The 71504-nt window shown below is 37.7% G+C and overlaps 5 protein-coding genes, 1 long non-coding RNA gene and 2 pseudogenes across 8 annotated transcripts in view; 5 read left to right on the top strand and 3 right to left on the bottom strand.

Annotated features, from left to right (window-relative positions):
• Positions 1 to 21372: 21372 nt before the first annotated feature.
• On the bottom strand, positions 21373 to 22242 carry LOC133860221 (uncharacterized). Its single transcript, XM_062295866.1, has 2 exons — positions 22176 to 22242; positions 21373 to 22127 (listed from the first exon to the last, which is right to left on the bottom strand). The coding sequence occupies exons 1-2, from the start codon at positions 22240 to 22242 to the stop codon at positions 21373 to 21375; spliced, it is 822 nt and encodes a 273-aa protein (XP_062151850.1).
• A 572-nt stretch (positions 22243 to 22814) lies between these two features.
• On the top strand, positions 22815 to 23594 carry LOC133861405 (uncharacterized). Its single transcript, XR_009899009.1, has 2 exons — positions 22815 to 23092; positions 23180 to 23594. It is a non-coding gene; the product is annotated as an uncharacterized LOC133861405 (long non-coding RNA).
• Positions 23595 to 24405: 811 nt separating this feature from the next.
• On the bottom strand, positions 24406 to 27655 carry LOC133860220 (uncharacterized). Its single transcript, XM_062295865.1, has 3 exons — positions 27371 to 27655; positions 26436 to 26813; positions 24406 to 24832 (listed from the first exon to the last, which is right to left on the bottom strand). The coding sequence occupies exons 1-3, from the start codon at positions 27653 to 27655 to the stop codon at positions 24710 to 24712; spliced, it is 786 nt and encodes a 261-aa protein (XP_062151849.1). The 3' UTR covers positions 24406 to 24709.
• A 6776-nt stretch (positions 27656 to 34431) lies between these two features.
• LOC133860732 (G-type lectin S-receptor-like serine/threonine-protein kinase At4g03230) lies at positions 34432 to 39532 on the top strand (annotated as a pseudogene).
• Positions 39533 to 52236: 12704 nt separating this feature from the next.
• On the top strand, positions 52237 to 57038 carry LOC133860731 (G-type lectin S-receptor-like serine/threonine-protein kinase At4g03230). 3 transcript variants are annotated; one of them, XM_062296340.1, is made up of 9 exons: positions 52375 to 52502; positions 52592 to 53587; positions 54057 to 54563; positions 55011 to 55151; positions 55237 to 55448; positions 55520 to 55730; positions 55824 to 56061; positions 56178 to 56328; positions 56420 to 57038. In XM_062296340.1, the coding sequence occupies exons 1-9, from the start codon at positions 52490 to 52492 to the stop codon at positions 56726 to 56728; spliced, it is 2778 nt and encodes a 925-aa protein (XP_062152324.1). In that variant the 5' UTR covers positions 52375 to 52489; the 3' UTR covers positions 56729 to 57038. The 3 variants fall into 3 exon arrangements, with proteins under 3 accessions (XP_062152322.1, XP_062152323.1, XP_062152324.1); XM_062296338.1 differs by having other exon boundaries at positions 52237 to 53587; XM_062296339.1 differs by lacking the exon at positions 55011 to 55151 and having other exon boundaries at positions 52237 to 53587.
• A 5018-nt stretch (positions 57039 to 62056) lies between these two features.
• Positions 62057 to 62718, top strand: LOC133861436 (calcium-binding protein PBP1-like). The gene has a single exon (XM_062297229.1). It carries the CDS (start codon positions 62242 to 62244, stop codon positions 62587 to 62589), a length of 348 nt encoding a protein of 115 aa, XP_062153213.1. The 5' UTR covers positions 62057 to 62241; the 3' UTR covers positions 62590 to 62718.
• Positions 62719 to 66320: 3602 nt separating this feature from the next.
• On the bottom strand, positions 66321 to 68643 carry LOC133860219 (uncharacterized; annotated as a pseudogene).
• A 2643-nt stretch (positions 68644 to 71286) lies between these two features.
• The window catches only part of LOC133861177 (calcium-binding protein PBP1-like), a 685-nt gene continuing 467 nt past the window's right edge, over positions 71287 to 71504 (top strand). The window contains exon 1 of the mRNA XM_062296898.1: positions 71287 to 71504. This exon is cut by the window's right edge and continues 467 nt beyond it. Coding sequence (XP_062152882.1) covers positions 71495 to 71504 — 10 coding nt within the window. The 5' untranslated portion in view covers positions 71287 to 71494.

Genomic DNA, 71504 nt, shown 5'->3' with positions numbered 1-71504 from the left:
CCTAGCAAACATAATCAAACCAACAAAAATATCAACATCAACAACCCCAAACTGGTTGTAAAGAAGCACCCAAAGAGAAATCACCAGAATTTATCCTCAAAATCAAATACCTAAAAGCTAAAAAAATATAATTTACCTTGATGAAACCGATTGCTCCAACCTGTTCTCTCTCTTCTGTGAAACAAAACATACTTTTATATATATATATATATATATATATATATATATATATATATATATATATGAGAAGTGATTGGTGCACAACACAAGACATATGGGGTGGGATTCATGTGGTGGGTCCTACTCATATGGATCCCACCACATATGTCTTGTATTGTGCAAGAATATTTTTCTCATATATATATTCTCTCTTTGCTTGTTAGAATTCAAGACCCATATACTCTCCCAAACCCGTTTCCCCTACCAACCCCAGCACTCATTTTTCCTCTACAGTCACACTTATCATTCATCTCTCAGATCAACGGATGCTCTTCCTCATGCCACGTACTTCTCATTTTGTTTAGAATTCAATAAATAGACATCTTTCCACCTTTCGTTTTGTTGTCACGAGAAACAGTTGTTGTACAACTTTTAACACAACTCTTATACAACTCCAACCAGTAGCGGAGTCAGGATTTTGGTTCAGGGGGTCAAGATTTTTGTTTTTTATTTTTATATATTTTTATGAATAAAAAAACTAAATTTAAACAAAAATTGATTAAAAATATTAAAAAAATATAACTAAAAAAATTCAATTATTGTTTAAAACATATAAATGTAACATAAAATTTATTTTGTCACGCCTGGCCCTTTTTTTTTTTTTTTTTTTTTTGTAGATATGTCATTCGAAATTAGTCTTTATCACTAGGATGGTAATAAAAAAATAAAAAATAAATAAAAATTCTTAAGCAAAGATATTTTTGTATATTTGTTAAATTTATCTCAGCACGAGCTCATTTAGAATTTGGTTGGAGTATAATGAAATTATTGTTGTTTGTTGGTATAGTTTCCGGTATGGTGATGTGTCGCTTAGTGATTCGATGCCTCCCTCAACCGTACTACCTAGATTCCTGTAAAACAACAAACGACTAGTCAGGGGTGTCGACTATGCTCACTCCGATGCCTAAGTCAGTTCAAATCAATTTCCTGGAAAGTATCTGTAATTTCAAAAGTTCAGAGAATATGCGTGTTTAATACCTAGTGTAGTGGTCTTATTTATAGGCTGGTAGTTGCAGTCCTACTGAAATTCTTGAAGCCCATTTGAACTAGGAGTTTGAGTCTTAGTCTGTTCAAACCTTAACCTTATCTTCAGGAAATTTGAATAAGGCTACAGAGTCCAAATTGAATAGCATTCATACCTCTTTAATCTTAATTCTACGTTACTAGCTATCTTATCCCATTAATTATGGGATAGAGGCTTATCCCTAATCTTCCGGGATACTAACCTTATCTCACTCTAAGACAATTGTAGCACACTTCGACCAACCCCCGAGGTGATAATATCCGAGACATGTTCGCTCTGATCGGACTAGGAAATCTCAGAATATTGCTGCACTGTAACAAGGTTGTGAAAGATCCGAGGTGTTATTATACTGAGGCAATCTTTTTATACCGGGTTGTGATTAAAACTTCCCGGACGGTCTCGTAGCTTCTGTCAAATCTCCGAGGCATAAATATCCGAGATATGTTCGCTCCGATCAGGCTAGGAGATCTCGGGATATTTCTTACAGTTATTGGGTTCGATAGGACCGAGGTGTCATTATACCTAAACAACCTTTTTCTACTGGTCATAACAAATGTCTGAGATGTTTCAAGATTAGGATCCACGTGTCCTAGTTGTGACGTCCCACATCGTCTGGGAATGAGGATGTGCTTATATGTATAAATGCACCCTTTACAACACAACTAGTTTTAAAGCCGTGATGGTTATGAACCTATCAGAACTTCGCAGTTAAATGTGCTTTTGCGAGAGCAATCTCAAGATGGGTGACCTCCTGGGAAGTCTGGTTCGGGGGAGCCAAAAGCGAACAATATTGTGTCATTGGGGGTGGGTCGTTACACTCGGGGTTAATTTTATCCCCAACAGTTACCCCCCTAATTCTCTAATTTCAAAAATAAATTGAAATTAAGGGAATTATTTATTGCCTGCCAACCTGTACTTGCTATTACTTTTGTCATAAATAGCACGTCTTTTCAAAGGTTTGAATGTTTGAATCTTACCGCTTCTTTTTCTTATAAAGACGTCAGCCCTGAACCGCCAAATCTTTATAATCATGACACGATATTCTCGAGGTTGCGTCATTTAATTTCAGGGTCTGAAACGTGCGCCCTTTCAATTTTCGAAGATACTAAAATGATGGTGCCTCTTGATATTTCGTACACGTGGGGGAGTATTTAATGTTTAGGCTGCTTTCACTATTCACCCTCTTACATATTTTCGTACTCTTTCTTTTCTTCCATTATCGCCATCTTCTTGAGCTTCTTTTTTCCTAAAACTTCTACTTTTCCTTTCTCTCTCTGAAATGGCTCCCAAGAAAGCCACCTCGAATATTCCTCCTACCTCTCGGGCTCGAACCAAAAGGTCCGACGGCTACATAGACCTTTCTCCCTTGGAGAGCAGGGTGGAAACTGCCCTCTTTGGAAGGCATGAGGGTGTTCTACGACTGAACTACGACATTCCTCTGACGGTGAGGATGTTTTATCAAACCCTTGGGACTCAACTTATTGATGGCGGCGACATCACTTTGTTTGAAAGGATGTTCCTAGCCGGACTCCGGCTACCTTTTCTGAAGATTGCCCGGGATTTCGTCCTCTTTCTAATGGTTACTCCTAGTCAAATCATGCCCAACGCCTGGAGATATCTGTTCGCTTCGTATATCATTTGGACGCTTGTGTTGAAGAAGGAGATGAAGATTCTTCAATTCTTGAACATTTATAGGCCGAGGCAGACTTCGGAGGGAATGATCGAATTGTGCGTCCGCCATCCCCTATATTCATCAAACTTAAGAGTGGGTTGACAAACAACAAATTCTGGGAACAACAGTTCTTTCAAGTATCTGGGGAATAGGAATGCCCCGAAGGTACTTTTTTGCCCGAGGACCGTAGGATGTCTCGGACCTGGCAATTGTTGCAACCTGACCAAAGTGAACCCCCTTCACTTAGCATATCTAACCGGGAAGATGTCATGATGATAAGCGACTGGTCTGCAATCAGGGTTAAAGCTGAGAAGTTTAAGGAAGTTGATTTTGACAACCTTGTGACCGACGAGAATTTGAGGCAATTTCTTGGATACAATATTCCGAGGGACAAGAGGACGATCACCAAAAGAGGAGCAGTCAAGAAAAGAAGTGATGCACCTCCATCTCCAAGGCCTGTCACTAAGAAGAGACCTTCTAGCAGAGTAGAAGAGATCCCTGAGGATGTTCCTTTGAGAAAGAAGCGGAACATTCCTCTAGCCGCCTCAGGTGTGAAGAGAACTTCTCTAAGGGTGTTCATGGCTGGAACCAACACTGAAGAAGGATCAGCGAGCTTTCGGGGTTTTGTTCCGGAAGTCTCCCCAACCCAAAGAGCTGGCTCTTTGCCTCCTTTTTCCTTGAGTGATGAATCTGGCTCCGAGGCGTCGTACCAAGGTTCAGATACTCCTCTTGCGAAAGCCAATGTCGAAGCCTCCACAACAACAAGTCCGATGCCAGAGAGATCTGAAAAGGAGGGCGAACTGATACTTGGGACCCAAACCGTGCAAGTCACGCGTCGGGTGAAGCACATGGGGAGGAAAAGGAAGTTTGGTGCCTGAGATCGTCTGGCTGGAATAATTTTAGAGGCCGAGCGTATGTGGGGTAGGCCGGTAATAAGGCCTTCTGATGCCGAGGAGGTCCGGCAAGAATCTGTTCCTTCGGGCGAAGAATCTGTTGAAGAGAGGGATGAGGATGTTAGAACCCCCTGAGATGAAGGCACTCCTCGGACTCCTTCAACAGAGCGTCTAGGAACTCCCCCACCCCCCAACTGTGACTGCGAAATGGGGCATGCCACCCCTCAAGAACCATGTACAGCTCCTAATCAAACCGATCTCCAAATGGGAACACTCGAGAGGGTAAATACCAAAGGGCCAGGAAGTTTTCAGCAAGCAGGTGTTCAGAATACACCGGGTGCTAGCCTTGAAGTGGGGGGCACGAATCAACTCGAAGCAAGCCAACATCTCGAAGCGCCTGAAGAGCCAAGAGTCAACGCCGAGGCCACTACTCTCGAGGTAGATCCGCATCCTGAAGCTTCTGACAGAGATAGATTGAACATCGAGGCTAGCACTTCTGAGTTAAGGCCTAATGAGTCTGGGTCAGCACGAAATACGGAAGCTGCTCCTTCTGTGGGCCGTAACTCTTCTTCTAGATTTACTGCGGCCTTTGAAATTTTGGGTAGAGGCCTTCTTGGTCATCCGATGGAGGCCATAAAAAATTTAATTCCCGAAGGGTTCCTGGGAAACACAGGGGCTTCCTTTCCCGAGAAAATTGCCCAAGGCATTCTTATCTCCCATTACCAGGTGAGTTTCCGAAATCGGACTTTTTTTAAAACCAACTTTAAGCATTTGATTCTAAATTTGCCTACCCTTTTCCTTATAGCTTCTGGTAAAGATGACAGCCCTATGGCAAAGATATGAGAATCGTCAGGTAGTGCAGCTTGTTGCTCCAGCTCCCGAAGTGCAAGCTCGACTCTCGGGCCTAGAGAAGGAAGTAACAAATTTGAAAGCTCTCCTTCAATCCAGAGACGAAGAGCTTGCTTCCCGGGACTTGATTATATCCGAGGAGCGCTCCGCTAATGCTCGTTTAAAAAAGGAAGTATTTGAGGCAAATGAGCAGTATACTCGCTCTGTTGCGAGTCTTTCTGCTGAACTTGATCGTGCAAATTAACTAGCTTCTCGCCTGTCGGCCATGCAGAACAAATGCTCTGAAGCGTGCAAGAATGCTGAAAATGCCGAAGCAGAAAAGGAGAAGCTAAAGGCTGAAGTTGAAAGACTCGACACTGAAAGGGACAAAGCTGTTAAGGTGCAGGACCATTCGGAGAGTCTTTTGATTAGGCTTAAAGCTAAATATGACGCAGGCCTGGCAAAACTGAAGCGTTATCTGAAGCAACTAAGCTATGTGCCATTCCTTCAAGAACAAAGCTGGGCTCAGGGATTCAACTAGGGGTTCGAAAACTTTCGAACTTTGGTGACGAACCCTAAATATAAGTTCGATCCCGAAACTGTTGGGTCGCATCTAGTAGGATTTTCTGACAAAGCAGTCCAAGAAATGGAAGAATTCGGTAAAGAATTTATGCTAGATGTTTCGAGTTGGGGTGCCGACACACCGAATCCCCAAGAGGATCTTCTTGAAGAAGCTACAGGCTAAGGGTTGTTCCCCGGGCCTGAATTTTTCCTTCTTTCTTTCTAAAATCTTTGTAACCTATAAAAGATTTTATATATCACTGAAATGAAATCACTGAATTGAAATCTTAACCTTTCAATTTCCTTATCTCTGAATTTAGATGATCCATATTCATAACATCTGGAGACCCCCGACTGAGGGGTTTCATGTCTTGGTATTCTTTCCATAAACATTTCGGGTCATTCGAGGAAAGGACTTGGGCTGATTCTATCTTGAATGTTCTTGTCCCTCCGGAAACCCCCAACCGAGGGGTTTCTTCCCATTGAATCCTTTCCATGACCCTTTCGGGTTGTCCGAGGAAAAGATTCGGGCGGATTTTTATCGGGATATCCTTAACCTTATCCCTTCGGAGACCCCCAACCGGGAGGTTTCTTCCCTTTGCATCCTTTCCATGAACCTTTCGGGTTGTCCGAGGAAAGGATTTGGGCAGATTCTTTTCTAGATATCCTTAGCCTTATCCCTTCGGAAACCCCCAACTGAGGGGTTTCTTCCCATTGAATCCTATCCATGATCCTTTCGGGTTGTCCGAGGAAAGGATTCAGGCGGATTCTAATCCTCATCCATTCAGAAACCCCCAACCGAGGGGTTTCTTCCCATTGCATCCTTTCCATGACCCTTTCGGGTTGTCCGAGGAAAGGATGCGGGTGGATTCTTCCCTGAGCATCCCCTCCATAACTCTTTTGAGTCGTTCGAGGGGGGGAGTCGGGTGGATGTTGATGTAGCTTGATCATCTTTGGAGAAGTTTGATGAAGAAGTGCTTTTACTTTGTTCCTGACTGCTGCTTTCTTCTTAGTAGAGATCAATCAATTCGTGGAGACTACTAGTTATTCCATTTTCTTGGTTTTTGACTGACTGAGAAGTTTCTTGCCTTGATATTCTTCCCATAACCCTTTCGGGTCGTTCGAGGAAAGGAGTCGGACAAAATCTTAACTTTATATCTTTAGTAACCCCTAACCGAGGGGTTTCCTCCCATTGCATCCTTTCCATGACCCTTTCAGGTTGTCCAAGGAAAGGATGAGGGCGGATTCTTTTCTGGGTATCCCCCTATAATTCTTTCGAGTCGTTCGAAGGGGGAAGTCAGGCCATTTCTTAGACTTCCACAATTTTTGAAATGAGTTGGAAAGAGATCTTCTTTATTGATGATAAAATTTGTGGAGAAAAAACAAAGAATTACATATAATATTTCTTCAAGTGCTTAGCGTTCCATGATCTTGGGAGCATTTTCCCTGTCTCGGTCATCAGACGATAAGCTCCTTTCTGATGGCATCCTACTACCCATTTTGGCGCCATTTTGCCCTTTGTTGGATCTTTTGTCATTATGCTCACTTTCCTGAGTACCCAATCTCCGAGCTGGAACTTTTTAGGGACCACCAATTTATTGAAATACCGAGCTATTCGATTCTTATATGCTGCTCATGTAACTTGAGCGTCGTCTCTTTTCTCCTGTAAAAGATATAGATGTAACTTGGCCTTTTCATCGTTAAGCCCAGGATTGTAGTAAGCTCGGGGATCCCACATCGATTGGTATCACAGCCACGGTCCTGTAGGTAAGTGAAAATGGCGTCTTGCCTGTTGGAGTTCTTCTTGTGGTTCGGTACGACCAGAGCACCTCTGGAACATAATCAACCCATGCTCATTTCTTCTTTTCGAGCTTTTTCTTCAAGGTCCTTACCAGGGTCTTGTTTGTTTCCTCTACCTGACTATTCGCCTTTGGATAAAGTACCGAGGCATAATAGTTTCAGATACGAAGTTCTAAACACCACCTCCGAAATGGTTCACAGTCAAACTGCTTCCCATTGTCTATGACAAAAGCATGAGGGATCTCGAACCGACACACCACCAACTTCCAAAGGAAACTTGTGATATTTGTTGTAGTTATAGCTGCTAATACTTCTTCTTCTGCCCATTTAGTAAAATAGTCTACAGCTACAACTAAGAACTTCCAACCCCCTTTCCCTACAGGCATTGGGCCGACAATATCTACCCCCCATTTCGCAATTGCCATGGAGAAGTGAGGGGAGTAAGCTTCTCGGGACTTGTTTTCATAATTCTTGAGAACCTCTGGCATTTATCACAAGTCTTGACAAGAAGAGCTGAATCCTTACTAATCGTAGGCCAATAATAACCTGCTCGGATGGTTTTTTGTGCCAGCATCCTTCCTCCCGAAAGGTTTCCGCACACACCTTCATGGATTTCCTTGAGAACATAATCCGCCTTAGTCTTAGAGAGGCATTTAAGCAGGGGTTCGGAGTATCCTCTTTTATATAGTACTTCTCCGAGGAGGTAAAACCGTGTTGCTTGTATCTTTACCTTCCAAGCCGCAACCTTGTCTTCGAGTAGCAACCCATTTCTTAGAAACTAAATAATCTCTGTAGCCCATTCTGGTTCATTCGGTGTTGTATCTGCTTCCATGACGTTAGTCTTTGGGGTTATCAATGGCTCGGTCAAAACGATAATCTGCCGTCTTGACGCTTCAATCTCTTCATCTATTCCTGATGCAATCTTCGAGAATTCATCTGCTCAGATATTTTCATCCCGAGGTATCTTCGTGATGATGACCCTTTCAAATTAAGATTGGAATTGGCGCACCTAGTCCAGATATCTAGCCATTTGATCTTCTTGTGCTTCAAATTGTCCTTGAACTTGGCCCACCACTACTTGAGAATCACTTCGGATTTCAACATTAGTTGCTCCCATCTCTCGGGACAATGCCAAACCTATTATTACGGCCTCATATTCGGCTTCATTATTTGTTGTGACAAAGTCCAGTTTTATAGCAAAACCAAACTCTTGACCTTCAGGATTCCTGAGGAGGACACCTACCCCGCTTCTGCCCTATGCCAAGGAGCCATCCACAAACACAACCCAGGTTAATTCTTTTGAAAGTTCTTCCACTTCGGGGATGTTGCAAAATTCCACCAAGAAATCTGCCAAAACCTGTCCTTTGATAGCCATCCGAGGATGAAACTCGATATTAAATTGTCCGAGTTCCATTGCCCAGTTGACTAACCTTCTCAAAAGGTCAGGCTTTTGTAGAACCTTCTTCATCGGATACTCAGTTAAGACTTTAATAGCATGAGCCTGAAAGTATGGCCTCAATCTTCTGGCTGAGATAACCAAAGCGAAAGCCAATTTTTCAATCCGGGGATATCTTTCCTCTGCTCCATGAAGTGCTTTACTTGTAAAGTAGATGGGTTTCTGAATTCCTGAATCTTCTCTGACTAGCGAGCTTACCGCTAAGGGGGATACTGCCAGATAGAGATAGCGTATCTCCCCTTCAGTAGGGCGGCTCAACAATGGAGGGTTCGTTAAGTATTCCTTCAACTTTCTGAAAGCTTCCTCACATTCCTCACTCCATGTAAATGCTTTTCTCAAAATTTTAAAGAAGGGAAGGCACTTATTTGTTGACCGTGAAATGAAACGGTTTAGGGTCGCAATCCTTCCTGTCAGCCATTGGAGTTGTTTCGTTGTTCTCGGTGCCTCCATCTCAAGGACAGCCTTGACCTTCTCTGGGTTTGCTTCGATGCCCCTCTGTGATACCATGAACCCTAAAAATTTTCCAGAAGAAACTCCGAAGGCATACTTCATAGGGTTAAGCTTCACCTTGTATTTTCTCAGAGTTCGGAAAGTTTCTCGGAGGTCTTCTATGTGTTTGGTTGCCCGAATACTTTTAACCAGCATATCATCTACGTACACCTCAATGTTTCTACCAATTTGATTCCAAAACATCTTGTTCACCAGTTGATGATAAGTGGCTCTCGCATTCTTCAAACCGAAGGGCATCATCTTATAAAAGTAGAGTCCTCGGTCTGTGATGAAAGCAGTTTTCTCTTAATCTACTTCTTCCATGTAGATCTGGTTGTATCCCGAGAAAGCATCCATAAAGCTTAGGAGCTCATGCCCAGATGTTGAGTCGACCAACAAATCAATCCGAGGCAAAGGAAAACTATCCTTCGGGCATGCCTTATTCAAGTCAGTGAAATCTACACACATCCTCCACTTGCCATTAGACTTCTTTACCAGTACCACATTAGCCAGCCACTCGGGGTAATCCACCTCTCAGATAAATCTAGCTTTCAATAACTTCTCTACCTCTTCTGCAACAGCTTGATTTTGTTCAGCGGCAAAAGTTCTTCTCTGTTTCACTGGCCGATGATTTGGGTCCACATTCAGCTTATGGACAATGACTGAAGGATCAATCCCTGGCATATCTTCGTGGCTCCATGCGAATACGTCACTATTGTGCCTCAAGAACGCCACTAGATCTTCCTTCACGAGTTGGGGGAGTTGTGAGCCTATACGAACTTTCTTTCCTGGATCACCTATTTCGAACTCCTTTAAGCCTTCCACGGGCTCCCCCATCGGTGATTGCTATTTCCCGTCCTCCTTAGCTTTCTCATCCAGATTGTGTTGCCTCGGAGTGCCTTTCAAGGAAAAATTGTAACAACGTCTGGCCTCCTTCTAGTCTCCCTTAACCACTCCAACTCCTTCTTCTGTCGGGAACTTCATACTGAGATGCGGTGTTGAGGTCACAGCTTTTAAGTCGTTGAGAGCTGTCCTTCTGATAATGGAGTTATAGGCTGAAACACTGTCAACTATTAAGAATTTCACCATGATGACCTTTTGCCTCAGATAAGTCCCTGCCATCACAGGGAGATCGATCGAACTGAGAGGCAGCACCTTTTCTCCAATAAAACCCTGTAAGTGGCATGAGACCGGGACCACCTTCTCCAGTGGGACTACCATGTAGTCAAAGGCTGACTTAAACAGAATATTGGCCGAGCTCCCTGTGTCAACAAGGATCCGCCGAGTCTGATAATTTGCTATTGTTAGGGTGACCACAAGGGCGTCTATGTGCGGAAGTGAGACTCCAGAATAATCATCATTCGAGAACCCTACAATCAGAGGGTTACATTTCCGAGACTTAGGGGGCTTTTGGACCGAATACACTTCGAAATCATCCAGCTGCCTGGCATATGCCTTCCGAGCCGAATTGGACTCTCCTCCTCCTCTAAATCCTCCCGAGATGGTGTGAATGATAGGAAGGTTGCCTTGCTGCTCCACCCGAGCTCTACTCCTACTTCTTTCTCTTCTTTCTTCCCCTCGAGGCTAAGGTGCTGGTTCTCTGCTTCTACCTCTTCTTTCTTCTTGCCTCGGTTGATAGTTTCTCCTTTCATTCCGATCCTCTTCTCTTTTAGGTCACGGATATTGGTCCCGCTCCTGTTGGCTTCTCTCATTAACAAGAAATCATATTAGCTTTCCATTTTCGATGAATTTCTCAATCAATTGTCTCAATGATACACACTGCTCGGTCAGGTGACCATATGAATTATGGAAGGCATAGTATTTACAAGCCAAGCGTGGAAGCGGATTTCCTGGAATGGGTCTCAGCCTCTGGTAATTCGGGTCTTTTTTGAGTTCCATAAGCACCTCGGTGAGAGAGGCATTTAATGGAGTCCACTTGTAATCTCCAAAATTCTTCTTCGCCTTCTTGTACTCCTTGGGACCGGCATCCTGTGTGGGCTCGGGATTTTACTTTTTCTTGGGTTTCTCGGTGGAAGGCTGTTGTTGCTACTAGGAATTACCGAGAAGGGCTCGGAGTGTTTCCTCCTGATTAATGTACCTGTCCATTTTTATCATAAAAGTATGGAGATCCTTCGGTGGTTTTAATGCCAAGTTCGCCATCAACGGTCCGTCTTTCTTCAGTCCTTGGAAAATTGCACCATAAATGAAGTCGTCTGGCGCACTTTCTGTCTCCAACTTTTCCTGGTTGAATCTCCATAAATAATCTTTTAAAGACTCATTTGGTCCCTGCTGCACAAAGAGTAGATACCCTTTGGGTTTCCTTCTGGCTCTTCCGGACACAAACTGGGCCAGGAATTTCTTTCCAAGGGCATTGAAATTATTAATCGACCTTGGGGGAAGGTTTCTGAGCCAGTCTCAAGCCTTTTCTGACAAGGTGAGGGGAAAAGCTCGGCACGCCACACTGTCAGGTGTCTTGTGCAAGGACATGTGAGATCGAAAATTATCCAAATGCTCCACCGGATCTTCACTACCTGAAAAAACAGGGATATCGGGTACCTTAAACCTTCCGGGCAGGTCGAAGTTGGATACTTCTTCGGTAAATATAGACTCCTTATACTGAAAGAGGTTATGCACGAGAGACTCCTTCCCGTCGCGTTTCTGATCCATAGTTCTTGATAGTGCATCATACTTTACGCCCAAGTCCAGGACCATCTGCTGCAGCCTTCTTTCGGAGTCTGTTGGTGGAGTTGGAACTGGATTAATAGGCTCCACAAGGTCCTCGATCCGCGGCTCGGCTCACTCCCCTGACTTTTTCGGGTTCCCATTAGGATTTGTTCCTTCAACCGCCTCGTGATTCAATGGCGGTGGAGTCTGAGCAACTATCAGCAAAGCGTTCTGAGCCAGCAAGTCCTCCACATTCTTCTACGCCTAGGCCAATTGTTGGCTCAGTTGGGTTATTATGGCCTCTGGACCGACAGACTCTGCTTCTTCGCGGGCATCATCTCGACCTAGATTAGGGCATCGCGCTTCTTCTTGGATTTCGTCTTGAACTAGATTAGAACGTCTCGTAGTCACCATCTCGGATTTATTTTTTGTAAGAACAATTCTTCGTTCCCACAAATAGCGTCAAACTGTTGGTACAGTTTCCGGTATGGTGACGTGTCGCCTAGTGATTCGATGCCTCCCTCAACTGTACTACCTTGATTCCTGTAAAACAACAAACGACTAGTTGGGGGTGCCGACTACACCCACTCCGATGCCTAAGTCAGTTCAAATCAATTTCTTGGAAAGTATCTGTAATTTCAAAAGTTCATAGAATATGCGTGTTTAATACCTGGTGTAGTGGTCTTATTTATAGGCTGGTAGTTGCAGTCCTACTGGAATTCTTGAAGCCCATTTGAACTAGGAGTTTGAGTCCTAGTCTGTTCGAACCTTAACCTTATCTTCAGGAAATTTGAATAAGGCTACAGAGTCCAAATTCAATAGCATTCATACCTCTTTAATCTTAATTCCACGTTACTAGCTATCTTATCCCGTTGATTATGGGATAGAGGCTTATCCCTGATCTTCCAGGATACTAGCCTTATCTCACTCTAAGACAAATGTAGCACACTTCGACCAACCCCCGAGGTGATAATATCCGAGACATGTTCGCTCCGATCAGACTAGGAGATCTCAGAATATTGTCACATCGTAACAGGGTTGTGGAAGATCCGAGGTGTTATCATACCGAGGCAATCTTTTTATACCGGGTTGTGATTAAAACTTCCCGGACGATCTCGTAGCTTCTGTCAAATCTCCGAGGCATAAATATCCGAGATATGTTCGCTCCGATCAGACTAGGAGATCTCGGGATATCTGTAACGCCCCGCCTTTTACAAAAAGGCGTAAGTGAAAATTTTTCAATTTCCACGTGACATTACTACAATATCATCAGAGATAAGATTTGGCAGCAGAATATAATATATCCAACAAACTTGGAATTAAATAACACAACAGAACTTCTAACAAAAAATACTTCAAAATATATAGAAAGAGTGTAATTGAATAATTACACATTAAAAATATTATTTGTGCCATGTATGGCACAAATAATTTACAATCAAATCACTCAGAGTATCATTATTACAAAATCAATAAATATATAAATATCGTTTTCCAAATATAATAATAATAATGGACTAGACATAGTAGTCCACAAAAAGTGGGAGGCATCCTAGCCTCAGACACTGCTATCAAGATCACCTAAAGATCTGGACAATCCTGATACTTCCCTTCTTCGTAGCCTGTATTAATATATAATACAGAGAAAAATAATAATACAAAAATACCTAGTGAGTCCACTGCTTTCAATAATATGATGATTACTGATTTATTTAACAATATAAAATGCAACAATATGATGTAATGACAGTTTTATATGAACAGTCTTAATTATTTTCTTCTTGCACTTCTCTCATACCAGGGCCATTAAATCCCAATTCGTTAAAGCAGCTAATTATTGGAGCATGAACTCTCCATGTTTTCTTAACTTTTCCGCACTAGTAGTCAAAGTAGCATACTTAGTACATTGGTCATCTCGACAACCAAGTACATTGACCATCACGACAGCCAACTTGTACTTATTATTATTTTTCGTACAGGCGGTATGCCTGTCCATTGGTCATCCCGACAATCAACTTGTTATTAACCCTGCATCAGAATTATTAACAGTATGCAATATACCATTCCTAAGCATATAATTAAATAAAGCAGAAATCACAACATTACAGAAAACAACCACATATGATCCTTAGTGAATAAGAATACTCACAATTATTCTCCGCAATCTCTTAGCTTTGCAATAAATCTATCCACACAATAATATGTGTATTAATTATCTATCCAACAAATCATTGTTTATCGACCCTCATCTCTTTATATTTATTATTATTGATCACTTCATTATGTTTGAGACGATCACTTATAACAATCTTAAATCTTGGTTCATGATTTGATGACGAGGCTATATGACCAATACCACCAAATATGAACTTAAAAGGTTAAAATATATCATAAGGACAATAAAAGTAAATACGATCAACTTATGAAAGTCATGAGGGCAAAGAAATATAAAAGGAAATATAAATACGATTGACTCATGAAAGTCATGAGGACAATGAAATATAAAAGGAAATATAAATACGATCAACTCTTGAAAGTCATGAGGACATTGAAATATAAAAGTAGTTTATATTACTTTTTATTTTAATTCTTTTTATCTCTTAAGCTTATTGGGTCTTTACACAATTCATAAAACAAGTAACTAGGAAACTATATAAAATAAATTAAAGTCTTATTTAACAACTTACCAAAATACTTCGTAGCACACACTTCAAGTCTTGAACCACACGAGACTACACAAATCTCACAATTTTCTCTCTTGGTCGTAGGTGTGTGTGTGTGTGAAGCTTGATGGGTATTGCATCCTTCCATCTTGGTTCTATTTAAAAGAGAATGAATGGTTAGGATCAAGTAGACACATTTTGATCCAATGGATGGAAATTGGTGCATCTTAGCCTTATCTCGAAGGCACATGGGTTTCATCATTACTAAGGCGGTGCATTCCAGATGTGGGATGTGAGCAACACTTTTGGTGATGAGTGCACAAATTAGAGGAAGTGGGTGATGAGTTGTCCAATCAAAGGAAGTATTAAGTAATGCTATATAAGAATTTTCGTCCAAATAGAGGTCAGCTTACACCAAGCAACGTTTCAATGGTCAAACCAACTCCGATCGATGTGAAATTTTGAGGATATATAGATGACTTCAAGACGAACACTTTCTCTTTTTCGTTCAACTCAATCCGAGTTCGTTATGACTTAGTTTTGTCAATCAAAGTTTCTAGTTTACTTTGACAAGTTAAACCCAAATATCTTTAGACTACTTTCTTTTCATGATTACTCTTGATTCTATTCTAGACATCTTTTATTCTTTCATCATAAGAGGGGGAGGGAATAAATGTAGTGGAAGGTTGCACTAGGTATTGAATCATCATATCTTCCACTATCATATTTAATCATCTAACTAGGATGATTAAGCACACATTAATTAATGGCATTCTTAAGGCATAAAATAAGTCTTTCACATGTTGAGTTGGGTGATGACTCATGTAATAATCATGATCATAGGAAGATAACATGTGGTAGGTGGATTGGGTTTGTGGATAGCAATTGGAATGAGTTGGGTTGAGTTCAAAGATTGGCCTATTAAAGATCAATGTGAATTTCCGTCCATAACAGGGGTAATATTTCTCACGGGAATTTTCATGGCCTTAATGGTGTTCAAAAATTATGAAATTTGGAGGGTAGCTAGAGGACTTCAAGACAAACGTTCTGGCTTTTGAATCGACCAAAACAGAGTTCGTTTGATACTATTTCCGTTATTCCAAAATTTAAGGTCTGTTTATTGAATTGAAACTATAAACGTTTTTTTTTTTCTTTTTGTTTTTTTAATCAATGAATATTTATTTCATAAATATTCATACTTATTATTTTTCCTTATTATTAGGTTTTAAATCAAATTTAAGACATTAAACCTTATGTCTTAAAATCTGGGGTGCTACATTCCTCCCCTCTTAACAGAATTTCGTTCCCGAAATTCACAAACTATGATTCGCATAAAGTTTACATTAAAGGAAGATTTAGATTCCTAAATCTTAAGTCTAGTGATACAGTTTTAACGATTGAGTACTATTAGAAAATTTCATGTGATCGGCGCAAGTGAATGGATGCGAAAGTCCTAAAAAATAAACAGTAAGCCAAATGCTATCTATTTAAAGAATGTTACCTGCCGTCACATCTGTATATTCCTCATCTTCTTCAGCACCACCAGGGATAAGTGAATGTACTCGTGCTTGGGCAGGGTACTGCTGTCGAGATTAGCCTCCTTGCGGCTTTGATCCTTTAGCAGAGTTCATGGGACAATACTTCTGAAAATGACCAATCTTACCACACTGGAAGCAGGTAGTTCCTATCACCTTACACTCTCCCCCATGCAGTTTTCCACACCTATTACAGGAGGGTCTTTGATTTTCTAGTGCGGTTGAAAAACTTTTGCCAACAGCTAGCTTGGAATCATTCTCTATTGCTGGCCTTTTTTCTGAATACGATGTTTGCTGCTTTAATCGCCTTTTCAGGTCATAGGCTGCTGCGGATTCGTGGATTCCCCTTTTAGCAAGCGATGCCACTTCTACTAATCTGGCAAAAACTTTTATTTCCAAGCAGATTACTCTCTCCTTGATGAGAGGATTGAGGCCGTTTTCAAATCATTCCGCTTTCGATTCTTCGTCGGGAATAAGGTTGGCCGCAAACCTGGCTAATTCCATAAATCTAGCAGAATATTGTTCAACGGTCATAGTACCTTGAACAAGGTTTTGGATTTCTATTGCTCGAAGCTGCCTTTGAGCTCTAGGGAAAAAGCGCCGATTATATTCCACTTTGAACATCTCTCAAGTGATCACCGTCTCATCCTCAAATAGTACCTTCTTCGAATTCCACCATCTCCTAGCTTCACCTGTAAGTTGGAGTGCGATGTACTGAACTTTCTATTTGTCCGTACAACCAAGAGTATCGAACAACACATCTATATCCGTGAGCCATGCTTCTGCTGCGTTTGGCCCTTCAATTCCTTCAAAAGTTCAAAAATGATAACTAGAAAAGTCAAGTAGCGAGCAACCTATGGGTTCAACTCGCTCATTGGGTCGTGGAATTTGTGCTATTGCTTCAGTGAATTGCCTTGAGGTGTCAGTCATGAATTGGATCAAGGCTTCATAGAATTGTGGAGGTGGAGGTGGAATCCTTCCTTTACTGCTTTCATGGTGATGTTTGTCTTGATTCTTACGACGTCAATAAGGCAGCATCTTTTCTGCGTCAAGCTATTACGTTAACAAAATAAAGATAACACAATTTGTTCGGAACCAAAGAAGATCACGTAGATATTTCCTATCTAAATTATTATTCAGGAGGGAATTTTCTAGTACTATGTCATCTAACTTATTAAACTTAGTAAAAGAATGTTTATTCAATCTTTTCTAAATGATAATCTTGTCATTTACCTAGTGACTCTAAAAGAGTAAATGAAACACAATCATTCATAACATTACAACACTAGGCACATAACCTAAGGTAGCTTTATGTGCTAAGTGTACATACACATGCATAGCACACATACTCAAAAGTTTTTCATAGAGAATTTTCTTTGTTTCAAAACTTTTTGAAAACATATAATATTAATACAAGAATGAGTAGTCTCATTCTGGAATAAGAGTTTAACTCCATCTATTCATTGGGAGATATAAGAGTTTAACTCCCTCTTATTTAATGGATTGTTTTACACGAATGGGTATTCCCATCGTGGAACAAGAGTTTTACTTCTAGCATTCAAAGGAGGAACAAAAGTTTTACTCCTTGCGTTTAGAGGAGAAATAAGAGTTCCCTCCCTCTTATTTAATGGAGTGTCTCAGTTGCTATTAGAGACAAGTATAAAACAAAAATATGTCAATAATATAGATATATCATTTTCATAAAACTTTTGTTTAACAACATTTTCATCGCATTCAAACCTCATTTCATTGCGTCCGAAAATCATTTCACAAACAAAAGTAACATTGTTAAAAGATATACTTAATATACTTAAAACATTTTCTTGGGTCCAAAACCAAAATAGTTTCTTTTGCAAACCATTTATTTAGCACGCAATCATGCAATTATATATATATATATATATATATATATATATATATATATACCACTATGTAACGCCCCGCCTTTTACAAAAAAGCGTAAGTGAAAATTTTTTCAATTTCCACGTGACATTACTATAATATCATCAGAGTTAAGATTTGGCAGCGGAATATAATATATCCAACAAACTTGGAATTAAATAACACAACAAAGCTTCTAACAAAAATACTTCAAAATATATAGAAAGAGTGTAATTGAATAATTACACTTTAAAAATATTATTTGTGCCAAATCACTCAGAGTATCATTATTACAAATCAATAAATATATAAATATCGTTTTTCAAATATAATAATAATAATAAGGGATAATTACCTTTTCCCCCCATGAACTACCAACTTTTGGGCAAAGCCGCCACAAACTACCAACTCGACCAAAATAGAGCATTCGACTACCAAAGACAACCATTTTCTCCCCTTCCGTCAGTCAAAGGGGTTAAAACAAACGGTCAACGAGTCACGTGACCATCACATGCTGTTTTAACCTCATTTTCTTCCTATTTTCCCCTATGACCTACCACCATCTTCCAACATGCCCCCATGTAAAACGGCACGTGACTGTCACGTGACCCATTGACCGTTTGTTTTAACCCTCTAACTGACGGAAGGGGGGAAAATGTTTGCGTTTGGTAGTTGAATCCTCTATTTTGGTCAAGTTGGTAGTTTGTGGGGGCTTTGCGCAAAAGATGGTAGTTCATGGGGGAAAAAGGTAATTACCCCTAATAATAATGGACTAGACATAGTAGTCCACAAAAAGTGGGATGCATCCTAGCCTCAGACACTGCTATCAAGATCACCTAAAGATCTAGACAATCCTGATTCTCCCCTTCTTTGTGACCTGTATTAATATATAATACAGAGAGAAACAATAATACAGAAATACCTAGTGAGTCCACTGCTTTCAATAATATGATGATTACTGATTTATTTAACAATATACAATGCAACAATATGATGTAATGACAGTTTTATATGCACAGTCTTAATTATTTTCTTCTTGCACTCCTCTCATACCAGGTTCATTAAATCCCTATTCGTTAAAGAGGCTAATTATTGGAGCATGAACTCCATTCCATGTTTTCTTAGCTTTTCCACACTAGTAGTCAAAGTAGCTTACTTAGTACATTGGTCATCTCAACAACCAAGTACATTGACCATCCCGACAGTCAATTAAGTAGCCATAACTTGCCTAGCACATTGACCATCCCGACAGCCAACTTGTACTTATTATTGTTTTTCGCACAGGCGGTATGCCTGTCCATTGGTCATCCCGACAACCAACTTGTTATTAACCCTGCATCAGAATTATTAACAGTATGCAATATACCATTCCTATGCATATAATTAAATAAAGCAGAAATCACAACATTACAGAAAACAACCATGTATGATCCTCAGTGAGTAAGAATACTCACAGTTATTCTCCGCAGTCTCATAGCTTTGCAATAAATCTATCCACACAATAATATATGTATTAATTATCTATCAAACAAATCATTGTTTATAGACCCTCATCTCTTTATATTTATTATTATCGATCACTTCATTATGTTTGAGACGATTACTTATAACAATCTTAAAACCTTGGTTCATGATTTGATGATGAGGCTATATGACCAATACCACCAAATATGAACTTAAAGGATTAAAATATATCATAAGGACAATAAAAGTAAATACGATCAACTCATGAAAGTCATGAGGGCAATGAAATATAAAAGGAAATATAAATACGATCAACTCATGAAAGTCATGAGGACAATGAAATATAAAAGGAAATATAAATACGATCAACTCATGAAAGTCATGAGGACATTGAAATATAAAAGTAGTTTATATTACTTTTTATTTTAATTCTTTTTATCTCTTAAGCTTATTGGGTCTTTACACAATTCATAAAACAAGTAACTTGGAAACTATATAAAATAAATTAAAGTCTTATTTAACAACTTACCAAAATACTTCGTAGCACACACTTCAAGTCTTGAACCACACGAGACTACACAAATCTCATAATTTTCTCTCTTGGTCGTAGGTGTGTGTGTGTGTGAAGCTTGATGGATATTGCATCCTTCCATCTTGGTTCTATTTATAAGAGAATGAATGGTTAAGATCAAGTAGACACATTTTGATCCAATGGATGGGAATTGGTGCATCTTAGCCTTATCTCCAAGGCACATGGGTTTCATCATTACTAAGGTGGTGCATTCCAGATGTGGGATGTGGGCATCACTTGTGGTGATGAGTGCACAAATTAGAGGAAGTGGGTGATGAGTTGTCCAATCAAAGGAAGTATTAAGTAATGCTATATAAGAATTTTCGTCCAAATAGAGGTCAGCTTACTCCGAGCAATGTTTCGATGGTCAAACCTACTCTGATCGATGTGAAATGTTGAGGGTAGATAGATTACTTCAAGGCGAACACTTTCTCTTTTTAGTTCAACTGAATCCGAGTTCGTTATGACTTAGTTTTTGTCAGTCAAAATTTCTGGTTTACTTTGACAAGTTAAACCCAAATATCTTTAGACTACTTTCTTTTCATGATTACTCTTGATTCTATTCTAGACATCTTTTATTCTTTCATCATAAGAGGGGGAGGGAATAAATGTAGTGGAAGGTTGCACTAGATGTTGAATCATCATATCTTCCACTATCATATTTAATCATCTAACTAGGATGATTAAGCTCACTTTAATTAATGGCATTCTTAAGGCATAAAATAAGTCTTTCACATGTTGAGTTGGGTGATGACTCATGTAATAATCATGATCATAGGAAGATAACTTGTGGTAGGTGGGTTGGGTTTGTGGATAGCAATTGGAATGAGTTGGGTTGAGTTCAAAGATAGGCCTATTAATGATCAATGTGAATTTCCGTCCATAACAGGGGTAGTATTTTTCACGAGTGTTTTCGTGGCCTTAACAAAAATTATGAAATTTGGAGGGTAGCTAGAGGACTTCGGGAAGAGCATTTTGGTTTTTGAATCGATTAAGACGGAGTTCGTTTGACCTTGTTCCCATTGTTCCAAAGTTTAAGGTCTGTTTATTGAATTGAAACTATAAACGTTTTTTAATCTATGAGTATTTATTTTCATAAATATTCATATTTATTCTTTTGCCTTATTATTAGGACTTAAATCTATTTTAAGACATTAAACCTTATGTCTTAAAATCTGAGGCGCTACATTCCTCCCTCCTTAACAGAATTTCGTCCTCGAAATTCGCAAACTATGATTCACATAAAGTTTACATTATGGGAAGATTTAGATTCCTAAATCTTAAGTCTAGTGATACAGTTTTTTTTTTTTTAAGCGTAGTGTCTAATTACTAAACATAGTTCATTCTATAATTGATTAATAAAAAAAAAATATGATGTAAGAAAATAATGTTTTATCTAGGTAAGAAATTTATATAGTACCATGATCTATTTTATTGCTCCGTCATAAATACTGTTTTAACGATTGAGTACTATTAGAAAATTTCATGTGATCGGCGCAAGTGAATGGATGCAAAAGTCCTAAATCATAAACAGTAAGCCAAATGCTATCTATTTAAAGAATGTTACCTTCCGTCGCATCTGTATATTCCTCATCTTCTTCAGCACCACCAGGGATAAGTGAATATACTCGTGCTTGGGCAAGGTACTGCTGTCAGGATTCGCCTCCTTGCGGCTTTGATCCTTTAGCAGAGTTCATGGGACAATACTTCTGAAAATGACCAGTCCTACCACACTGGAAGCAGGTAGCACCTATCATCTTACACTCTCCCCCATGCAATTTTTCACACCTATTACAGGAGGGTCTTTGATTTCCTAGTGCGGGCGAAAAACTTTTGCCCACAGCTGGCTTGAAATCATTCTCTATTGCTGGCCTCTTTTCTGAATACGATGTTTGCTGCTTTATTCGCCTTTTCAGGTCATAGGCTGCTGCAGATTCGCGAATTCCCCTTTCAGCAAGTGATGCCACTTCTACTAATCCGGCAAAAACTTTTATTTCCAAGCAGATTACTCTCTCCTTGATGCGAGGATTGAGGCCGTTTTCAAATCGTTCCGCTTTCGATTTTTCGTCGGGAATAAAGTTGGCCGCAAACCTGGCTAATTCCATAAATCTAGCAGAATATTGTTCAACGGTCATAGTACCTTGAACAAGGTTTTGGAATTCTATTGCTCGAAGCTGCCTCTGAGCTCTAGGGAAAAAGCGCCGGTTATATTCCACTTTGAACATCTCCCAAGTGATCACCGTCTCGCCCCCAAATAGTACCTTCTTCGAATTCCACCATCTCCTAGCTTCACCTGTCAGTTGGAGTGCGATGTACTGAACTTTCTGTTTGTCCGTACAACCAAGAGTATCGAACAGCACATCTATATACGTGAGCCATGCTTCTGCGGCATTTGGCCCTTCAATTCCTTCAAAAGTTCAAAAATGATAACTAGAAAAGTCACATAGCGAGCAACCTATGGGTTCAACTCGCTCATTGGGTCGTGGAATCCGTGATACCGCTTCAGCAAAGTGCCTTGTCATGTCGGCCATGAATTGTACTAAAGCCGGGTGTATTCCATTGTTGAATTGTGGAGGTGGAGGTGGAGGTGGTAGCTCTTCATCACCATTTGGAGGATATATAAGGAATTAGACGATTAAATAAGTTGATAATATTTGGAGAAATTACTTTCTTATAATCTGATAACTATGGAAAAGTTAGAATCCGTTAATTAATGAAATTTTTGAGATTCTAGAGTTTAAGTTAATTGATATGAAAGATTCTATATGTGATAGTGATACACAGAGAACGATTCTCCTGAAACCTTTACTTGATGGATAAATAGTTTATCAGATTTGAGATTTGATCAACTGCATAATTAAATTGGATTAATATTAGGGATCTAAACTTATGGTTTTCAAGGATGATAGTATTTATGTAGGAATAAGGAGTAATTCTACCCGGCGCTCCAGCGTCCCTCTCTCGTCCATCTCCATCTGACGTGGCATCAGCCACGTCAGGTCCTTTTTTTAAAAAAAAAAAAAAAAATTAATTAATTTAAACCTGCGTTTATACAGACTCCATTTCAATTTCTCTCAAAAGATTTTTGCCCCCCCAAAACTTTCCTTCTTTCCCTCCTCCCTCCCTCCCTCCACCCCACCGACAGCCACCCACCTGCTGAGCACCGTCGACCACCAGCTACCACCGCCACCGAACCCCGTTTCGTCCATTTCCGGCCTCCATCCACCGTCAAGCTCCGAAGACCGAACGTATAGCTCCAACGATCCATCGACCGTTCCGCCACGACGATCCCAGCCGAGCTACCACCACCGCCGACGAGCCAAGCCGAATCACCACCACAGTAGAGGACTCCGACGACCCATCCATCTTAAGGTTTCGATTTTCTCTTCTTCATACAGATCTGGTTTTTGAGCTTTTAGATCTGGTTTTTTGAGTTGTTTTTTTATTTGGTTTTTTGAGTTGCTTGATCCGCCACGGCGCCACCCACAAGCACCGCCGACCACCGCCACCAGCGACGTCCATCTCCATCGCCGCTACAAGAACCGTTTTCCACCAGCGACGTCCATCTCCATCGCCGCTACAAGCACCGTCCTCTGTTGTTTTTGTTGAGTTGTTTTTTAGTTTCAATTTGAATTGGGTTTTTTTTTTTTCTTTTTTCCGTCTTTCTATAGTATCTGTCTCATTCTGCATGTATTTGGGCTTTTTCAGTGAAATAGTTTTGTCAGTCCGTTTGTGTTTAATTCATATTTAATTCACATTCCTATAAACGAATGTATGTTTAATTCATATTTTGCTGTTCTGTGGGAATTTTTTTTGATGTAATTTTGTTCCTAAAGTGGTCTGTATTGAGGTGGGTTTGTAAATTTTCATGTAACATCTATTTGTAAATTTTCTACATGTTCAGGAGTTTTTTTTTTTTTTTTTTGGTAGTCTTATATTAGAGGTTTTTGAGAATAGTTATATTAAAAGTTTTTCTTTTGATAATGTGATGAGAGGCGTTGTTTCTAAGGTTATCCAAAACAATATATGTCACATAATAGCTTGTGGAAATCATTCTTCTATACATTTGACATGTTTTGACTAAATGATACCTCTTTCCCTTTAATAAAAGTTAGGTCTTAAGTTTAACCCACAATGGCATAGAATAGACATCTCCTAAGGGAGCCATTCTCCCAAAGACCAAAATAAAAGTGGCCAAAACCAACATGTTTCTCCATTTTCAACCAAAACCAGGACCTATGTTACAATTTTTTTTTGGCAGTCACGACAATATGCACGTTTAAAAATTAGCCTGTTTTGAAGACTTGTGGCATGCTGAAGAAAAAAGGCAAGATATTTACCAAAAACTGGCTTGTAACCCATGCTAATTATGCCATTGTTTTCATTTGAACCTGCACTTTTCAAAGGTTTTTTGAAATCTACATTAATTTATGATTGGTAGGTTGTGTTTAACTACCAATCATAAAAGGTAAATAATAATAAAAAAGACTAAGTAAAATCTTGTACTAAAAAGATAAATATTACAATGATCCTTTTCATACATTAGACAATTTTAGATAATCAAATCATGTACAAAAAAGCTTAACAACAAAAAAGTCCAGATGTCTTGAAATTAAGACTTCTAAATATCTGAATGAATCTGGGTATCAAACATATATTTTGAAAAAGAAGGGAGACCATCCATATTGTAGTTGTATTTAATTCAATCAGATGCTTTTCTTGTATAATTTATTTTCCTGGGAGACAAGGTTGTTTTGCAAAGAAGCACCCAGTAAAAAACATTAGTCAATGCTTCTGCACTACACATTGTACTTCAATGCACCAAAAATAGGCAGTAGAAGGAACAAATATCAACTTGTTCCATCAAAAAATCCACCTAACTTCTCCAATTACATGTTACAAGTTCAGACATGTAAAAGAATCACTCCTTTCAATATAATTTTTTCCTCTTAGAATGAAAGAATAATGTTTTTTCTGTCAAACTTCACATTAAGCAGATTGAAGACATCTTTTAGAAGCATTAACACCACCTTCAAAACAATCCATCTGCATCTCGTTCATATTTTCATTTAATGGTCTTTCAAGTGAATCAAGCACCTGCACATATAGCTCCTGAAACAAAACAAAAAAAAAAAAAAAAAACACAAAAAAAGAAGTTATTACGTACACCTATTTGCAAGCAAGACCTGCATATGTTTGATTGATCAAACCTTGTTGCCACACTAAGTCCATAAGGTATCACCAAGTCCATAATCTTCCTCTAATTGTCATCTAGAAAGAACAATGGCTTCTGCAATGTGCTGTCTTTGCCTAATTCACAGTAGCTATTTAGACATCTTCAATTACACACAGTAGAAAGGGTGATTAACTAGAAGCAGTACATGAATCTATATATATTTTGAGCTTTTGGGGGCAAAATTTTTTGGAATGTAATCCTGAAAAGAGGTCAGCCCACTGCACATGCCAATTGAATAAGTGAAAGCCATGTCTTCAAGACTTACTATACCTAGCTTTCAAACAAGAGTTGTTAGAAAGTATTTTCTGACTTAAAATGAAAATGCAAAGACACAGGTGAAAGTTGCAATGACACAACATCAGAGAAAGATTGAGTAGAGACTATATGATGGAAGACGACTACAATGTTTTGAGTCAACTGGCGTTCTTTTCCATGAAAGTCAATTTACATAATCATGAAGCTCATGAAAATAATCAGTACTTATGTTTCACGTGATCAGCAGTAGAATTTATATTTCATGTTCTATTGATTCCTAATAAACAGATTTTCTTTAACTTCTAGCTTTTAGTGTCATTGTAGAACAGAACAAAGTGAAAAAGAGGGGCAAAAGAGAAAAAGATGAGAATATTGTTTGGAGACAGGGTCATTTTTCCTCCAAATACAATTGCAGTACCAACAACAAATGCCTTCCTAACTATGAAGAAACAAAACAAAAAGACCAAGCATATTGATGTTGAGTCAGATATCCATTAAATACAGAAAACAACCAAAGATCGTAAGCATAATTCTCAAAAAGTGCAGGGCAAAAGAAACAATGGATTTTAAAAAACAAGCATAACAGAAAAACATGAGTTGCTTAGAAAAAAAAAAAAAAATCAATTGCTGAGTCTAAAGCCCTAATTTGAAATATTAAACCCTGAAAAAAAAAAAAAAAATTATAACTTGAAGCTAAGACACCTATAACTTGAAGCTAAAACACTCCAAATTCACAGGGGTATTCAGTTCTAAACAAGTCTTTGTCTTTACTGCTTTCTTTGGTGAGTTGAAGGCTAAAGCCTTTGCTACCACTCTATTCTTTGGCACAGCAACAGTTGTTGCTTTTGGGTTCCGAACACTTCTAAATGTGTTGGGGTTTGAGAGGCGCTTTCTATTCCTTGGAGTAGTAAAAGCCTTAGACACCTCAGAAGGCTGTTTTTTCTTTGAATCTGGGGTTGCACTGGGCTTATGAACCACTTTTTGAGAAATTGAAGAAATCAGTGCTAATCTTGGTATTCTAGACTTGGATGATTTTGGGGGAGCCGTAAGTGGGCATTTCACATTTCCACTAACAAACAAAAAGTACAAGAAAACCTTACCTCCTCTGTTGATCAAGCAACTCAAAAAACCAGATCCAAAAAAAAAACTCAACAAACCAGATCTATATCAAGAAGAGAAAATCGAAAGGAAAGGAAAATCGAAACAAAACAGATAAGTGCTTACGGTGGATGGGTCGTCGGAGTCGTCTGCTGTGATGGTGGCTGGGCTGGGCTGGTCGTGGCGGAATGGTTGATGGGTCGTTGGAGTCGTCGGGGCTGTACGGTGGATGGGTCTTCGGAGCCTGACGGTGGATGGATGCTGGAGATGGATGAACCAGTGGCGGTGGTAGCTCAGCTGGTGGGTGGGTGGCTGTCGGTGTGGTGGAGGGAGGGAAGAGATGGAGGGAGAGGGAAAGACGGAGAGCTTTTGGGGGCAAAATTTTTTTGGGAGAAATTGAAATGAAGGTGGGTTCGTGTAAACGCAGATTTTAATTATTTTTTTTTTTTTTTTGAAAAAAAAAAGGCCTGACGTGGACTGTGCCACGTCAGATGGTGAGGGACACTTGAGGGACGGATGAGCGCCGTGTAGAATTACTCAGGAATAAGAGAAAGATCATGGTACTATATAAAATTTTAAGGAAATAATAAGAGTTGGAAAATATATTATTTCCTTACAACTTCTTTAACAAGATAGATTGCTTTTGATTGAAGAAAAACAGTAGACTTGCAGCAGGATCTTTTCTGCATCATTCGTAGAGAGTTCAGTATGCATAGACCTACAGATATTTCATAATATTGCAGTTAGTTATTTATTTTTGTAAAAAATAAAATAAAATAAAATTTGCAAGACCGAATAAAATACCTGGTTTAAGTTTTTGGGCGGAAAATCTCGAGATTTTTGACTTCGATCAAAAGATTCTTGTGTTGTTCTCGGAGACGGTTTGTGTTATGCTCCAATTTGGTATATCTTTTCCCCAGGGCATTCGCATATGAATCCACAAGTTTCTTGAGCTCTTTATTTTCTTGCTGAAGAACTCTATTCCTTCGCCTAAAATCCATGAACAATCACTGCAAGACCAAAACTTGATTTTGTAGCGATTGAATCTCATTCCCTCGAACCTGCAGACGTTGAGCCATATTGGAAACAGAAATAGCACCCTGAATACTGAATGCCATAGAGTCATTAATGGCTTCAACATCGGACCGATCCGCCAATAACTTTCCATCTCGTGGAGTAATGATGCCTCTAGCCACCGATGCAGCAGCTGCATCATCCAGCATCACAGAGTCAGTAGTCATGAGATGACCCCTTGGAGATGGGAACGATGGGCACCAGATCTCTGGTTGTACATCAGGCACAGCTTTCAGATCTAAATTGTTTTGCGAAGTAGAAGAAGAAGCCATTTTGGGAAGAAGAAAGAAATGAAGCGGTTCCTCAAAGAACCTGAAGGAGAAAGGATAGAAACGAAGTTGTTCTTCGAAATATTTGAAAGGAAAATGAAAGAGAACTTAATCAATGGACAAGACGCGGTCTAATAGACTTCATTCTGAGCACGGCTGCCACTACCACTAGCAGACAACTCTCGAATTACGAGTCCTCTCTCTTTTTCAATTTTCACCTTTTCACCTTCTCGAATTCCGAATTCACTCAATGACTTTTCTAGATTTTTCGCCTCACTTTTCGCACCTTGTAAAGCTAGAGGAGCATTATCCATTGTCGGCACTACTCACACTGTTTCTCTCTTGAATCTTCTCTATAAATTCACTCATCTTCTCCCTTGCAAAGCACCCCTTTCAGTTCTCAATCCTACATACTCTGAAAGCCAATTCTTCTCATAGTTTGAGCCTATCATCACTTCTTGAGAAGAAAGATGTAGTATCATAACCAATTTCAAAATTTTGTAAGCAAGATAAATGCAGCATTGCAACCATATTCACAAATGACGAAGCAAGACTATTCTTGATCATGTCATCTAGAAGCAAGATTATTCTTGATCATGCTTCTAAAATGAAGCGTCTTTCTCTTCCTCCTCGTCATCATGAACTTTTTTGGCATCTACTCTTAATCCAGTGATGGCGATCTATGACAGAAGAGAAAGAGCACCACGATATGGGTGTCACACTCATATCCTTTCCTGATTGCTTGCCTCACTTTCCTCACCTCCCCCACCTTCCTGGATTTCATGTTTCCATTTAGCAAGCTCTCCCTCCGGTTTATCGTTAGACGTTTTACACCCTCACAAAGAAAGCATCTTCACAAGGGACATTGTTATACAAAAATTTATTTTCCTACAATGAGCTAAATAAATGCAACCGCTTTAGTAATTTTCATACTAGTTCGTTTAGTAATATAAATTCATCCTCTTCTGCAATCTATATATTAGTTTGATTGTTATACTTCTTGTTATAATGAGCTTAAAATTCTATATATGATAATTTGTCATACTATGCCGTATGCTTGTTTATTTGTCATGTTTAATAATTAGATGATTCACTTAAAATCTGTATCACTAGACTTAAGATTTAGGAATCTAAATCTTTCCTTGATGTAAACTTTATGCGAAGCGTAGTTTACGAATTTCGGGGACGAAATTCTATTAAGGGGGGAGGAATGTAGCGCCCCAGATTTTAAGACATAAGGTTTAATGTCTTAAATTAGATTTAAAACCTAATAATAAGGCAAAAGAATAAATATTAATATTTCTGAAAATAAATATTCATTGATTAAAAAAAAAACGTTTATAGTTTCAATTCAATAAATAGACCTTAAATTTTGGAATAACAGAAACAGGGTCAAACAAACTCTGTTTTCGTCGATTCAAAATTCAGAATGCTCGTCTTGAAGTCCTCTAGCTACCCTCCAAATTTCATAATTTTTGAACGTCTTTAAGGCCATGAAAACACCCGTGAAAAATACTACCCTTGTTATGGACGGAAATTCACATTGATCATTAATAGGCCTATCTTTGAACTCAACCCAACTCATTCCAATTGCTATCCACAAACCCAACCCACCTACCACACGTTATCTTCCTATGATCATGATTATTACATGAGTCATCACCCAACTCAACATGTGAAAGACTTATTTTATGCCTTAAGAATGCCATTAATTAATGTGTGCTTAATCATCCTAGTTAGATGATTAAATATGATAGTGGAAGATATAATGATTCAACACCTAGTGCAACCTTCCACTGCATTTATTCCCTCCCCCTCTTATGATGAAAGAATAAAAGATGTCTAGAATAGAATCAAGAGTAATCATGAAAAGAAAGTAGTCTAAAGATATTTGAGTTTAACTTGTCAAGTAAACCAGAAACTTTGATTGACAAATACTAAGTCATAATGAACTCGGATTGAGTTGAACCAAAAAGAGAAAATGTTCGTCTTGAAGTCATCTATCTACCCTTAAAATTTCACATCAATCGGAGTAGGTTTGACCATTGAAATGTTGCTTGGAGTAAGCTGACCTCTATTTGGACGAAAATTCTTATATAGCATTACTTAATACTTCCTTTGATTGGACAACTCATCACCCTCTTCCTCTAATTTGTGCACTCTCCACCAAAAGTGTTGCCCACATCCCACATCTAGAATGCACCACCTTAGTAATGATGAAACTCATGTGCCTTGGAGATACGGCTAAGATGCACCAATTCTCATCCATTGGATCAAAATGTGTCTACTTGATCCTAACAATTCATTCTCTTATAAATAGAATCAAGAAGGAATGATGCAATACCCATCAAGCTTCACACACACACACACCTACGACCAAGAGAGAAAATTGTGAGATTTGTGTAGTTTCGTGTAGTTCAAGGCTTGAAGTGTGTGCTAGGAAGTATTTTGGTAAGCTTCCAATCATTAGTTTCATTAATTTGATGATATAGGTTTTGATTTCATTACTTGTTTTATGAGTTCTTTAAAGACCCAATAAGCTCAAGAGATAAAAGAATTAAAATAAAAAGTAACAAAAACTGTTTTTACATTTCAATGTCCTTATGACTTTCATGAGTTGATCGTATTTATATTTCCTTTTTATATTTCAATGTCCTCATGACTTTCATGAGTTGATCCTATTTACTCTTATTGTCCTTATGATATATTTTAATCCTTTAAGTTCATATTTGGCGGTATTGGTCATATAGCCTCGTCATCAAATCATGAACCAAGGTTTTAAGATTGTTATAAGTGATTGTCTCAAACATAATGAAGTGATTGATAATAATAAATATAAAGAGATGAGGGTCTATAAATAATGATTTGTTTGTTATATAATTGATATATGTATATGGATGGATTTATACGCAGAAAAGAAGGCTAAGGAACTACACTAAGGAGGGTAAGTATCTTTATACTTACTGAGGACGAAGCTGGTGGATTTTTCCATAATATTGTGTTTACTGCGTTATTTAATTTGATTGTGCATGTGAATTTACATGTTTTATATTTTAATTAAACTGATTAATAACAAAGCTGGTGAATGCAGCGGGGGGCGAAGGTATTGCCAGTTGGATTGTGGGTTCTCGTAAAAATAATAATAATCAAATGCTGTAACCGTAAGTTTACAAGCCAGCTAGGACCTTAGGTTCCTAGTCCCAGATAAAATAAGCTTTAAGTGAGAGTTGGCTAATACAGCGGGGGGTGAAGGTATTGCCAGCTGGGACCGCAGGTTCCCACAACACGTTAAGACGGACCGTAGGTTCCATCACGAGAGGAATGCAAAAGATGATAATTAAACCTTGCATATAAAACTGCTATATTACTGTTTTTATGGTTATGTATATATTCAATCTATGACTGTGATTAGCAACCATGAATCATATATTGCATATACACGTGATTATAAAGCCATATCTGCATTATGTTGCATTTATTAAATAAATCAGCATTCATTATATTATTGGAAATAGTGGACTCACTTAGGGTATTTTTTGTTTTTGTTTCTATATATATATGTATATTGGTGCAGGTTTTTATAGATGAAGATTACAGCTCAAGAGGTTTTAAAGATAAGGGCACATAGATTGTATTTTGTTTGTAGTCTTCTGTGTTTATAACATTTTATGTTAAGGAGATTGCTAAAATTCCATATATTCTTTTGTGTCACTATTGACACCTGTTTCCATGTATTTGTTCTAAGTATTTTATAATGAATGTCTAGAAGTATTTTAGTTAGAAGCTCTGTTGTGTTAGTTAATTCCAAATCTGTTAGGTATATTATATTCCGCTGCCAAATCTTGACTATGGTGATATTGTAATAATGTCACATGGAAATCGTAAAAATTTGCACTTACACTTTTTGTAAAAGCGGGGCATTACAGAGAGACATCTTTTATTCTTTCATCATAAGAGGGGGAGGGAATAAATGTAGTGGAATGTTGCACTAGGTGTTGAATCATCATATCTTCCACTATCATATTTAATCATCTAACTAAGATGATTAAGCACACATTAATTAATGGCATTCTTAAGGCATAAAATAAGTCTTTCACATGTTGAGTTGGGTAATGACTCATGTAATAATCATGATCATAGGAAGATAACATGTGGTAGGTGGGTTGGGTTTGTGGATAGCAATTGGAATGAGTTGGGTTGAGTTCAAAGATAGGCCTATTAATGATCAATGTGAATTTCCGTCCATAACAGGGGTAGTATTTTTCACGGGTGTTTTCATGGCCTTAACGATGTTCAAAAATTATGAAATTTGGAGGGTAGCTAGAGGACTTCAAGACGAGCGTTCTGACTTTTGAATCGACCAAAACAGAGTTTGTTTGACCCTGTTTCTGTTATTTCAACATTTAAGGTCTGTTTATTGAATTGAAACTATACACGTTTTTTTTTTTTTTTAATCAATGAATATTTATTTTCATAAATATTCATATTTATTCTTTTGCCTTATTATTAGGTTTTAAATATAATTGAAGATATTAAACCTTATGTCTTAAAATCTGGGGCGCTACAATATTTCTTACCGTTATTGGGTTCGATAGGACCGAGGTGTTATTGTACCTAAACAACCTTTTTCTACTGGTCATAACAAATGTTCGAGATGTTTCAAGATTAGGATCCACGCGTCCTCGGAGTTAATTTTATCCCCAACATTTTTTTTCATAATTTCATATAACTACAATTATATATTTCATACAATTAAATATGTAAGAAAAATTATATATATTCATAATTAATTTAATTGAGAAATCTAAATTTAAAATCTCAATCAAAATTAAAAGTTTGATTAGAAACATCAAAATTTTTAAGAAATGTGAAATTCAAAAAGCAATTGATTTGAATTATTAAACACCTAGAATAAAAAAGAATTGGACCACTGACGTTTATACGTTTTGAAAAGAAAATAATCTTTTAAGTTGTTAGAGGAGTTTAAAGGGTTGGACTTTTGAAAAGTTTTGAAATTTGGTCTCTCAATCTCAACCAAACCCACTGGCCCACTGATGTTTTGTTTTTTCCTAAACCCACTAACACCTCAAATGAAAGAAGGTAAACAATGCTTGAAAGAAGCCCACTCCACAAACAGTCCAACGACACATTTATTTAAACGGTGTGTTTAAAGGGCACCGTTTTGTTCATCTTCTTCTTCCCCATTTGCACATACAGTCCAACGACAATACTTAAACGTAAAATCCTGAAATACTAAAAACTGTGGTAGAAAATCGTTTGCCCCTGAAGTTTGGTGACTGGATTTCGATTGTCCCTGATTTGCAGTTTGAAAGTGGGCAAACAAGGCATCTAGAGGATTTTTTACCATGGGTAAGAAATATTTTTGGAGGGAGAGGCCCCCTCTCGACCTCCCTGGCTCCGTCCCTGACTCCAACAACTTTTTTTTCAAACTAACCATTAAATCTGTTTTCTTATATGTGAGTTCTACACATTCAATAGTTAATTTAAAAAAAAAAATTATTAAAATTGTACAAGAGTTATAAACGTATCAAATATCTTTGTTGTCTATTCAATATGCCGCATGCCACTACCATGCACCTTTAATCATCTGATAAATCTACCTCCATCCACTTTTTTGACAATCTTTTCTTGATTTTCCTCACTTAAACTCTCACTCCTATCCCAGACCCAATCTTCCTCATTTTCGTGTCAGATTTGCTATAATCTCATGCAATGCAATGACTTTTTTGGCAATCTTTTCTCGATTTTTCTTACTCAAACTCTCTCTCCCATCCTAGACCAATCTGCCTCATTTTCGTGTCAGATTTGCTATAATCTTATGCAAGGACTTTTTTGGGCAATCTTTTCTCGATTTTCCTCACTCAAACTCTCTCTCCTATCCTGGACCCTCCCTTCCTCATTTTCGCAGTCACATTTGCTATAATCTTATGCAAGGGCCTTCTCTCTAGTATGTACAATATCTTGTGAAGTTAAAAGGAGGGACGGAGACCCAATTATCTACTGAGGCAATGCCCCACCCTTTTGTATCATTTATCCTCTTTCCACACTCCCTGAATATCATGTATCCTCTTTCCACACTGCGCCGCCGTGGAATTGACTCAGTTGAGGCAAGACTCTGAAAATTGTTAATGAAAAGAGTAATGATACCCTCACAACCCCTCTCAAACTTACAGTCATACAGAAGGGACCTCATTCCTGCACAACTGTTGTGCAGAGTCATCTTCCCATACAGAATTACATTAATGAGTAAAAACACAACACTAGATGAGCGTTGTGATTTTCTTCAATTCTCGCTTCAGTCTTCAGCGCAACAGGCAGCTGGTGCCCTTCCCCGCCACCCTATCTCCGCCGTTGAGGCTTATTGGTTAGAAAGCATGCAAGAACGTCGCGGCATTTTTGTACCAGGAAATCCTCTGTATGCTTGAAATGAGAGAGAATATCAATTAAATTAGTTACCTGCATGCTTTATTCGTAATGGTAAGCCAAAGAAGAAAACTCAACTGCATATTATCTGCAAGTAATTGCTTGCTGTCTTTCATGATCTTTTGCTTGTACATACTGTTGTTGTGTTCCTGTCGTGTGGATTGCTATGCTAGAGATACTTTAAAGCATGGCGAGTGGATTACTTTAAAGCATGGAGAAACGCTTGTCTCCAGTGGAGGACGGTTTGAACTGGGATTCTTTAACGGTTCGGGAAGCGCTAGCTACAAAAGCTATGTCGGGATATGGTATCACGAATGGGATCAACAAATAGTTGTATGGGTTGCCAACAGAGACAACCCAGTACTTAACGGTCCCACAGGAGTTTCTTTTGGAATTGCACAAGATGGCAAGATTAAGGTATGGGATATTAATACTAGAAAAGTTTATTGGAAAGCAGGTGTTGAGTATTCTCGATCTTTTAATCGAAATTTGAAGCTCATGGATTCTGGAAACCTGGTCTTAAGGGATGAACAGTATGCGAAGACTCTGTGGGAGAGCTTCCAAAATCCAACTGATACATTTCTTCCAGGTATGAAGATGGATAAAGAGTTGACGTTGACTTCATGGATTGGTGATGGTGACCCGGGAAGTGGGAACTTCACGTTTAAGCAAGATCAAGAAGGAGAGCACCGCTATGTTATCTCAAAACAGACAGGCGATTATTGGAGAAGTTGGATGTCAGGCAACTTCTTGAGCTCAGATGAAATGCCCAATTTCCCGGGCTGCAATAGCCAATTTATTATCAAATGTCAGCAACTGCGTGAAGCGTGGCATGTATACCAACTGTGGGGGGGTTTCAAGTAACAAAAGGTTAGTGACGAATTATTACGGGGAATTACAGTATCTGAACTGGGATGTGGACAAGCGAAATTGGTCTTTGATATGGAGGGAACCGGAAGACGAATGTAGCATTTACAATGCTTGTGGGAAATTCGGCAGCTGCAATATTAACAATAGGTTGGTATGTAAATGTTTGCCCGGGTTCCAGCCTACTTTCCAGGCAAATTGGGACTCTGGAGATTTTTTGGGTAAGCAAATGTGCACCCGAAATTCGACATCATCTAACAAGGGTGACATGTTCTTGAGCTTAACAACGATGAAAGTGGGCAGCCCAGACTTTAATTTCAAAGTAAAAAATGAAACAGAATGCAGAAAGTGGTGCCTTGACAACAGCGAGTGCCAGGCTTATTCATATGAGGTAGCTCAAAACAGCAACCTAAGAAGTGATACTACTACTGGGACCGACACCTGCTGGATTTGGAATTCGGATCTAATTAATCTTCAAGAGGAGTACACAAACAGTGGTATTAATCTCTCTGTCCGCGTGGCAAAATCTGCTATAGGTACTCCTTGTACGCATTGGAATATATATGCTTGGATTAATTCAATAGTTGAATTGCATCCACATATACGGATCTGGCTAATTTAGTAAATTAAGGCAATTTTTTGGAAATTAAAAAAAATCATCATTGATGTCAAAAAGGAAGTGAGAAACTACCTCTGCTGGTACGGATTTTTAAAATCATAGCACTAATCTTTCTTTTTATTCTTGATTATGACATTACATTACCCTCAAAATCCATAGTTCTGTTTAATTTTGTTAGACAATTTGAAAAATTAACCTCATCCGTGGTATGCCAGGGTATTCACAGCGGTAATTGAGATGTCAAGCAGCTTGTTACCTTGCAAATTTGAGTATTTAATTACTATTCAAAATTTTATACCTTTGCAGAATCAACTGTTAGGAATTGTGAGCCTTGTGGTACAAACTTGATCCCTTATCCGTTGAGCACTGGACCAAATTGCGGTGACCTCATGTACTACAGTTTTGATTGCAACAATTCCACAGGCCAGGTAAGCTTCAAGTTGCCACTCAATGGCCCGTCCTATCGTGTCACCAGTATCAATTCAAGTGCACGAACATTTGTCATCCAACTCAAACAATATGGCGACAATCCTGAAGCTAGAAATTCAAGAGGAAGTCAGCTCAATCCGCCATTCAAGTTGATTAACCGGGGGTTTAATATAATGCTGCTGACCAAATAATTAGTTGGGAGATCCCGAAGGAGCCAAGCTGTAATTCATCCAGAGACTGCAAGGACTGGCCAAATTCAACTTGCAATAGTGCAAGTGATGGAAAGAAGAGGTGCCTTTGCAATAGAAACTTCCGATGGGATGGCTTAAATTTAAACTGTAGCACTAAAGGTTAGGACACTATTTCATGTGTCTATGGCACATTAAGATTGCTCTATTAATAGCGAAGAAAGAATTAAACCACTAGGAGGATCCTGTCCTATATATTGATATTTTGTCTTCCTTTTTTTAAATTTGTTGGTGCAAGCACCTTGAGTGACCTCAAGCCACCTTCCGAGAAGGAGTTTCTCTACAAAATAAGGAAGAGGTCGTCAGAAAGCCCATCAGTCCCGTAGGACCAGATGCACTCCGACGCCTAAATTAGTAAAATCCTTTTTTCATAGAGAGCAAAGCTAGTAAATCTAGATTAAAGGTAGTAAGACAATGTATGTGGATGTGGTAGTGCATAGGGTGTGAGAAATTGCATTTGGTAGTGTGGTGGTGCGCATGCAATGGTCAGTGGATGGGTGTGAATGCAGTTTTCTTAGAATCATTGCCTGGTTGATGGAGGGGTTTCGCCTTCTATAAATAGGCTGATGTTCCTGCCCTCTCTCGCCTAGGGCTTTAGAGGCCTCCAGCTGGCGTTTTTGTTTAGGGAATATATATATGGCCATTTTTGGGGTGATTTTCGGCGTGGAAGGTTGTTATCTGACTTGGTAGGAGAGGGGATCGACTGTGGTGAGTCCCATTGAGACGAACGTACATCCTCCTGTTGTCAATCTTGGACATAGTGTGAACTTGTTTGTTGAGCTTGGTCCTAGCATAGTCTTGGCCTCGTTGGTATGTACATATTTTAGCCCTCTTTGAGCTTCCTAGTAGTCGGGCCTTAGAGGCTTGTCGGTACATAGTATGGTTCTCGAAAATCAGTTGTGATAATCAAACCTTGGACCTCTTTCTCTATTGCATTTCATCAATGTTAAGAAAAAAATTTCCTGCATGTTCAACTCAAGATTTGTGCAGCTTTCTAAAAGTTTTATTTTCCTTTCTGTATAATCAGTACTTGTAATATATTGTACATTAGAAATTTCAAGCTTTTTTATAGAACTTTCAAATCCTTTTTAGCTTATTGCCAGGTTTAGGTTTTTGGTATCATGCACGCTTACCTTGTACTAACATTAATAGAAATTATAATTGCGATAATGAATCTAAATAGTATATCTGTGAAATTTAACTTATCACTTTGATTTTTCAATCAGAGCTTGTAGCAGGTGACCATCCTCAGACTTCAGAAGAGCGTTCAAAAGGAAAGATGTCGACGTTGACTCTAATTGTTTTGATTTCTCTAATAGTAGTGTTTGTTCTCACAAGTGCAATTGTATGTATATATTTGTGGAGAAGAAAGATAGCCAAGAGACAAGGTAACTGCTTTTTGAAAAATGTTAGATTATAAATTAAATGATTAAATTCATCAATTTCTATCGATTTAAGCTTTTGGAATATTTTGTAATTTTAACAAAATTAATCTATTGTGCACAATATGTATTTCCATTTAAATCAAAATGAAGCCATTTCTTAGCTCTTTCATGTAATTAATTATCATGCAAGTGTAATTGATATATATATATATATGGTTGTCTGCTAAACTCAGATAACAGAAGAAGTAATGAAAGAAATCGAGTACTTCGCACATTAGATACTGAAAGACATCTGAATGACTTAATGGGCTCGGGTGAGTTCAAAGAAGAAGATGAGAGAGGCATAGATGTACCCTTTTTTGATTTGGAAGGCATTCTAGCAGCTACAGATAGCTTCTCAGATGCAAATAAGCTCGGAGAGGGGGGCTATGGGCCTGTTTACAAGGTAATTTCAGCAGCATTAACTAGTGTTAGTGTTCATGTAAACTAGTTTCTGGTTATTGGTAACGTTGTGAGTATGGTTTCTCAGGGCTTATTTCCAGGAGGTCAAGAAATTGCGGTAAAAAGGCTCTCAAGTGTCTCAGGACAAGGCTTACAAGAATTTAAAAATGAGGTGGTGTTGATTGCAAAACTTCAACATAGAAATCTTGTTAGACTTCAGGGATATTGCATAAAAGGAGATGAAAAGATTTTACTCTATGAGTATATGCCCAATAAAAGCTTAGACTTATTTATATTTGGTTGGTCTCTTAACTGAACTCCTAATCTCTTGCTGTGCTTGATAGACTATATATCTTGTTTAAGTAAAAGTTGATTTGTTACTATTCTTGACACTGTACTTTGAATGGAAAATGAAAAACTTGCAAGATCAAAAGCTAAGCATGTGTTTGGACTGGGAGATGCGCGTCAACATCATTTTGGGAATAGCTCGTGGGCTTCTTTATCTTCACCAAGACTCCAGATTGAGAATCATCCATAGAGATCTGAAAACCAGCAACATTCTTTTAGATGGGGAGATGAACCCCAAAATATCTGACTTTGGTTTAGCAAGGATTGTTGAAGGCAAAGAAACCGGGGCAAACACAACCAAAGTAGTTGGAACTTAGTAAGCACAATTTTAAATCCTCCTACTTTGTTTAAAGTGCCTACCTTATCCACTGATGAAATATGTTGGCTTGCAGTGGCTATATGTCTCCAGAGTATGCATTAGATGGACTTTTCTCCGTTAAATCCGATGTTTTTAGCTTTGGTGTAGTTCTACTTGAGATTATAAGCGGAAAAAAGAATACAGGATTCTATGAGTCAGAACTAGCCATGAGCCTTATAGGCTATGTAAGTGTTTTTAATTTTTTGCAATCATTAATTTCCTTGGTTTTTTTATACTGCATAAAACTCTGATTTTAAAATGTCATAGGCATGGAGATTGTGGGGTGAAATGAAGGTGTTGGATTTAATGGACCCGGCTTTACATGAAGTTTGCAATGCAGATCAATTTGTGAAGTACGTGAATGTTGGACCCTTATGCGTACAAGAAGACCCAAATAACCGACCCACCATGTCAAATGTTGTTACCATGCTAGACAGTGAAGTTGTAACAATTCCAACTTCAAAACAGCCAGCATTTGTTTCATGGAGAGGCTTTTCTAGCAAAGCTACTTCTTCTAGTAATCCAGATAGTGCATATACGGAAATAACTAGTAGTTTAGAAGAGAAACATGATAATGCCTGATACCAATGCAAGTTATCATGAGTTTGTCCTCTATTGGACTTGCAAAGATTCTATGGGAATTAAACGCTACTTTGTTATGGGCCAATATGCGTGCAACCATAAACATTACTAGTCCATACATATAGGAAGTGCATGTACCTAAACATAGGTAAAATTAAGAAGCCCTTCGTGCTTTTCCAATTACCCAAAGCCAAAGGCATCCGGTTTTGTTTGTATTGACGTAAAATGTTTTGTGGAAACTATTTTTCCTAATTTTTGGTGTTTTGTTCAACCGAAAAATCATAGTAAAATAAAAAAAAAAAAATCGGTTTACCAAAAAAATCTTCTTTAATTTATGTGAAATGATTTTTCTTTTTTAAAATCATAAACCACTTTCTAAGTTTGAGTTTCTTCTTCTTGTACGCACTCTTTCGCAATTCATTCTCTACTACAGCCGGAGGTTGCCGAAATTTGCCACCAGTTGCTATCAGAGTTCGCCGAAATCTACCACCGGTGTTCATAGAAAGTCTGCTTGCTGTTTTTGGCCGTCGTCGAAGGTCACCGACCATTCTCCACAGTCTCTGATTTTACATACGTCCCAAACCCCGAATAATATTTTGAACGAAATAATTTCATTGAAAATACTTTCAATTGAAAAACATTTTATGTTGAAACAAATGGAGCCTCAAATTCTACTTGAAGGCCCATCAAACATTCTCTAGCTCATGCCAATTTTCTATCGAACATTTTTCATCAATAGGAATTTTAAGCCAAACTTGTGTTGCTTAAAAATCAAACTAGGAAAGACTGGAATGTGTTACACGTGAAATTTAACAATTTGATTAAATCAAAAACTAATAATGCGCCTTCACCATTAGGCAAACATGCCCCATATATCTGGAGCACAGGAGGACAACACCGCAATCTATTAGGCAACAACTTATTTAAAAAACGACACATCGTATACTCTACAACATTATCGAACGAAAAATGTTTGGTTGTACACTCTTATCTCATTTCTATTTCACAATTGTCTACGTGGACTAATAATGTGAGAGATAATAGAGAGAGTGTAATGGGACCCTAATTTTTTTAACAATATTATTGGTTCACGTAAACAAGAGCGGGATAGGAGTGAGATGAGAGTATATAACCAAGCATTTTTCTTGTCAAATAGTCCTTTTCAAAGCCAAAAGTAACAAGAGAAGTCTGATTTATTTTTTTATTTTATTTTATTTTAAATATGTGACATTTACAATGAATAAGGATTACAATGAAACAAAAAATTAAGAAAGTAAGACATTTAACAACAAATCTAAACGGAAAAAAATAGTGTGGAAACCGCATAAAGCAGTATAAGGATCTAAACAAAAGACACGGACATGAGCATGATGCTCACGAGACTCTTCAACCTTATTAAAATCTCAAAAGAAAAAGAAAAGAAAAAAAAAAAAAAAAAAAAAAAAAAAAAAAAAAAAGGAAGCTTGAGAATCATATACTCTGCAACATTTGATTATCTGGTAGATTAGACAAGCGGTATTTTGGAGAGTTGGGTTATCATTTCAGTTCAGAATTAATTGCTATGGGAATCAGGTTAACATTAACACATATAGGAAGTGCACTAAAATTCAATACTATATAGGTAAGGTAAAGAAACGATGCACTCTTTTCAAATTATTGAGACACCTGACTCTATCTGACTTGTCAAAAGTTGTCCAGCTCATGCGAATTTTTCATCCGACAGTTTTAGTTAATATGAGTTTAAGCCATATTTATGCTGCCTCAAAGTCAAAAGCAGCAACAACAACTAGGGAACATTGGACCGTGTGATTAAATCTGTTCTCGAGCGAAGCGCGGCCGGTCACCAAAGACCACGAAATGGCAAACTAGTCTGGACTATATGGTGCTTGACTGTCACAAATGCTTTACAGATCGATATAGACCTGGATCGTTTATATATAATTGAGATTTTTTTTTTTTTTTTTTTTTGGTGGCAGAGTATATGAGAAAGACTTTCCTACTAAAATAGGAGATTTAGAATCCGTTTGAGTTTGCAATTAAAAAAATAGGATTTGAAAAAGTTATTTTTAAAAACACAGTTAAACGTTTGACAAAATCGCATTTTAACTTTTAAAATCGCTTGCTATTTGAAAAAAGTACTCAATTGCCTGCTATTTGAAAAAAACAGTTTTCTACATTTTCAAATCGTAATTTTTTAAAAACGTAATTTTTAAACAATTCGTTTTCTACAATTTAGTTTAAAATCGCATTTTTAAACTACAAAATCGTAATTCTAAACGTAATCTCACTAAAGGGTCCTCTCAAGTGTTCATTTATGTCATTGATGTATTACTCTTGACTAATCTAGAATCCATGGAGCTTAAGTCTAATTATATTTCTATTAATTACTCTCATTATTCGAGCATGCTTTGGATAAGGGAATTGGGGGTAACTGTTGGAAATAATTCTACTCGGACCGGCTAATCAAAAGAATCATGGGCTTTCGAGTCAGTACCGGCCCAACAAAGAGAGAGCAGGACTCCCGAGAAGTCTCATCCCGGGAGATAGACATTAAGCAGTCAAGACAGCGGCACTTCCGGAAAGTCCTGTCCCGAGAGTGAGACACCATGCAACTATTTCCAAAAATACTTGACAGGAGGTAAATCTAGATTAGGTCCTGAGAACACAGATAACCCAGGACTGAGAGTCAACTCAATTAGCCAAGAGCCGGAACAAGTATGTCCCGAGAAATCAGCTATCAGTTATCCCAAGAATTCTGGATTAAGACTCTACCCCAAGTTGAATTGAAATAGAAGTCATAATCTGATCATCAGTCCTATCCCCGATAGAATCGGGATAGCACTCCTAGTCTAATATGATCCTGAAAAATTTGGCATTGGATCAGATCAAATTATATATTTACTAAAGGATCAAAGTCAAAGTAGAACTCTGATTACACTCCTAGATCAAGAAGGAGTAAGAAACCTAATTCAGGTTTAACTCCACCTCTTTGTCTATAAAAATGCTCATACCCTAGGTATAAACTCATACTAAATTCTTGGGCATTAAGCATTATTTTCTCACATAAGCTAATTTAGGCATCGGAACTAGAGACCATTCCGGGGGTCTCTAGTTTTAGTTGTTTTGCAGATGTTTTGGTTGTTCTGCAGATTTTTGGAAAACATTAAGAACATCGAAGAACGTACAACTCACACCATATCGGAAACTGTACCAACAACTACCCTGGATTTAAATTAAACAGCTGCATGCTCTAGTATAAAAGAGCTTGTCTATGTGATGGAGTTATATAGGCTGAAAATAAATAAAGACTCCTAAGCAACCTCAAGCAAACAGTTAACCAAATATGTAAAGCTATAAAAGTAAATAACACAAATATTTGGTTATGAAGTGAAAACTTTTTGCACCAAAGAGAAAAACCAATACAGGGCAGGCAAATCTAGGAAATCAATTATCAAAAGAAATAGCTAATTACAAGAAGTTCGTATTTACAACCTTTTGTAATAGTCACTCTCTTGAATTCTAACAAGCGTCTACTCGTCTGCCTTTCTCCCAGACCCGTTTGGAGAGTTCTCCTGTTGATCCCTTAACTGGAGCTCCTCTCCAGTTAGACTTCAATGATTGAACGGTTGAACAACAAAATACATAAAACACTCTAAGAGAGATAAATATAAACATTTATGCCTAATAAACATTTTCTTAGCACACTGAAATTCTCTACAGAAATTCTTAAAGAAATACAGACTAGAAGCTCCTTTAAATAGATTTTAGAAACCCTAAAACAAGTTAGGAACAGATTTCTAAGCGGTGGTGTCGAGACATGTCAACGCGTGTCCGGACATGTATCAGAAAGCAAACTTTTATTAAGGGTGTCCAGACATGTTGCCTTAGTGTCCGAACATCTGCATGAAAAACTTTCTCTGTCCGCAATCTGTCTTCTGTGTCCGGACATGATGCAAAACAGGAACTTTCTAGAACTTGTGTACATTGGGTGTTCGAACATATGAGGGAACAAGACCTTTATATGACTTACGTCTGCTGAGCTATTGAAACATTACTGAGAACAAGACCCTACTGTGACTTGCATCTGATGGGCTGTTTGGAAATTGCTGAGAACAAGAACTTTCTGCTAGTTGTGTCAAAACACGAGTTCTAGCTGTCTAGATACTCATTAAGGAATTCGGATTTTCAGGAACAAAATCTTATGGAAAATATTTTCTGAAGTACTGCTCTTTCTTTCGTGATAAATATTCTATCAATATTTTTCTTATTCAGCCCTTTCATTTATTGATCAATATTGAAAGAAATTCTGAAATGTAGGAATGTTTTCCTTGATTCAATCAACTGAGGTTTACATCATTATATACATGTTTGCATAAAAGCATAATAAGAAATAAATTAAATTACACAGATCTTTCTATCTTGGTCTAATTCCATCAGTGAGTATATTTGGAGAGTAACGCATGCTGTCATTGCCTAATAGTGGTGAGGAGGATCTTGTAGATTTGTCTTGAGTGCCAAGGGTCTGCATGTTTCCATAAGTTGCAGGATATTGCCATATTCTGTCGACTAGGTTCTTTCCATAGGTTGCTTGATGCTTGTCTTGGAGAGCACTCATTCCAGAGTGATTTGCGGATGGTATTGCAGACTCGGTGGCTGCAATGCCTGATTTGGTGGCCTCAGTATCTCCTGATTTGGTGACTGTATCCTTTCCAGAATTGATGCTAATCACTCCTGATTTGATGGTTGCAATATTGGCAAGGTGTTGAGATGGCAAGTCGGCTGAGGCTGCATGTGCGGAAACTTCAGTATGCTTAACATCCCCCCGCAAGCTGACAGGGGGTGGAAGCACCTTCAGCTTGAGTTTAAGAAATTGAAACCGGGCAATGGAGAGACCTTTGGTGAATACATCAGCTACCTGGTCGGCTGTGGAGATGAAAGCAATGGAGATATCTTTGTTGAGGATCTTTTCTCGCACAAAGTGGTAGTCCACTTCAATGTGCTTGGTGCGAGCATGGTAGACAGGGTTAGAAGCAAGGGCAAGAGCACTAACATTGTCACACCAGATGACAAGGGCAACTCGAAGAGGGACACTGAGTTCACAAAATAACATCCGAAGCCAGTAAAGTTCGGCAGTAACAATAGCAAGAGAACGGTATTCAGCTTCCGTGCTAGACCGAGAGACAACTGGCTGCTTCTTAGCACTCCAAGAGATGAGAGAATCCCCAAGGAAGACAGCAAATCCAGAAGTGGAACGACGGTCATCTGGGCTCCCTGCCCAATCAGAGTCACAAAAGGCATTGAGTTGCAAGTTGTTTGTGGAATAAAAGAGACCATGGTTACTGGTGTGCTTAAGGAAATGAAGGACACGCTTGGCAGCTGTCCAGTGTGCTGTAGTAGGATGATGCAAGTGCTGGCAGAGTTGATTTACTGAGAAGGCTATGTCTGGACGAGTAAGAGTACAATACTGAAGAGCTCCAACAATGCTTCTATATTCTGAGTAGTCAGGCAAGGTCTCACCATCAAAGTTGGAAAGTTTGGAACCAGCTGCACATGGGGAGGATGCAGGTTTGGCATCCTGCATTTTTGTTCGAGTAAGCAAATCAGCCACATATTTGGACTGACAGAGATGGAGTCCATTGGAAGTGCGAGTAGCCTGAATACCAAGAAAATAATGCAACGGCCCCAAATCTTTGACAGGGAATTCCTGCTGCATCCGAGAAATGAGAGTACTTATAAGAGGGGCATGTGTACCTGTGACAATAATATCATCCACATAGATGAGGAGAAAAATTTTAATGCTGCCAGAGATATGAATAAAAAGGGACGTGTCAACCAAGGATGCAGTAAATCCAAGATCAAGCAGAAACTGAGACAACCGAGTGTACCAAGCCCTCGGTGCCTGTTTAAGACCGTAGATGGCCTTATGTAGTTTACACACAAAGTTCGAGTGCTGGGTATCGACAAAGCCTGGGGGCTGTTCCATGTAGACCTCTTCAATTAAACTCCCATGAAGAAAGGCATTGGAGATGTCTAGTTGCCGAATGGGCCAGTCAAAAGAAACTGCCAATGCAAGTAAAAGCCGAATTGTTGCAGGCTTGATAACCGGACTGAAAGTCTCTGTGTAATCAATCCCAGCCTGTTGCTCAAAGCCTTTAGCTACAAGGCGAGCTTTGAACCTGTCCACAGAGCCATCAGCCTGTCGTTTTATCTTGTAGACCCATTTGCAGTGAATGACATGTCGATTAGGAGGACGGGGACAGAGTGTCCAAGTGCTGTTGGAGGTGAGGGCATCAAATTCAGCAGTCATTGCTGCTTGCCAACGGGGGTCGGAGGCTGCTTTGCTATAGCAGGAGGGTTCAGATTCAGAGAGAACAGAGGAATAGTTGAGAAAAGGATATCTAGAGTGGTAAAGTTTGAAGCCTGGAAATGAAGAGGGCTTGAGGGAGCCTGTGTGAGATCGAGTTGTCATGGGATGTGAAGGAGGTTGGACCAATGGCGGAGCGGGAAGTGGTGGTTCACTGACGGAAGTAGGAAGGGGCACGGAATGGGACTCTGGGACAGTAAGGGGAGAAGGGATAGAAAGTGATTGTGGAGGAGAAGAAAAGGTAGCAGCATCAGAAGGGAGGGGAAGAGAAGATGAGGGGAGAGGAGGTGATGTGGTAGGAGGTGAGTGGGAGGGTGAGTGGGAGGCAGCAGGTGAAGGGGGTGCGAGCAAGGATTCTGGGATAGAATCATCGGCTGAGGCGGTTGGTAAATCAGTGTGTGAAGGTGATGAGGTTGCATGAGGCACAAGATTAGTAGCAGTGAATAAATGAGAGGTAGAGATAAGTGAAGAGAGAGGAGTCTCACCTGTGCATGGTAGCTGAGAAGGGAGGAGTGAAGTGGCACAGTCCTTGGCAGGGAAGACAGCTTCATCAAACACAACATGTCGCGATAGATAGGCTTTGTTGGTAACTGGGTCTAGACACTTGTAACCGGCAAACTGGTATCCAAGAAAAATGCAGGGCTTAGACCTATATTCTAGTTTGTGAGAAGCATAGGGGCGCAGCAGGGGATAGCATAGACAACCAAAGACACGAAATTTTTGATAATCTGGAGACAGTTTGAACAGCTTTTCATAAGGGGATTGGTAGTCAAGTTTGGGAGTGGGAAGTCTGTTAATGGTGTATACAGCAGTGAGAAACGAGTCTACCCAATATTTGTTTGACAAATGAGCATGTGCTAGGAGTGTCAGACCGGTCTCAAGAATATGCCTTAACTTTCTTTCGGCAACCCCATTTTAAGGAGAGGTATAGGGGCAAGTTTTTCTGAATGCAATGCCATGTTGGGCCAAAAATGATTGAAATTGAAGGGAGGTGTATTCCCCTCCACCATCTGACTGTAATTGTTTAATGGTGGTGGAGAATTGGTTTTCTACAAGTGTTTTGTATTTAACAAAAGTGTCATATGTGTCTGATTTGTAATAGAGTGGATAGATCCAAGTATATCGGGAGAAATCATCAATGAAGGCCACATAGTATTTAAAACCAGTGATGGATGGAACAGGTGATGTCCAAATATCAGTATGAATGAGTTGAAGGGGAGAAGTGGAGACACGGTTTGAGACAGAAAAAGGTTGTTTCTTCCCTTTACCCATTTGACAAGAAGCACAAACAGTTTTATTCATTTCAGAAGAAGATAAAGGCAGCTTATTTTCTTTAACAATACGGGATACAATATCAGGGGAGGGATGGCCTAATCTAGAGTGCCAAACCGAATGGGAGGTCTTTATTCCTATCATAGCTGTAAAAGCCTTGCTGCCTTGATGAAGCGTCTTGCCAAACCGAAGGGGGTACATGCCATTTTCACTCGGCCCTTGCAGCAGGAGTGTTTGTGTCTGCAGGTCAATAATATAGTAGTGAGTTGCAGTAAGAATAAAGTAACATGCATTGTCTAGACAAAACCGTTGGATAGAGATGAGGTTAGCTGCAGCATTAGGACAGTGAAGAACATTATGAAGATTAAAGGAGGACTGAGAAGAGGAAAGTTGAGTTGAACCGGTGTTAGCTATAGCAAGAGCAGATCCATTCCCGACAGCTACAGCTTCATTATTCTGAAATGGGTGCTGAATTTGAAGGGTGTCCAGGTTATGTGTGATATGAGCATTGGCAGCACTGTCTGCAAACCATTCCTGATCCTCATAGATAGCATTGCTGTTAGCAACCATGGCCTGCAGTTGAGAAGGGGGCCGTCTACCTTGGAATGCATAGTCCATTCTGTGGAAGCAATCAAGAGCTATATGATTGAGCTTACCACAGATTTGGCATGGGATTTGAGGGACATGAGAGAAAATAGGTCTGGAATCTGCTGCTGGTCTGGGAGCAGGATATCTAGATGGACTAGAATACTTGGCAGGAGGAGGGACAGCATTGTAGCGGGTGGTAGGTGCTGATGCATCATGTCTGGGACCAAAATTTCTAGGGGAATATCCGGAAGGAGAAAATCTGGGAGGAGGGAACCGTGGAGAAAGTCCCCCTCGAGGTTTGTGAGGGAAGGGTCGGCTGCCTTGCTTTTGGTTGAATAAAGCAAAAGTGGAAGTGTCCACAGTTTGGACTTGTTGATGCTTGAGTAGCATCTCATGGTTGAGAAGTTCATCCTGGAAGTCCTCAAATGTCATCTGCTTATCTCGGGATAGGATGTTAATAGTGGTAATGAAGCTGTTGAAGGAAGGATTGAGACCATTGGTAAGATAGATGATCAAATCTTCGTCGGGGACAGGCTTGCCGACTGCTGCAAGTTGATCTGCACACTCCTTGGCAGATTGAATATAGTCTGAGCAACTTTTGGAGCCTTGGTGAAGACTCTGCAACTTTGTTTTGAGATTGGCAACTCGAGACTTAGACTGATTAGCAAACTGGTTTGCTAATGCTGTCCACACTTGTTTTGATGTTTCCAGGCCATAGATAGTGGATAGGACTTTCTTGGAGAGGGTAATATTGATCCAACTCAAGATAGTTTGGTCTTTTCTTTGCCAAATAGCAAAGGCTGGATTGGGGATCTCCTTATTTTCAGCATCAAGGAGAAATTGGGGTGGGCATGGTTCAGTTCCATCAACAATACCCATGGAGTCTTGGCTACGGAGAATGGGGCCAAATTGAGTGATCCAGCTGAGATAATTAGGTCCTTCTAGTTTTTCGTGAAAGGCTAGATTTGGAGGAGGGGAGGTAATCAAGGTAGTAGCTGGGTTGTTGGAAGAGGAGGCTGCCATTTCAGAAAATAGGGGTAAGGTAGAAGAAGCAGAGAGAAGTGGAGAGGTTCGGGAAGCAAGACAGAGGAGAATTTGGGCGTGTGCCTTAGGGCTCTGATACCATGAAAGAAATTCTGAAATGTAGGAATGTTTTCCTTGATTCAATCAACTGAGGTTTACATCATTATATACATGTTTGCATAAAAGCATAATAAGAAATAAATTAAATTACACAGATCTTTCTATCTTGGTCTAATTCCATCAGTGAGTATATTTGGAGAGTAACGCATGCTGTCATTGCCTAATAGTGGTGAGGAGGATCTTGTAGATTTGTCTTGAGTGCCAAGGGTCTGCATGTTTCCATAAGTTGCAGGATATTGCCATATTCTGTCGACTAGGTTCTTTCCATAGGTTGCTTGATGCTTGTCTTGGAGAGCACTCATTCCAGAGTGATTTGCGGATGGTATTGCAGACTCGGTGGCTGCAATGCCTGATTTGGTGGCCTCAGTATCTCCTGATTTGGTGACTGTATCCTTTCCAGAATTGATGCTAATCACTCCTGATTTGATGGTTGCAATATTGGCAAGGTGTTGAGATGGCAAGTCGGCTGAGGCTGCATGTGCGGAAACTTCAGTATGCTTAACAAATATTACGTAGTATTCTTCATTTTTAGATTTTTCCTTTCTTGATAAATGTAGTGCAAAATATATTTCTTGAAAATCTTCTGAGTACTCTGTGTGTCGGTTTCAGCAACAATAGAATATCCTTTTTGTCAACAAAATCTATCTAAACAACAAAAACCCAGCATAGGGCATAGACTCAAGCTATTATTGTAGAGTTATATCTTTTTAGTCCACATGCAAGAAAATTAAGAAATGACATGGACATCGACCTCTGGTTTTCAGATGTCTTTCTCATCATATATTATTAAATTAAATAACAAGACAGAAAAAGTGGTAGCTGATGTTTTGTATCTGGAAACCCGCGTAAACACGTACATCTTAAATTCTTTCCCTCAAAAAGAGAAAGAAAAAGATCAATCAAAATCAAGGGGGACCCCATTATGAAGATAAAAAAAATATTTAACAGAACCCGACAATCTTGACCTTGGTGGCCGCTTTGCTTTTTCAATAATTCAAATTAGTCCGGTAATCAAAAAGCTAAACTCAGCAGTTTTGGAGAAGTGTGTAAGTTCAATTCAATAGGTAAAATTGTGGTCAATTTCTGGCAACTTTTTCATCTTCTTTCTGCTACTCCCAGTTGTCTCTCCACTCTTCTTATCTGCACAAGCTTTCCCCCTTGTGTCCTTTTTTTTCTTCTTCTTTTGCGTATCTTCCTTGTACTACGTGGACTCTCTCACTCTACCTACGAGGCTAAATGTTAAATTCTAGAGACCCATGCACTTCTTCCTTTTTCTTCTTGGAAATATCCATCTTGGACAATAATATTATGTTAACCGTACGTAACTCAGCTTAAAACCAAATCGGCTAAGCTTCAGACTCTTTCTCTATGTTGAAATTCCCCTTTTCGTTGTTCTTTTTATTTATTTATTTTTTTTTATGTCTCGTTTTCTTGAAAATTAGTCTAGAGCTGAGTTTGTAGGAATTTTCATATTTTCGATGATTTTACTCATCATAATGAGCTGCGACTTTCATTGGTTGCATTCTCAAGTGACTTTCAGTTTCATGGTTTCCTCCCGTTGCATTGCAGTGTTGGATTTCTCAATTGTTAAGCTTGTATTTGCTTCTTTTTTTTTTTCTTCTTTTTTTTTTTAAAAAAAAAGCTCAACCTAGTTGCTTGTTCTTTTCATATCAATTTCTTTCAATTATTATTTCATCATTTAAAATTGTTAAATCACCGCTTGACTCCAATTTAACCACATGTTTGATTTTACTCGTAGAGAGGAGTGTTAAAATATTAATTTTAAAATTAAATTTATTATTTTTGATCCACTTAAACTTTTATAATAATTTATGATTTAACACAAATTACAAGAGCAATTTTCACAATTGTAGGTATAGGATATTGTCATTATCAATTTGAAGCAATTTTACAAATTTGCATGGATGCATGACGACGTGAATTTTAAATGTACTCGCAAGTGTATAAATCGTTTGCAATAAATGGTTTTGCATAGAATTCGTCAAGATTTGTGTTCTTATATTATAGGGCACTTTTGGCATAACGGATGTTCGAATTAGAAAAATCATATTTCACAATGATTTGTAGTATTTTGAGTTAGCTTTCCAAATATGTTGGTTTTACCTTAATCCGATACTTAAGTAGAAAGTTATAGCCAAAATACTATGACGTGCAGTTGACAACCACTCGCTCGATCAATCCTTTGCTCAAGCGACTGTCTAGTTGAGGAAACCACTCGATAATCGCTCGAGCTGTGGGCTACCAGAAAATTTCACAGGATAGCTTGCTCGAGCAGACCCGTGACATTGAAATGAATACAGGAAGTTGTCAATGAAAGGCAATTACAATCCAAATTTGATTTTCTCATTGCCAAAATCGTACTCCATCAATTCTGACTTAATTTTGGCCATAGAAATTAATTTATATATTTTCTGAGAACATTTGGCCATAGAAAAAGTTCTTGCCCTTTGAGAACATTTGTCCATTGTTACAAGAAATAAATTTCCTTAATGAAAATCTCAGTTTTTGAAGTAATAACGAATAAGAACTCAAAAATCCCTCAAGAACACTAGATTAATTTCTCTGTCCACACTCCCAAACTTCTCTTCTCTATTCTCTCTTTCTCTCTCACGATCGATCTGGGAAGAAAATGTGAAATGGGGTAATTTTACACCTACTATGCAACCTAACCTTATCCGGACACATTATTGGGGTTGTCCAAACGGGCTCCAGTGACGAGCATTAAATGTGACTTCCATAAACGTCTTGTCGACTTTCATAAATGAGTGAGAAGGATTTTCGACGAATCATAATCCTCCTTACTCGAGCAATTAGATGTGCTCTTAACTCACAAATATAAGGTTTGATAATTTTCTTGATTAATTACTTTTATTCAATAACAAAACGGTATTTAAAATAACGGAATACAATAAAAAAATAGAGTCCCAAAACTTTTATTTGACACAACTTAACTTGCTATCAACAAGACTCCTAAAGGAGATAAGCTTAATCCTACCCAAATAAATATAAAAAGATAAACATGAGACATATTTCTACCCACATAAACTAATAAAACAACTAATAAACTGAATTGAATATCTTAACAGAGAATACTTCCTAACAATGACTATACACATAACAAGAACTGAATTGTTATACTAAAAAATATATCAGTTTTTAAAGTAATAAGATTTCAAGTTACCTTTCAAAGCTATTCTTAATTAGCTAGCTTGTTGTCTCAGATGATTGAAGACACAAACCTTCTTTTTGATTGTTTGCTTATGCTACGTCATGCCTACATATTTCACCCTAATCAATCCACTAATTTGTATACTGTTTATGTTTATAAAAAATAATGTGGGGGCATTTTTTGATAATGGGAAACAACTCAGGGTCAGTTTTTTAAGAAGGGAACCGACACGTGAATTTTTGCAGGAGACCAGTGGAAAACGCATGATTAGCTACCACTTTACGTTTCCTAGTTAAGTAGACAATTCTAACTACATAGATTTGATTAAGCAAAAGAAGAATGAGAAAAACCATCATCATTACTGTTTCTGTAAAATACATGGTGTCTAACCTCTTCTTATCCCACACATTTTTATTTTGCTTATCTTTTTGGCTCTGCTCCGCTAGAGATACCATAACATTTAGCAGATTGGTAAGCTGTGATCAAGGGGATACTCTTATTTCAGCAGGAGAAAGATTTGAGCTTGGATTTTTTACTCCTGGTTCTGACACTAGAAAATATGTCGGAATATGGTATTACAGTTCAAATCCAAGAACTGTTGTGTGGGTTGCCAATCGGGACAACCCACTTTCAGGTACTAATGGTGTTTTTGCTGTTGCAGAGGATGGCAATCTCAAGGTGTTGGATGGGAGTGGAAAGATTTACTGGTCGACAAACTACGAAACATCATTGGCCATGAACAGGACAGCAAAGTTAATGGATAATGGGAACCTGGTTGTGAGCCATGAAGAGAATGAAAATGGGTCGAGGAGAGTTGTCTGGCAGAGTTTTGACTACCCAACTGATACATTTCTTCCAGGCATGAAAATGGAGAAAAATTTAGTATTGGCTTCTTGGAATAGTTATGATGATCCAGCACCAGGGAACTTCACTTTTCGGCTAGATCAAGGAGGAGCAGACCAGTTCGTCATCTGGAAAAGATCGTTAAGGTACTGGAAAAGTGGAGTTTCAGGTAAGATCATTAGTTCTGATGAGATGCCCTCTGCTATATTTTACTTGCTATCGAACTTCACCTCAACCATAGTCGACAATGACTCTGTTCCACATCTCACAGCATCATTATACATTAATACGAGGTTGGTTATGGATGTTTTGGGCCAAGTACAGTATTTGAAGTGGGAAACTGAGAAGATTTGGTCATTAATTTGGGCAGAGCCCAGGGATAGATGCAGTGTTTATAATGCTTGTGGAAATTTTGCTAGCTGTAACAGTAAGAATGACATAATGTGCAAGTGTTTGCCTGGTTTCAAGCCTAGCTCGATGGAGAACTGGATCAGAGGAGATTTTTCAGGAGGCTGCACTAGAAAGTCAATATTATGTGGCAAAAATATGGAGAGTGACACATTCTTGAGTCTAAAGACGATGAAAGTGGGAAACCCTGATTCTCAATTTAATGCCAAGAATGAATTGGAATGCCAAATAGAGTGCCTTGACAATTGCGAGTGCCAGGCTTATTCATATGAAGTAGCTGAACTGGCACGGCGGGGTGGGATTGGCAGTTCTGCATGCTGGATTTGGTCGGAGGATCTCAACAATATTCAGGAGGAGTATGACAATGGCCGTGATCTTTATGTACGTGTAGCAGTTTCTGATATAGGTACCATTCTTTCATTATCTGTAAAAGGTTTTCTTGAGATCATAACTGCTAAGAAACAATTTACCTGATGTATAAGGTAATATTTGAAGTTATTAACTCACTGATATGGAAACTGCTCTTAGATCTCTTAGGCTTTAATTTTACGTGATCTTTTCCACTTTAATAGCTTCTTCAATTATGGTCAATTTGTAGTCATTAGGTTTTGAATTGACAGGAGTCAGCTAAAATGGGTTTTTGGCTTGTATGGGATCACTTTTGAACTTATGATTTATTTAAGAAATATCAATGATATGTTTGTAACACTTAAATCAGATTGTTATTAAAGAATCCACAGCCTCTTGCTTCTATTTTAGGCTCCCATGGGCTTGCCAACTGAAACAAGTCACCAATACTGGTCAATCTTTAAATGGCAGTTGAGGCCAAGCTTGTTGCTTAGTGTTTTTGAATTCTAGAAATTCTGATTTTGCAGAAGCAACGACTAGAAATTGTGAGACTTGTGGCACAAATATGATTCCCTATCCTCTTAGCACTGGACCAAAATGTGGTGATCCAATGTACTTCAATTTTCGCTGCAACATTTCCTCAGGCCAGGTTAGCTTTGAGTCACCTGGCGGAACCTACAGAGTCACAAGCATCTATCCAGAGACACAAAAGTTTGTCATCCAAATAAAAGATGCAGATAATTGTGGGGATAAGAACACACAAGATAAATTACTGCAGCTCAACCAGTCATTGCCATTTAATGTGATTAACTGGTGCAATGTTGCGCCAGCCAACTCTAGTTCTGACATGTCCTTCAAAGGTGAAGATGAAGTTGAGATTGGTTGGTATCCACCACCAGAGCCAACTTGCTCTTTGCCTACAGACTGCAAGGACTGGCCATATTCATCCTGCAATGCAACTGGAGATGGGAAGAGAAGGTGCCTTTGCAATGCAGACCTTGTATGGGATAGCTTGAGCTTGAATTGTACTGAAGGTAAGAATACAGTGCTGAGCAAAAAAAATAGACCGCTATACGACCGCCAAACAACGGGGATGACGTTGCAGTGAATCAATCCTAATTTTTTTTTACAAGTGCTGATTTTCACTGCAGTTATATAACAATCTACTAAATAGCACTACTCTTCATTATACTCTTTTCTTTTCGATTTTTTGGACAATAATGAATGAGATCAATGCACTTCCGAAAACAGAAATGAGTTTAGGTAACTGCTGCTAAGATATTCAGTAGCATTGCCAATGGAAGTAGGGGGCAGTGGGGGAGGTCTATGAATTCTAAAAACCCTAGATAGCAATACCATCAGTTTATACTTTAAAACCTATTGCAGCCTAGCAAGATCACATTTTTAAGATGCCTTGCACAGATGTACAAATCATTAGTATTTCCTGCCAACCAATGAGAAGTCCTTTTACATTCTTGCAGGAACAGCAAGACATTCAAGAGGGAAGATGTCCTTGTCTCTGATTATTGCAATAGCTTTTACAAGTGTAATTGTCCTATTTACTCTCTCAAGTACTATTGTTTATATCTATATTTGTAGGAGGAGGATGGCTAAGAGACAAGGTATATAAACTAGTAACCATTTAGCATTGCTTATGCAAGTAAATAGTCCGAAACTGAATAATAAAGCTAACCTATTTGAAATCAGAAAACAGGGGAACTGCTCAGAAAAGTCCAGTGTTTCACTTATATGACAATGAGAGACGTGTCAAAGACTTGATTGAATCAGGACGGTTCAAAGAAAATGATGCAAAAGCAATAGATGTACCATTTTTTGATTTGGAAAGCATACTAGCTGCTACAAATAGCTTCTCGAATTCAAACAAGCTTGGACAAGGGGGGTTTGGTTCTGTTTACAAGGTAATGATCCTTCTCCTGATACTCTATTAAAATTGGTTTTCATTGTTCCTAATTAATAATTCCACAATCAGGGTAAGTTTTCAGGAGGAAAAGAAATTGCTGTAAAGAGGCTTTCCAGTGGTTCGGGGCAAGGTCTAGAAGAATTTAAAAACGAGGTTGTATTGATTGCCAAACTTCAACATCGGAATCTGGTTAGACTTTTGGGCTATTGTGTCAAAGGAGATGAAAAGATGCTGCTATATGAGTATATGCCAAACAAAAGCTTAGACTCCTTCATATTTGGTTAGTCTCTACATTGCATTTCTAGTGTATTTTAAGAGAGTAATTAAAATCTAACTTATATTCTTGGGATGGAAAAATTTTTGGCCTTCAAAGATCGAAAGCTATGTGAGTTATTAGACTGGGACATGCGGTTCAATATCATTTTAGGAATTGCTCGAGGGCTTCTATATCTTCATCAAGATTCTAGGTTAAGGATCATTCATAGAGACCTGAAAACAAGCAACATTCTACTAGATGAGGAGATGAACCCCAAAATCTCAGACTTTGGCTTGGCAAGGATTTTTGGCGGCAAAGAAACTGCAGCAAGCACCAAAAGAGTAGTTGGGACATAGTAAGTTTATGCAGAGCTTAGATTTATGTCTAGAGTTCTATCACAATATTCAATCCCCCAAACATGGAGTAACTTACCAAATTCACTGATTAGTTTCATATTTCCTAATTATGCAGCGGCTATATGTCTCCAGAGTATGCACTAGATGGGTTTTTCTCAGTCAAGTCGGATGTCTTTAGCTTCGGTGTTGTTGTGCTTGAGATTATTAGTGGGAAAAGGAACACAGGGTTTTATCAACCTGTACAAGGTTTAAGTCTTCTAGGCTATGTAAGTTTGCTGAATTTTTCCCATTTGTCTTTAACCCTCTGTATATCATCTTATATTTCATAAAACTTCCACTTTTAACTGATACCTGCAGGCATGGCATTTGTGGAAAGAAGACAAGTCACTGGATTTAATAGACCAGACACTATCCAGAAGTTGCAACACAAATGAATATTTGAAGTGTGTGAATGTCGGGCTCTTATGCGTGCAAGAAGATCCAAGTGATCGTCCGACAATGTCTAATGTAGTTTTCATGCTTGGCAGTGAAGCTGCAACTCTTCCAAACCCTAAACAGCCAGCTTTTGTTCTTAGAAGATGCCCTTCTAGCAGAGCTTCTTCTTCTAGTAAGCCTGAAACCTGCTCTAACAACGTGTTAACAGTGACTTTGGACGATGGACGATAATGGAGGAGTTTCCTTTTTTTCTGAAGCAGTTTCCTTTCTTTTTTTTTTTTGGTGGTTTGATGTCTGGTTTCATCTTTTGTGACAAGGATCTGTTCACTTCAGTAACTGTTTACTATTGATTTCTTTTTCCAGTATATTCACACTGTTCATTTAAATCTTCGCATGTTCATCAATGATGGGTAGGCACAATTGACACAAAAATCTGGGATATATATTATTTGAGACTCAATTGTATTAAGAGAGAGGGTTTGATTTGTGTAATCTTCATCTTTGCTAATAGATTCCTTTGCTATTATGCTTTTATTGTTAATCGAGTAATTCTATAAGTTCATCATGTGTCACTTTTGTATCCATTTAAATATGATATGGCTTTTAAAATCATCATTAGATCAAAATTCAATGATGATTAATCATAAGCCTAATGGTAATTTTAAAGCCACCTCATTTTAAGATGGACACAAAGGTGACACATTATAGACATTTAGAATTACTCGTTAATATAGGCCTCCAAGCCAAACCACATAAATCTGGGCGTGTTTTGTTTTTCATTTTTCTTTATTTTATTTTTCACTAGTTTATTAAGATCCTCTGTTCTACAAAATATTCGAGATCTTAAAAGGTGAGTCCAATATATTTGTTGATATGCACTGAAAAACAATAATTAGTAGTAACCTTAAACAAATTTAGAGCTTGTTTGAGATGGATATAAATTAGCTACAAATTGATTTGTATTGCTAAAAATCAGTCTAATAAAGTGACATTTTTTTCTTACCATGTGAGAAGCACATGTTTTATTAACAGCATTAATCAGAAAACATGTGTTTCTCACTTCTTTTAAGAACATATGTCACTTTATTAGACTGATTTGTAACTAATTTTTGTCGGTTTGGGATTGGGTTAAAAAATTTTAAAAGTTTTTTCAGTGCATAGAAATTTGTGGGAAGCAAAAATGAGCATGTTTAGAATGTGTTTAGAATTGTGATTTCGTAGACAAAAAGTGTGATTTTAAACCAAATCGCAAAAAAAAAAAAAAAAAAAAAAAAAAAAATCGTTTGGGAATTGCGTTTTTAAAATTTGAAAACGCAGAAAACTGTTTTTTCAAATCGGAGACAATGGGATGCTTTTATGAAAATGCTGAATTTTAAAGGCTGGCCTGTGATTTTAAAGACTAAACTACGATTTTGTCAAACGCTTAACTACATTTTTAAAAGTCACTTCTTCAAATCGCACTTTTTGAAATCACAAATTCAAACGGAATTATAGTATAAACTGCAAAAGTACTTATTTGACTCTTTTGCTCTAAAAAAACCAAAACACACTTTTAGGGAAAGAGTAATGCTACATATCATCCCCTTGTCCTCCTTTTATCCCCTCAAAATTGACATGGCTCTTAAAATCACCATTGAATAGCTATTTTTGGATATAAAAGCTCTATTTTCAAACACAATCCTAAAAAGACTCTTAAAAAGAATTTTTAGTACCTAAAAAATTGTATCAAACAAAAAACTGGTATGTTTGGTACTTATTTGACTTTTTAAGAGTCTTCAAACAAAAAACTCTTCAAACATACTTATTTGACTTTTTACTCTAAAAATGGCAAAAAAGGGATATTTGGAAAAAAACTTTAAGATGAAGCTTTTTCTAAAATACTATTTTTAACTTTAAAAATTTTATTTCTTAACCCAATTCCAAACATGCTCTTAAATAATCTTGAAAATCATAACTAGTATATGAAAAAGATGTCCATAAGACTAGCTTTCTTTGTACTACTGTAATCCTAGCTCGAACGATATTATCTAATAGGGCAGTGATACATGCACTACAAGTGCACAACTCTAAGGCACATTAGAGGAACCCACATGTGCACTTGTTATAATTTTAGCATTTCCCTATTTGATTTTCTACTTTTGATTTTTTCTTATTCTTTTCTCTTCTGCTTTCCATTTACTGGCAAAAATTTCAAAGTCCAATGTCAATTTTTGTCACTTGAACATTAATTCCAATAACAGATTTCAAATGTTTTCAAAGTAAACTACTTAATTTCTGGGGAAGGTGTAAGAGATATTGCGGGTATGTAAGGAACATAATGGATATTCTAGAAGTTAGTGAGCTGGAAGCATCTAGGGCCTAACCATGTTCTGTTAGCACGAAGGCTCTAGAAGGGGATGAGGTGGCAAAAGGCACTCTCCTATAAAAATCCATAGAACAGAGAAGGAAGGTATAAAGAGAGAATATTGAGTCTTAGTATTTTCTAGAGAGTTCGGGCCTATCGAATAACCCATAGTTTGTAAGGGAGATAGGCTTCTCAAAGAGCCTTAATCCACTGTTTATCATCTTCTTCCCCCTTTCATATAAGAAAGCACATAACAGAAAGTTACCAATAGAAGCAGCGGCAACCCTGGCAAGTTATACGTAGGCCATGGGTAGATATGCATACGTATTGTACGACAGTGAATGTCTTTGAACAAGGAAAAACAGATGTTACGGGTCTACAAGAATGGAAAGATAGCTCCAATTACAAATTAAGGTTCATTTAGGATTGCGATTTCAAAAATTACGATTTAAAATAACGATTTTAAAATGTGCGATTTGAAAAAGTGATTTTTAAAAACGCAATTAAACGTTTGGCAAAATCGCAGTTTAGCCTTTAAAATTACAAATTAGCCTTTAAAATTTTGCGTTTTAAAAAAAAAATCATCTTACATGCGATTTGAAAAGGTAAATTTTCTATGTTTTCAAATTGCAATTTTTGAAAACGCAATTCCCAAACGATTTATATTCTATAATTTGGTTTAAAATTACACTTATTATCTACAAAATTGCAATCTCAAACTCACCTCTAAGGTTTTAGTCATAAGTTATAATTCTTGTTAGATAAAGCATGAGTCGCATTGTTTCGTTAGGAGAATAATTAATGAATTTATTATCCCTATTAGAAAAATAAGGAGACTCGCTCATAAAACAGTATGTCCAATAGAAAAAATAAATAATTTGTCTCCCATTAAAATTAAATTTATTATTTCCGTTATTTTTATTTTTAATTACTGTATAATCTTCTATTTAAACGTCAAAAATTGATCAAATATTAAAAATACGAAAAGTAGGTCTAGTATAAGCATCGAGGAGTATGACCACCACTAGGGTTCATTCACATCTCTTTCAATTCCTTTCTTCTTTTTCTTTTTCTTTTTCTTTTTCTTTTTCTTTTTATAATTTATTAGGCCTCTTTCATATTCACAAATTGGAAACAAAAATGTCATTCTTGGTGATTTACTTTTTGGACTTGTGCAGAGGAGGTTTCAATGGTGAAAGTTACATATTCTCATGCCTTTCTGATATTGAATGTAATTTGGGAGGAAACCTTTGCTTGTATAGGTTTTGGTCAAAATCATGTAATTTGGGAGGAAACCTTTGCTTGTATAGGTTTTGGTCAAAATCATTTTTCCAAGCCGGCCAGTCAGAGTTTTTCTTCCAATATATATACATAATTTAGTCATAGTGCCTTTAAAGTTTGTAACTTTTAAATGCTTTAAAAAACACATGTCAATTTTAGTTTAATAGACTAAATTAGACTTCGTTTGGTTCGATGTAAAATGTTTTTCATCAAAAAATATTTTTTTTAAAAAAAAACAACAAAAAAATTGGCATTTGACGCGTACTGAAAATTATAAATATTTTAATTTAATCTTATTAACATATAAAATTTAGATTTTATTTACAACATAAAAATATTAATATAAATAATTTTTTTTAAAAAAAATATATTTTACTTACAAATTTGAGTTCCAACGAAGTTCTAGTAGAGGTTTGGCGATTTAAGAATGAGAAGTTCAAATTCGAAAAATGATTTACGATTTCAAAAAGTAGAACCCATTTACAAAAGTTTAAAAAGCTTTCTCAATCAAACCGAAAATATTTTTGATTGACTATTACTTCTCGTAACACCAAACACCAAAAAATGCAAAAATTATTTTACGCCAAAACAAACACAATAAAAATAAATCTTGTCCAATCAAATTGAAAACTTTATCCTTCCAAACCTAGGTAGAGTTCTGTTTAAAGGTCATTTCGTAACCGAAGATAGACTAGTAACTCTACTTTAATTATGTGCTGTAGGTTTAACTTAGCTTTAATTAAATCCACCTCAAAAGTTGTAGATATGCTGGATTGCAACAAACTTTCTTAGCATTGAAGTGAAGTAAACAAGTAAAAGAAAGAGACCTCATGGGAATAATTGTCTGCCTTATTCGCTTCTTCCTTCAAATTTCATGTAACTTTTCCCGAAATCTTTTCGAGAAAGTGAACCCAAATTAAGGTGCCATTTATTGGATCCTCCCATGTTGACACTCACGTTAACCATATATTCGAAAGGAACTCAAACCAATGCAAAAGGAAACAAATCTCACCACTCAGGAAAGGAAGACCTGCGACTCACACACAGAAAGCAAATACCAGAACAGCAAGAGTACTTGCCACTCAAAACAACATTCCCAGGCAGTAGAGGTATTATAAATTGGGATGCGGCGGTGGGCAAAAATCAAAAGAAGATGGGCACCAGTGTTATAATCAGAGTTGACAACCTTATAAGCCCCAAAAGAATACATGCATCACTGCACCGAATCTTGCAGAAGCCACAGCGGTGTTGAGGGTTGTAAATTTTAGTTGTGAATTTGACTTTTATGGAGTGATTTTGGAAGGTAATGCCCTCCAAATTTTGTAGACGATGAAAAAGATGGTAGGCATTAGAGTCGATATGGACATCTAATTAAGGCAACTAGAGGGGTATTGAATTGTCTGCATACATGGGAGGTCCATCCTCTTAAAAAAAAAAAGTGTCACATCTTTCTATGGAGTATTTTTATTTGATTCTCTAATGTATTTTTAATAAAATTAATAGAGCATGTAATATCTACACTTAGACCATGTGATTCTAACCTTGTATTTTAAATTTTTTTCAAAAGTAATAGCCAACGTTAAAAAAATAAAATAAAATAAAAAATTAATTAAATAATTAAAAACTGATAAACACTCATGTAGTCCAATAGGAGGCCAGGATAGGATGAGTCAGGGTGTAATATACAACAATTTTGGTTTTTCAAATAAATAATTACCCCATATATCCAATTCTCCGACCAAGTTGGAAAGGAAGCAGAACTAAAATGACAATTATGCCCTTGACATAGGCAACCCACTGGCCGAGTCAAAAAAAAATTAAGCTTTCCCAAATGGCATGAATGCCCCTGACAAACTTCTACGAAACTGAGAGGCAATTTGCAACCTAGCAGAGAATCAAAGTAGACCAGCAATTAACACCCTGTTCTTGTGCTGTCATCCATTGCGAAAGCCATGACGTGTTCCTTCCAAGAACCCCTTCTGATCCCCTCTTTCCATATATATGTGTGTGTTCATTCACTCCCTTAACCCACCCATAGACAACGGTGCGTCGGCGATCAAATCTGTTCTTAATAATCTCTCTTTCTCTAAAATCACAAGCAACAAAGGGCTCTTCATCAATGGCAGGGATTGGCAGAGGGGCTGCTTTTGAAGATTTGCTGCCGGTGATGGCTGACAGACTGGGTGGCGATGGGCTAATAAGGGAGCTGTGTAATGGGTTTCAGTTGCTGATGGACAAGGACAAGGGGGTGATCACTTTGGAGAGCCTGAGGAGGAATTCTGCGCTTCTGGGTCTACAGGACTTGAAGGAGGACGAGCTTGTGAGCATGGTCAGGGAAGGTGATTTGGACGGCGATGGGGCGCTAAATCAGATGGAATTTTGTGTCTTGATGTTCAGACTCAGCCCTGAGTTGATGGAGGAGTCTCAGTTCTGGCTTGAGGAGGCCGTGGAGGCGGAGCTCAACTAGCTGATCCGTTGATTTATGGAATATTATTCCCTACCGTACATATTGTTGTAATTGAGAAAATCTTTCTTTGTAATTCAAATTCTTTTGCCTATCAGCTTAAATTCTTGAAATAAAGTGATAATTTGATAAGATCAATGTTATTCCATTGATTTTTTTAGATATGCGAAGTATCGATAACGAAGGTAGAGGGCGAGAACTTGTTGACCCATTCAGTACTAAGAGCTTCTCTGAGTTCAAGAAGCTCCAATTTATCGCCCAACAAATGGCTTCCGTGGTTGTATGTTGTAGAATCATACATAGAAAAAGTGAGCCACCGGTTCAGATAGGGCTGTAGCCTAAAGGATTAGAACACGTAGGTACGAACTATGGTGGTGGCCGGTGTTCTTCGGCCAAAGAGCCTGCTATTACGAATCCTGGAGACCGAAGGTCATCGTAAACAAGGTTTTTTCTTTGTTCTGAATAGACACGTTGTACGGATAAATGACTTATGTCACACGTGATAAAGCTCGAATAGTTTGATTTTGCTTTTATTTCTTTGGTAATGTTTACGATATAACACTCCAATAATAAGATAATACAAATACACTACTGCTGCACCATAATACTCTTTAACCATGACTAAATGATAGACTTTAACTATAGCAAGGTTATCATTTTCAATTGTGAGCTAGTCTTCGACTGTGATTAGGTAATAGAATTCAACTGTAACTTGAATTCTTAAACGTCTGATATACTCCAACAAGCTTAAACGGATAAAAAAATTAGTAAATTTAATTATTTAATCAATATTTTAACTCTAATATAAGAGAAATGATTATACTCAAAATTGTTAAATATAAAAGAAATGATTATTGTACAATTCTTGACATAACTCAAAAAACTTTTTTTAAAACTAATCATTAGATTTGTTTTCTTACAAATGAGTCCTACGCATCTAATGATTGATTTTATTAAAAAAAAAAATTGTTAGAATTTTACAATAGTTGTACGAAAGTTGTAAATGTATCATATCTCTAATTGAGTTGAATTGGAGAAACTCCCAATATAATTAAGTACACATTTAGGTTTGAAGCTAACAACCATTGAGATCAATCAAACTAGAAAGTGTCTATCATAGGGGATTTTGATGTAGGGGCGGTCTTTAATAAGACCTGCTTTAATACATATTTCAAGTTTTTGACATCAGATGGGGGCCTACTTGGTGGTGTTGGAAAGCTGATTAAAGATCTATAAGGTCACGTTTCATGACTTCTTGCTATTTACAATATTTATTATGTCAAAATGGGCCGTAAAGAGAATAATGAAAATCTGGACAGTATTGCTCGTTTGCAATTGTATTCAAACAAGCTATTTATTAGGAAAATTATCATTCCCAAAGCCTAAGTGAGCCCAAGATCGAATTCTGGGCCCAATCGGTTTGACTTACCCGAGGAGGCCCGGTCGGTCACAAGGATCTTGAAAGTTGATTGAGGAATCTTGTACACATAACCAATCACCAGATTTCAGGATGTATCCCAGCTCAGGAAGGTCTACACCTAGGAACTCGAGAAGAACATACAGAGTGCCCCTATCTGGTCGCTCCAGGGAACAAATTTCCCGGGTTCACCCTGAGATGATATGGGCAGAGTATACTGGGATCTTTCTCCCAATATTACAACCAAGATTTGTAGAATTAACTCCTTGAGAAATATCTGGGATACTTAACCACCTTGAGGGGATCACGGACTCTGGAAGACTTGAGATACATAGAGCACTCTGTCCTTGAGAGAATGTGATCTCGAAGGATTCGAGATCCCGGAAGATCAGCGCCCTCTCCCTGAGGAGATTGTGGGCCACTATCTCCCTGAAGAGATCATGGGTCCCAAGTAATTCGAGATCCTCTGAAAGTTGTCGCATCTACGTGCCTATAAATAGACAACAACACTAGGTATTACACTATGCTGAATTATCTAATTTATGCTCAACACTCCCTAAAACTATCTACTGACTTAGGTATCGAAGTAAACCTCGTCGGCACACCCAACAAGTCTTATTATTTTGCAGATCTCGAAGGAATCCAATTACAAGTTGACACGTCATCAAACCAGAAACTGTACCAACACTATCAAATAGGTTTTGGCAGAGTTGATCGTTAGCAATTGCTTTCAAGAAAGTTTTTGTCAGACCACTCTTATAGGTTTAGGAGTCTGGGTACTATAAATATATGTTATAGACTTCTAGAGCCTTAGTTTTTATTTTTTTGTCGGTTGACTATCAATAAGAAAACTATGAGAGTGGTTTTCTTTTCTATCCTACTTCGTATCCTTGATTCTTGGTTTGGAAAGAATTGTGAATATGTTGTTGTTTCTCTTTGCGATTTCATTATGTCACGCTGCATCAAATATTTACTCTTTACTTTTAAGTGACTGATAACACAGGTTTAAGAGAGAGAAGCTATCTCCTTTATCATTTGTGGGAGATTGTCTCTCCCTAAAGGACCTCCCTCCCCCACCCCCAACCACCTTTGCAAGTGTTGTTTTTAACCCAACCGTTTTAAAATCAGTCGCCAAAGGCCCCAATTAATGAATATTAATAAAAAGAAATATTTATGAAAAAAATATTTAAAGGCTTAACTGTAGTTAACATTCTTTAATTAGGGCCATAACTATAGTAATAAGTAATTAAAAAGTCATTAATATAATTTAAAATTCTCCAACATTCCATTCTTGAAATAGGTCTTAAAAAGTTGATAGTATTAAATAAGAGAATCAAATAATATTAAAAACATTTTGAAATAAAATCTATTTTCCAACTTTAAATGTTTTATTCTTGGAAATAATGGAGAGAATGAAAATAGTAATAATATTCAATTATGTTGTGGGTAGAGATTTTTTGAGCCTTGTAATGAGCATTGAACAACCAAAATTTTAATTAGAATTTAAAAAGACAACAATTTTGCATCCCCCATCACCTCTAGGGGTGGCTCACAAGCCACCCCCTCCCCAAGAAAGGTGGCTTTTTATGTCCGACACAAAAGTTAATTTTGTTGACTTTCTATTTTTTGTTTTAATTATGATTTAATTATTTACTTCCCTTATTAGAATTATGTTTATTTTCTCTACAAGTATTTTATTTCCTTACAAAGATTAGCTTTCCTTTCACTATTAAGAATATGTTTACCTTTCCTATAAGTATTTCTCTACTATTTATAGGTGAGTTTGCAATGTAATCAAAACACAGTTGAATTATTTATGAATTAAAAAATTCTCTCAAACACTCAACAGAGGCTTTAGGGCTTATTTTATCTTTTAATGAAAAAACATAAACACTTCTAATTATTGTTACCAAGTCTTCCACGACGTCAATTTTCTCCTAAGGCTCCAAATCAATTTATCCGAAGGCAATTGAGGAAGTTGAATATTCAAAACGTGTTCAATAAAGCTAGACAAATAAAAGGCTTAATAAAATGACCTGGTTCCATCTTCTCGGATTAGTTTGAATAGAGTTTCGAAGTTGAATGTCAGTTGTGGTCATCTTTCCCATTAAATGTGTCCTCCAAGGTCAACTAGTTAACTTCTGGCAGTGGCGGAGCCAGGATTTTAAGTGAGGGGGGTCAATTTTTTTTTTTAATGAATAAAAAAAAAAAAATTCAAAGTTAAACAAAAATTAATTAAAATTTTTAACTAACGCAATAACTAAATAATTGATCAAAATTAAACTAATTTTTAAAACATATAAATGTAACTTACAATTTAATTGAGTTGTCCTCGACGAGTCTTCATTCCTTGAAATCGCTGCATGATTTTTTCATTGTTGATAGTCTTGAATATATCCTTCTCAATGTATGTGACCAAACAATCATTCATCCACTGATCTCCCATTCTGTTACGTAAACGATTTTTAATAATACTCATTGCTGAAAATGCTCTTTCAACAGTTGCTGTCGCAACTGGTAGAATCAATGACAATGTCACCAATGAATATACCAATGGATAGGTGATATCTTTTTTCATCTCCACCATCTTTTCAGCAAGTTGTCCAATTCCTTTAAGTGTGGCAAATTCTTCACTAGAACGCATGTTAATGATATATGTTTCAAGTTGGTTGTCCAAGGTCATAAGTTGAATTGCTGAAAAATCATTCGGATAAAACTGAGCAAGACGAAGTATATTATCCTTATTAAAGGCAGCAAACAAGTCATCTGGACTCAAGCACACAACACAAAGTAATAACTCAGAATTCGCCTCAGTAAAGCGACTGTTAAGTTCTTGGAGTTGCATGTCTATAACAGTATAATAAAGCTCCACACGATAATGATGCAAATTTGTCATGCTTTGAGCTTTTCTCCGTGATCGAAATTGGTACATATCATCCATATTGGGCACAACAATATTTTTTTTTGGCACAAAACAGAGAAATTTCTTCAAATAAAGAGTTCCACCCTTCTTCTCTCATAGCCTGTAAACGCTGCTTTGAAACTTCAACTAACTTCATTGCATTTAGAATATTTTGATCTTTTCGTTGTAATGCTTGAGATAACTCATTTGTAATCCCCAAAACACTTTTCATTAAATGTAAATTGAAAGCAAATTCAAAAGTCTGTAGCGACTGAATCAATATATTTGCTTCTGCTCTCTGTTCAGAATATAAACCATCTTCCACAATATTTTCAACTGCCTCGATGATAGAAGAAAACATGATAATAAGATTAATAATTGCACCATAATGAGAACTCCAACGTGTATCTCCAGGTCTCTTTAGATTCATTTCTTGATTCAAGCCACGACCAGTAGAAATTTCATTATTTTGTAGTGCTTCAACAACTTCAGCAATTCTTTTTTCACGAAGTGTGTCACGACGCTTGCATGATGCTCCAACAACATTAAAAACACTATTAACCAAGCTAAAAAAAGTTGCAATTTGGATGTGATTTTTAGCAACAGCAACTAAAGTCAGTTGAAGCTGATGTGCAAAACAATGAACATAATAGGCAGATGAGTTTTCATTCAAAATAAGTGTTTTAAGTCCATTCAATTCACCTCGCATATTGCTAGCTCCATCGTATCCTTGTCCTCTCAATCTGCTAATACTTAAATGATGCTTGATAAGTACTGACTCAATTGCCATCTTCAATGCTGCAGCTGTGGTATTGCTAACATGTGTAATGCCTAAAAAACGTTCAATCACATGGCCCTTCTTATTTACATATCGCAAAATAATTGCCAATTGTTCTTTAACAGATATATCACGAGCTTCATCAACTAGGATAGCAAATGACGAGTCTCCAAGATCTTTAAGAATAGCATCTAGAGTTTCAATTGCTGCAGCATTTGCTATTTCTTTTTGAATGTCCGGTGCAGTCATTTGATGATTTTCAGGAGCATTTTCCAATACTACCTTGTCAATTTCTTCATTATGTTTCGCTAGAAACTGCAACAATTCACGAAAATTTCCCTGATTACTTGAGGCTTTAGATTCATCATGGCCACGGAATGCTAATCCTTGTTGCTGTAAAAAGCGAATACAATCAACTGATGCATTCAAACGAGTTCTATAGTCCATTTTCTGTTGATCTGATTGCTTGTCAAAAAATGTTATGATGCTTTGTTTCTGATTTAACAAAACTTCACATCTTCGTCGAGCTTGATTATGTGCACTATTGTGAGCCCCCACATGACTCTGTAACTTTTCTCTCTTTTTCCAATTTTTAAACCCTTCAATACCAAATGAGTCTCCTCCTGCTTGATTTCTAGTGTCCGGTCTGAATAGATAACAAAACAAGCAATACGCAGCATCTTTTAAAATGCTGTATTCCAACCAGTCAGAATATTCTTCGAACCATGCTGGATTAAAACGACGCCATGTTTTTCTAAATTGTGTTTGTGGAAAATTATGCTCAACTGGTTGACAAGGTTTTTTTTGTAGATATGCTCTTCGAATTTTGTCTCTATCACTAGGATGGTAATCAGAAATTTTTTTCCTTAAGCCTGGATCGGTTGGCAGATTTGCTAAATCTACCTCAATACGAGCTCGTTTAGAATTTGATTGTAGCTCAATTGAATCATTGATCTCCATAATCTCACACAACTACAATTATATATTTTATACAATTAATATATGAAACCAAAACTATAACTCAATATATATATATATATATATATTCCTAAACAATTAAATATAAAAACAATTATAAAAAAAAAAAAAAAAAAAAGCAATCTAAATATAAAAGAACAATAAATTCAAAAGATATAAAAAGCTTAAATCTTAATCAAAATAAAAGTTAAATACATATTTACATACCTGATAGAGTGATAGGTAGATTGAACTTTGAAGTTTGAAGGTTTATTTGAATAGATGAACCTTTAACAGTTAAGACTTGAGTAACTTACAAGCCGGATCCTTCTCCTCCTCCTCCTCCTCCCTTTGATATCAGACGATAACTTGCTTTGAATTTTGTTATTTGTGTTAAGTTTAACCAAACATCCGTCTAAAAGCCTCAAAGTTTCAAAATTTTTGAATATGATTTGACACTCACACGGCAGTTTATGCAAACACTCAATTGCCTCAAGCTGTCAAGTAAGTCTCACTGTTAGTCTGAGTCTACTGAGCCACGCACGTCGTCCCAATTCGGAATTCGCAATTTCCACAGGGCTACAGCCGCTGCAGTCTACTCTACACTAATAATGACTAATTGATATATTTTTTTTTCAAGCAAAAAGAAATCAATTCATTTGTTTTTTCTACATTAATTTATTTATTTTTTTACACATGATGATTCATTTATATTAAAAATATTTGGTTTTCATTAAATTTTTGCACGATTGAATTGTTTTTTAACTTCTTTTTTTTTTGGCCTTTTGCATTAAATGTTGGACAACTTTTAGTCTTTTACATTTCCCTTCACTTGTTTATTTACCTTGCATTTAATGTGAAAACAGAAGACTCTCAAGTCTTCACACGATCACGCCAGGCGCCAGGCTCCAAGCCACCAACTCCTCACGCAGTCAGTCAGTCTACTTCATAGCTGTTGCCACTGTCAGCATGAATCATGATTGCATCTACTTCTATAACTCTATTAGAACGGTGCGTTTTGAACTTTGAGATAAAGAAAAAAAAAAAAAAAGTGTCGTCTTCTACCTTCATCCTTCATTCCTTCTGAACAACTAAACTACCTGTTTTTTCAGTCTTCTTACAGAATAAGTAAACTGCAAACAGGAATGAAAAAGGTGAAAAAAAAAAAAAAAAAAAACTCACAAGTCACAACAAAGGGTAGGCGGTAGGCCACAGACAAGCTTGCCCCCCTTGCTGTGGCCTGTGGGGGGGCATTTCAGATTTTCAGGGGTATAAAAAAAAAATACCCCCTGCAAAAAAAATTTATAAGAAGTGAGGGGGGCATTTGCCCCCCCTCGACCCCCCCTCCCTCCGCCCCTGACTTCTGGGAAAGGTTACGTAGAAGAGGCGGCGACCCTTCAAAGTTTATTTAGGTTACCACTAGATATACGTAGAGCCGACAAATTTTGACAAGAAACTCGATATGATCTTAATACGAAATCAAAGTGTTAGAATTGATGAGTCTGATTTGTTTAATTAAATTAGTCGGGTTACAGTTGATTCGTAAAATCTTTTACTATCTGAACCCGATACGCGACATAATGATAATCAATTTTTGACCCGCAAATCTGACACGAACCAAATACAAAACTAAAAGATTAAATTTGAAAGATTTGACACATTTAATTAAATAGTCCGAATTAAAATTAACGTATATAATCTTATATACATATCTTAATATGATTGAAACCCAACAGGGAACACGAATTACTATTCTAAATATGCCTACACATATTGTACGGCTGTGAATGTATTTGAACAAAGAAAAACAGGGGTACGTGTGGAAAGATATAATTAGTTTTAGACTAGAAACTTCTGAAGGCTGACAAAGTAAGCAAAATGAGAAAGTTGGGGCGTTGTTTGACTGCTGGAATCGGTATTTGCTCATCATCCATTTAATGTCAAATAGTCAATCTCCTCACACGAGGAGCCCATGAAATGTCCCAATCAATCCGGCCGTCCATCTGTTTCTCACTCTTCTGTATTTTGTATTAAACAATACAAAATATATGGTATACGTGTCCAAGACGAGTATGGACCATTCACATCTCTTTCATCTTTTTAAAATCTTATTTTGTGGCCTAAAAGGAGTTCCCAAAAGGCATGCATGTCTAATTTATCATTAGTAGCAGTGGTAGTTTAGTGGCTTCAAGATAATTCTCAGTCGGTCCGATTAACCGGTATTAAGGTAAAAGTTTGAGTCCCGTAATGAAAATTTGTAAACCCATTAGTTGTTTTGAGTTTTATTGATATTTTGATAAAATTAGCTTTAGCTATGTGTCAATTGAACTTGAAAAAGTGCACGTAATTTTTACTGTTTAGGTCTTTTTTATGCCGTTTTGAATTATTATATTCACGCCCAAATAAAATAAAATAATCGCTTCGTCCTATTTTTATGACTAGAAAAAAAAAAACAGTACATCTGGTTTCACATCAGAGGAGAAGAGGGCTACCAAAAAAAAACAGAACCTTCAAGGAAGGACAAGAATGAAAGCTTAGCGTTTAACTTTAATTAAATCCACCTCAAAAGGCATGAATGCCCCTGACAAACTTCTACCAAACTGAGAGGCAATTTGCAACCTAGCAGAGAATCAAAGTAGACCAGCAATTAACACCCTGTTCTTGTGCTGTCATCCATTGCGAAAGCCATGACGTGTTCCTTCCAAGAACCCCTTCTGATCCCCTCTTTCCATATATATGTGTGTGTTCATTCACTCCCTTAACCCACCCATAGACAACGGTGAGTCAGCGATCAAATCTGTTCTTAATAATCTCTCTTTCTCTAAAATCACAAGCAACAAAGGGCTCTTCATCAATGGCAGGGA

This window comes from Alnus glutinosa, chromosome 2 (genome assembly GCF_958979055.1).
Source record: "Alnus glutinosa chromosome 2, dhAlnGlut1.1, whole genome shotgun sequence".
Classification (NCBI taxonomy): domain Eukaryota; kingdom Viridiplantae; phylum Streptophyta; class Magnoliopsida; order Fagales; family Betulaceae; genus Alnus; species Alnus glutinosa.
This window is presented reverse-complemented; position numbering and strand designations above follow the sequence as displayed.

Excerpts from the sequence above, each read along its gene's own strand:
- LOC133860221 (XM_062295866.1), bottom strand. The coding sequence starts at position 22,242 with ATGACAAGGCACTTTGCTGAAGCGGTATCACGGATTCCACGACCCAAT. Across the intron at positions 22,128-22,175 it reads TGAGCGAGTTGAACCCATAG|GAATTGAAGGGCCAAATGCC; the intron begins GTTGCTCGCTAT and ends GAACTTTTGAAG.
- LOC133860220 (XM_062295865.1), bottom strand. The coding sequence starts at position 27,655 with ATGGCTTCTTCTTCTACTTCGCAAAACAATTTAGATCTGAAAGCTGTG. Across the intron at positions 26,814-27,370 it reads ATATGGCTCAACGTCTGCAG|TGTCCCTCACCATCTGACGT; the intron begins GTTCGAGGGAAT and ends CCGTCCCTCAAG. Across the intron at positions 24,833-26,435 it reads ACTCCGACGACCCATCCACC|GAGCTATATGTGCAGGTGCT; the intron begins GTAAGCACTTAT and ends GTTTTGTTTCAG.
- LOC133860731 (XM_062296338.1), top strand. The coding sequence starts at position 52,270 with ATGAGAAAAACCATCATCATTACTGTTTCTGTAAAATACATGGTGTCT. Across the intron at positions 53,588-54,056 it reads TGTAGCAGTTTCTGATATAG|AAGCAACGACTAGAAATTGT; the intron begins GTACCATTCTTT and ends CTGATTTTGCAG. Across the intron at positions 55,152-55,236 it reads GAGGATGGCTAAGAGACAAG|AAAACAGGGGAACTGCTCAG; the intron begins GTATATAAACTA and ends ATTTGAAATCAG.
- LOC133861436 (XM_062297229.1), top strand. The coding sequence starts at position 62,242 with ATGGCAGGGATTGGCAGAGGGGCTGCTTTTGAAGATTTGCTGCCGGTG.